The sequence below is a fragment of the Zea mays genome, chromosome 6 (genome assembly GCF_902167145.1).
Source record: "Zea mays cultivar B73 chromosome 6, Zm-B73-REFERENCE-NAM-5.0, whole genome shotgun sequence".
Taxonomy (NCBI): Eukaryota; Viridiplantae; Streptophyta; class Magnoliopsida; order Poales; family Poaceae; genus Zea; species Zea mays.
The window spans coordinates 64,378,015-64,450,103 of NC_050101.1; the positions used below are offsets into that span (position 1 = coordinate 64,378,015).

At 44.3% G+C, this 72,089-nt stretch overlaps 1 protein-coding gene across 4 annotated transcripts; it reads right to left on the reverse strand.

Moving 5' to 3' along the window:
* Window positions 1-41,043: 41,043 nt before the first annotated feature.
* LOC103629361 (protein MEI2-like 2) lies at window positions 41,044-47,349 on the reverse strand. 4 transcript variants are annotated; one of them, XM_008650500.3, is made up of 13 exons: window positions 46,850-47,349; window positions 46,119-46,188; window positions 45,869-46,021; window positions 45,006-45,472; window positions 44,686-44,844; window positions 44,489-44,605; window positions 44,249-44,400; window positions 43,743-43,837; window positions 42,745-43,645; window positions 42,571-42,655; window positions 42,400-42,468; window positions 41,715-41,894; window positions 41,044-41,612 (listed from the first exon to the last, which is right to left on the reverse strand). In XM_008650500.3, exons 3-13 carry the CDS (start codon window positions 45,984-45,986, stop codon window positions 41,484-41,486), a joined length of 2,472 nt encoding a protein of 823 aa, XP_008648722.1. In that variant the 5' UTR covers window positions 45,987-46,021; window positions 46,119-46,188; window positions 46,850-47,349; the 3' UTR covers window positions 41,044-41,483. The 4 variants fall into 4 exon arrangements, with proteins under 4 accessions (XP_008648722.1, XP_008648724.1, XP_008648723.1 ...); XM_008650502.4 differs by having other exon boundaries at window positions 45,006-45,434; window positions 46,850-47,274; XM_008650501.4 differs by having other exon boundaries at window positions 45,869-46,031; window positions 46,850-47,097.
* Between the last annotated feature and the right edge of the window lie 24,740 nt (window positions 47,350-72,089).

Consider the following 72,089-nt stretch of genomic DNA (forward strand, 5'->3'; position numbering starts at 1 on the left):
GGCTCACCGGATCTGGTACATGAAAAAGCCATTCCTTTTCGCTTTCCTTCAACCACTCAGTATACTTTTTTACTGGAAGAGTCAAGCGAAAGCAATTAGTTTAGAAGGAAGAGGAAGACCTGGGGTGGGGGGCTTACGTCCTCATTTCACTCTTTTTGCTCCTGCGAGACACGACTCAACTACTTTTTACAATTGACAGGGTAGCTCGGAGAATATGTTTTACACTTTATTTACTTCACTAGTGTAGAGATGTTGCACTATCAAGTTCTCGTGAGTTTGACTGTTGTTCTTGGTTCTCCAATGCTCAAACTTCACATAACACCTTTACCTAAGCCCAGTTAGCCAGTGCCAAAATCTCATATCGATCTGATTAGTTTGGGCTACATGACACTATCAGGCATATGCATGGCACTATTGGACTTAACCCCGGCCCTATCGGACACTAAATGACTGTTGGAATGTAAAAACTCATATGTATCCTAACATCCAAATACAGCAGACAATGTTACTAGTACCCCTTGGTCCCCTATGAATCCCCCACTCCCTCGCTCCACTTTGGCTAAAATTTTAGTTGCGTCTCCTCCAAAGCTGAGGGAAAACCCCAAGAATAGCAAGAACCCTATGGTTTCCTCAGTTCTCGCATTTGAGCATTGGAGTTTCTCAAGGCTGGCACTCTCTCATTGAATCTTGGAGCTTGCTTCTAGCCGGTGTGTGGTGTTCTCCTTTATTTGCAAGATTGTTGCAGCCTTGGTATGCTATAAATTTTCCCAAATCATAGTGAAAAACCTCTCATACTAAGAGAAAAAGCTCTTGGCTTGAGATCAAGGAAGGGTTTGTGTAACCCTTGGCCTTATTGGCTCTCCTCAACAACGTGGAGGTAAGCAAGCCTTTATGGTGAGATGAACCACGGGATAAATGCCTTGTTCATGTATGCTTATCTGATTTGCTTATTTGAGTAGTTAGGATTTGAGTCATGCTTATTTGAATGCCTCTCTACTCTATTCAGTCTACTTATTGCTCATCGCTAGTTTGATCTTCATGTTCTGGGTAGAAGTGAGAAATCATATCAATAAGATTCTGTAAAAGTTTGGCTGTGTTTAGAACATTTTTGGTTGTCCGGTAGTACCGAACCTCTACACGACAGTGTCGGATTGTGGCAGTGTCGGGCTTAAGAGCGGCACTGCCGCTTAAGGTTTTAACAGTCTCTTGAGTAGCATATTCCCCCTCTATGTGTACCAGATCCTTACAAGTGGTATCAGAGCCTTGTTCCTCTGTAGCACATAACCGAGTAAGGTACGACTACGTCTATGCAAGGAAATGAATGGACAAATGGTGGGATTAATCTCTTTGGTGAAGAATCAGCAAATGAGAGCATATCAGCAAGAAGCCATGCAACACTCAATGCTGAGATATATGAAGGAGAAAGAGCAAGAATAAAAAAGAGCATCGTTAGAGAAGAGAAGCAAGAAAACAAGCACAAGAGTGGGAAGAACAAGAAAAACTTCTTAGGAGAGCAGCAAGGAGACTCAAAAGACAAGAGAAATTGAGATTGGAAGAAAAAGAGAACCAAAATAGAGATGAAAAATAAGAAAGGAAAGAAAGTCTTGAAGTCAGATGAGTCTAGTAGCAGTGATGATGGAGATGATGACAAATCGTATCAAACTAACAAGAGATCTTCTAAGTTTATAAAGGCTCTGCCTTTGGGATCAAACCAGCCGATAGAAAATTGAACAACATAAGTTCAAGTTTTTCGCCTTCAAAAAGCGCCCTAAGGTCCCACTCTTCAAAGCCCCGTTTAGTCGTCGACGCCAGAACAATTCGACGAGGTCCCTCTTCCGACTGTGCCCTTTCCCTTTCTTGAGGACGCAAGGGCGACATGCGAAGAATCTCGCAAAGCGAGACCCACGGGCAAGGCCCACCTAGTCCCATACAACGACATCTTTGGGAACCCTCGCCTCCTCTGGCTAGCGCTTCGACACTCCCCAGCCTTCGCTTCAGTACACCTACTATTTTCCTTTTGTTCTTTGTCACAGGTATCAAGACCCTAGATGAAGATTCCTACTCCATTCTAGATTCTACTGCTGACACATCTAACGCAACAAAAAATCCAGATCCTCCTCAGAGGACTCTTTGTCCATCTTTGTGAATGGGCTCAACCACCCTTCTCTAACCAACAACCATGAGCCAAATTCAAAGTCCTTGTTGCTACATTCAATCGGACTCCGATGAGACAACGACGTAACGCATTCTACAGCCCCAACAATTTATTTCCCTTTGTCCAAGAAGCCAAAGTTTGCTTGCACAGGCCTAGTCACCGGAACCTGCAGAGTAGTCGTCTTTAAATATCAACAAACATTAAAATTATTATCTCTTAGTGGGTGTTGGGGGTCTGCTTCGTAGCCGAAGGTCCTGTAAGAAGAAACACCTTCGGAAGATCAGCACAAAAATAACGCCGAAGCTACCTTCCAGAGAACTTCGGCATAACGACATGCCTTAAGACGAAGGGTTGCACCGACTTAAAGATGAAAAGACAGATTGACCCATGATAGTTTGTGTCATGAATGTAATCGATTGTAAAGGGTATAAATGTAATTTCGCACAGGCTGTGCCCTGTGCCTATAAATAGATGAACAGTACCTCCGTACTGTTCACGCTGATTTGTACCTGCTCATGCATTACGCTTGTATTATCTCCTTCTGTCAAGCCAAAGGTACTAATGTAATTTTGTATTATTTCTATTCATTCATGATAAGATAATAAAAGATGAGTTAATAATGTTACATAATCATTCATGTCGTTTTTCATACTTCACATGCTTCTCATTTCATTAATGTATACTGCGATGATGAAGGTATGTCCTTCATGACCTTCATTTGGAGATCATTATATCCTAAGGGAAATAATGCTTCGAAGGACAAAGGGCTTTAACCTTTAACATTTTGTGTTGCCTTATTCTTACTTCATAGCATTTGAGAACAAGTCCCCAACATTGGTGCCCACCTCCGGTGAACTCACTTCCACTTTTGAGCTGATGGCTTCGTTCAGCAACCAAGCCGAAGCAGCTTCGACTACGAAGCTGGTGCTTCCGATAACAGGCGGCTCAGGCTCAGAGCCGGCTAACAAGAAGCAGAAGAAGGAAGCACAGAGAAGGGTACAACATGTTGGGGTGCAGGGACCCTTCATCAAGTCAAAATGGTCCCACATCCCAATCACCTTCTCTTAGGAGGACCTTTAGCTCAAAGACTACCCTCATAATGATGCTATGGTCATATCTTGTGTCATTAAGGGATTTCTGGTCCATAATGTTCTGGTTGATACAGGCAGTGCAGCGGATATCATATTTGCTAAGGCCTTTAGACAGATGCAAGAACTAGATGATAAAATTCATGATGCTACACATCCTCTATGTGGCTTCAGAGGAAGGCAGATTGTAGCACTTGGCAAAATCACAATGCCAGTAACCTTCGGCTTTGTTCATAACACAAGGACTGAATAGGTTGTGTTTGATATTGTTGACATGGAGTACCCCTACAATGCAATCATTGGTCGTGGGACACTTAATGCTTTTGAGGCAATACTTCATCCAGCATATTTATGCATGAAGATACCTTCGGAACAAGGGCCCATTGCTGTTCATGGGAGTCAAGAAGCTGCCAGGAAGGCCGAAGGAAACTGGACAGACTTAAAAGCAATCCATAACATAGATGGAGCCGAAGCCTGTGAACAGTATCGATACAAAAGAGAGAAGGCTGCTTCGGCGGATCAGCCGAAGCCTATGCTTCTATGTGAAGATATAGCAGAACAAAAGGTACTGCTGGGGTCTCAGTTATCTGAAGAGCAGGAAAAGAATTTGCTAAGATTTCTATTCATCAACAAAGATGTCTTTGCTTGGTTAGCCAATGATCTTTGCAGTGTCAATAGAGATGTCATTGAGCATTCACTCAATGTGGATCCATCTTTCAGGCCAAGAAAACAAAGGCTTCAAAAAATGTATGATGACAAAGCTGAAGGTGCTCGGAGCGAAGTGAAGAGGCTTCTTAGTGCTGGAGTTATCAAAGAGGTCAAATACCACCAGAGTGGCTAGCTAATACCGTTATGGTGAAGAAGGCCAATGGTAAATGGAGAATGTGTATTGATTTTACATAGCTTAACAAGGCTTGTCCAAAGGATGAGTTCCCACTGCCAAGAATAGATTCTCTAGTAGATGCAGCAGCTTCGTCAGAGCTCATGAGTCTACTAGATTATTACTTAGGCTACCACCAAATCTCGATGAAGAAGGAAGATGAGCCGAAGACTAGCTTCATAACCCCCAGTGGCACATATTGCTATCTTTGGATGCCTGAGGGGCTTAAAATGCTGGAGGAAGCTTCAGCAGAATGACAGCCAGAGTCCTTCATTCTCAAATAGGCAGGAATGTGCTGACTTATGTTGATGACATCATAGTTAAAAGCACGAAGCAAGAAAATCACATTGCTGATTTGCAAGAGACATTTGCCAACTTTAGGCAAGCTGGTTTGAAGTTAAATCCAGAAAAATGTGTTTTTGGGGTAAAGAAGGGCAAGTTCCTTGGCTGTCTAGTATCAATGAAGGGAATTGAAGCTAACCCAAGCAAGATTGAAGCTATCCTTTGTATGGAACCGCTAAGCACAAAGAAAGGAGCTCAACGGCTGGCAGGTAGATTAGCATCATTAAACAGATTCATATCCAGATCAGCAGAAAGAAATCTACCATTCTTTGAAATACTGAAGTCAGCCGAAGTCTTTCAATGGGGTTCGGCTCAGCAAAAAGCCTTCGAAGAGTTGAAGCAATATTTGATTGATTTAATAACATTAACTCCACCTTCGCCAGGGGCTCCATTGCTTTTATATGTTGCAGCTTCGCATTCTGCAGTGAGTGTGGCACTTGTACAGGAGAAGCTAGATGACCAAGTCAAAAAGCAAGCTCCAGTGTACTTTGTCTCAGAAGTTCTAAGTCTGTCAAAGAAAAATTATATAGAATTGGAGAAGGTGTTATATGTTGTGTTAATGGCCTCCAGAAAGCTTCGACATTACTTTCAAGCATACCGCATAATTGTTCCTTCGTCGCAGCCTTTGAAGGACATTATGAGAAACAGAGAAGCTACTGGAAGGATTGGGAAATGGGTTGCAGAACTTAATGAATTCACCATTGACTATGTGCATAGATCCTCAATTCAGTCCTAGGCATTAGCAGACTTCATCGCTGATTGGACGCCAGGGGCTCACGAAGAAGAAATAAACAAAGACACCGAAGCTTGGACAATGTTCTGCGATGGTTCTTGGGGAACCTTCGGTGCAGGAGCGGCTGTGGTCCTAGTGGCACCTTCAAAAGTTAAAACATGTTATGCAGCCAAGCTGGATTTTAGTTGCACAAATAATATTGCTGAGTACGAAGCATTTCTGTTGGGGCTTCGGAAGCTAAGGGCAATGGGAATAAGAAGGGCCATCCTAAAGACTGATTCTCAAGTTATTTCTAGCCATGTGGACAAAAGTAGCAAGGCAAGAGATCCGAAGCTTGAAAGATATCTGGATACAGTTCGAAGGTTGGAGTCTTCTTTCGAAGGTTTTTCTGTCAAGAACATTCCAAGAGGTGAAAATGAGCATGCAGATTTGCTAGCCAAATCGGCGGCTCAAGGGCTCCCTCTACCTTCGGAAGTATTTTTTGAAACAATAAAAGCACCTTCGGTTGAACTCATGGAGAGAGCAATACTTACTATTTCTCCAGTACATAGTGATGATTGGAGGACTGAAATTATATCTTTCCTCTAAGGCAATTGTCTTTCAGATGACGAAGCTTATAACAAGAGAATGGAGGCAAGGACAAGACTATATGTGATAATAGAAGGGGGATTGTATAAACATGGAGTCTGTTCTCCACTTCTCAAGTGTTTATCAAGAGCTGAAGGTATTGAATTAATGAAAGTGATACATGCAGGTCTGTGTGGATCTCACATTGGGTCTAGGCCCTTGCTGGGAAAAGTGTTTCGACAAGGATTTTACTGGCCGAAGGCAACTTCGAATGTAGCAGAGCTAGTCCAAAAATGTGAAAATTGTCAAAAATGCACAAGAGACCAGAAACAACCTTCATCGCTTACTCAACTAATACAGCCCACCTGGCCGTTGCAAAGATGGGGCCTTGATTTGCTAGGCACACTTCCACTAGCACAAGGCAATTTAAGATATGTTGTGGTGGCTGTAGAAAATTTTTCTAAGTGGATTGAAGCGAAGCCTTTGGCCACAATAACGTCGGTCACAGTTCAGAAATTCTTCTGGAAAAACATTGTTTGTCGCTTCGGCGTGCCAAAGGTTATAACTGTGGACAATGGAACACAGTTTGATGCCGAAGCTTTCAAGGAATTCTGTGATCAAATTGGCACGAAGATTCATTTTGCATCAGTCAGACATCCAGAGTCAAATGGACTTGTCGAAAGAGCAAATGGCATTATAATGACGGGAATAATGAAGGTAATCTTCAACCAGCCCAGAGGAAAGTGGCCAGATGAGTTGATTAAAGTGGTGTGGAGCCACAATACAACCATATCAAGATCAACAGGTTTTACGCCATTTAAGTAATTATTTGGTGACGAAGCTATAACCCCAGAAGAAGCTAAAGTGGGGTCAATAAGAACAGCAACTTCGGTAGAAGACGAAGCTGATTATCACGTAGCAAAAGATACTATAGAAGGGACCAGACTTCAGGCTGTGGAAAATATCAATAAATATCAAGCCAAAACAATAAAATGGTGCGATAGAAAAGTCCGGTTGAAAAATATCAAACCAGGGCATTTGGTGCTTCGGAGAGTAGCTAATCCGAACACAGTAGGCAAACTACAGCTGAAGTGGGAAGGACCTTTTCTGGTAGTATCTTCGTCAAGGCTCGGTTCTTACAGGTTGAAGGATATGGACGGCAACGACATTCCTAGATCTTGGAATGCGGATGAGCTTCGACGATATTATGTGTAATTTGATGTAATTTTTTTTTCATTTTTTCCTATGGCACCCTTTTCCTTTCTAAAGGGGGAGAAAGGTTTTTAATGGGGCCATAGCTTGTAATTTTTCTTTTTTTTATTCAGCTCTACGAGAGCAAAATCCCCCAAAAGAATGTAAAATGTAACATATGAGCGGGCACCATCGAGTGCAGAAAAAGAAAAAAACCAGGGAGAAGCTCAAAGGTCGTCCCTAAGGGGATGCAGAGCACGACGAAGCCACAAAAAGTCGTTCCTAAGGGAGCGCAGCGTAAGTTTTCTGCTCAAAAGTCGTTCCTAAGGGAATGCAGAGCCAAATACCGCCGAAATATAAGGCGAAGAAGTTCAAAAGACGTTCCTAAGGGGATGCAGAACTTATACCGCCGAAATAGAAGGCGAAGAAGTTCAAAAGACGTTCCTAAGGGGATGCAGAACTTACACTGAAAAATAAGCGGTGCAGCCGAAAAATAAATGGCAAAGAGATTTCAGTCATTTCTAAGAGAATGTAGAGTTTGGATGTGGCTTCGTAAGCGTGTGTTTGGACATTCATTTGCACAATACATTACATCATTCATTGCATTCATACACATTCATTTAGACATTCCTAGGATCATCATCATCATATCATAGAAGTACAGATAGTTGCTTTGGCTTTAATGACAAGGCTTCGGTGACAGAAAAAAGAAGAAGCAGATTTATGCTTTGTTGTGTACGAAAAGAAGGGAAGGTGTTTTTCGCCTTCGGCTCAAAAAATACAAGTTTCGTCCACATCAAAGCAATTCACACATGGACGAAAAGGTAAAAATATATTATAAGGTATGGACAAATTTATAGAGTAGTATCTGATTCTTAAATTACAATATTTTTTACAAGGATAATTCAAGAATTTCTCTAGAGTTTTTTCATAGCAGTGTCTTCAGCTTCATCACCATCTGCCAAGCTTCGGATCATTGCTCTTTGGCTTCGTCATCCTGTACATAACAAAGCGTTATAAGGTAAACTCAAGTTTCAAGGAGAAGGTAAGCATTAGATATGAGTTTATTACCGGCTTGAGGTGGCTTCGAGCTTCATCACCAGCTAAGCTTCGCCCACCCTTCGTCCAGATTTGTGTTATGAATCTATTTCCTATGCTTCGAGCTAGGCTAGGGATATCAATTAAATCTGATGATGATAAGCTAAAGTTTGGCCTATTAACGATCTTCCCATGTGTGCAACCAGTTTTCATGAAGGCAACAGCTGTGCCCCGAGAAGCTAGCAGGGCGCAGAAGTCGTCGTGTCCAGCTATAACTTCGTCAAGAGCATCAACTTCGCCCTCAATGTGTTCGAAGGTCTTTGGCAGGTCTTCAACCGAAGGTTCAAATTTCTCAGAGCTAGCTCCAACTGAGTTGAAGACCTGCTTCAGCCGCTGCACGCTTCGGTTGCCGAAGTCTAGACATTTATCTTGAAGCTCTTTCAATGATTTCTGCAAATTTGAACTTTTTTCGACTTCAGCTTCAAGCTTCGCATCAAATTTCTGTTTTTCTAGTTCGAAGCTTTCTGACTTTGTGAGGAGTTCACTATTCAATCTGGCAATTTTAGCTTGGGCTTCGTCCAGTAAGCCCTCCATTGATTGAAGTTCAAAATCCTTCTTCTCAAGGGCAGCTTCGTGATCTCTTATTTTGCTCTCTAAGCCTTTATAATCTCATGTTTTTTATTTTCGAGGTCCTGTTGCATCCTCAAGGCTTTACTTAATAGCATACTCTGTGCAAAGCAACCTTCGTAAGAAAACACCTTCGGTGTTAAAACAATGAAAAGCCGAAGAAAAAAAAATTACCTTGAAATTAGAATAGAATAAACTACCGACGATATGCTGTCGTCGGTAGCGGCTGATATCAGCCTCAAGCTTTGGGAAACCAATACTCTTCGACAGAGTACTGATAACCTTCGCTCCAGTTCGGTCTCGGAGGCATCCTAGGCTCTCGTCGTCAATACCGCCGAAGAGCAATGCTCCTAGTTGATAGCCACATGATATAGCATAATCTCTCAGCTCCTCTTTTTCAGCCTTAGATAGCTTTTGACCTATTATGTTTTGAAAATTGAAGTCCTTTTCCTTCGAAGTATCCTCGGCAATATCCTTCCCTTTTCTAGGCACTGTGGCCAAGGTCTCTTCGGCAGCCGCAGCAGCTTCTTCCGCGGCCATATTCAAAAGCATTTTATCAATATTGGAAAATGTGTTATCCAGATTTGTGGCTTCGGCTGTACCAGCTTCGACAGTTGCAGCTTCGGCGGGGGCAGCTTCGGTAGCTATAGCGTCTTCGGCAGCATGTGTTATCTTTGGCGCTGAGGCCGGCGGTGGTGTTTCTTCAATAGCTGCAATCACAGTAATAATCCTCCGCCTTTTTGGCCCAGCAGACTTCTTGGCTGCCGAAGGATCCTCCTTCTTCTGTAAAAGCTTCATCAGATGTGGCCCTAGTGGACTTAGCTTGATAGGCAAGGATTCAGTCATTACCTTTAGAATTTCTTCCACGTCGGCAGCAGAAGGTGTTGAAAGAGTCTCTTCCTCTATCTCAGTCGCTTTTGGCTTTGGAGCCGCAACTTTCCTCTTCTTCGGAGCAGCTATCTTTGGTTCAGGGCTCGATTTTCTCCTCTTCAGAATTTCATCATCTTCTTTCACCATTCTAGCAGCTTGTATGCTCAGAACGCTAACGATCATTTTTCTTTTTTGCCCTTCGGCACCCTTGTTCAATCGCTCATAATCAGGATATTCGAAGTTCAGGGCATCCATCACCCGATTCAACCTTCGCTTCGGTCGGGTGCCGAAGGCTGCGGTCATTAGTTGATCTTCTTTTTTAGTGTAATTTCCCAGAATTTCGTTGCACATGGTTTCTATCATTTCTAACCATTCTTGACATGGCCCCTTGAAATGTTTCTCGAATTTAAACTTATAAGGTAGTCGCACAAGTTCATTCTTCTCCTTTGTCCCCTTTAGCTTTGGCATGTTCCATTCACTCAGCATTGGGAACACCTTATAGGCCAGATATTCTTGGACTAGATCTCTGGTCCCGATCTGCTCGGCTACCACCCGGAATTCTGCCATAGCTTGTCGGCATGGTGACCCCGGCTCCATACGGCACAACGGCCTAGTCAACCCGTAGCTCAAACTCAGAGGGCTCAGTACTAACGTCTTGAGCTTCTCCCTCTTCTTCTCATCGACCTTCACATAAAACCACTCATTTTTCCAACCCGTTGGCCACTTGGTGCAATAGCTAACCACTGGGGTCTTCATATCTTTGCGGTAGGCAAAGTTGTAACAACCAAAATTCTCATGAAGACCAGCTTCTCTGGCCTTTGTCTGATAATGAAGCTCGTGCACTCGGTAGAAGGCTTCGGCATTCGGGTCTATTCCTTGGCTTCAGAGAGCCCAGATGAAGACGCTGAGCCTAACGATAGCATTAGGAGTCAGCTGATGAAGATAGATCTCGTAGTTTTCCAAAACTTCTCCAATCATTTCAAAGGAAACCTCAATCCTGCTCTGAAAAAACTCCTGAAAACTACCACCTCATCATTTTCTGGTGTCGGAGTGGTTTCTTCCCTGCCAAAGCGAATCAGCTTCTTCTCAGCTTCCCCGAAGTATCCTAGCTTTATCATCATAGGTGTTGGGGGCCTTCGGCTTCCGAAGGTCCTCAAAAACATGATTTAACAATGTTTCTGGAGTATAATACATGAACAGGTACCTTCGGACTCAGATTAGAACCATGGTGTGAAGAAGCACAAGGAATACAAAGATTGGCGAAAAGCCGAAGCTATGTGCAGGGAAGCTTCGGCACAATGGCAGGAGATGAAACCGACTTAAAAAGGAAAAGGCTATTCAGACCTCGATGGATTACCATAGAATCATTAGCAAATATAAAGGGCATGGGTGTAATTTTACATGGGCTGCATCCCGTGCCTATAAATAGATGAACAGTGCTCTCGTACTGTTCACGCTGACTTGGCATTTGCTTTTGCGTCACGCTTGTACTTTTACCTTCTTTCAAGCCGAAGGTACACTTGTAATTTGTTATCATTTCTATTTTTCCATAATAATAAAATAGAAATGAGTTAATAATAATATTTAAGTGTTTATGTTATTTCTTATACTTTATATGAATCCTTCTTCATTATTTGTGTGCTGATGAAGGTATGTCCTTCATAACCTTCGTTCGAAACTCATTATATCCCAAGGGGAAATAATGCTTCGAAGGACGAAAGACTTTAATGTTTAACAATTTTTGTGTTGCCTTGTTCTTAATTCATAGCATTTAAGGACAAGTCCCCAACATTGGCGCCCACCTCCAGTGAACCCTTTTCGACCACCTTCGGCAAGCATCGACCTTCGTCATGCCGCCAAAGAAAGCTTCAGCGACAGGGGCTGCCGTTCTGCAGCCGCTGTATCCGAACCAGGAGACCCTTTCTCTTCGAGAGGCCCGAAGACAGAAGAGGAAGGCCACCAGTCCAACACCCCATGAGGATGAGTTGGACCAAGAGATTAGGAATATGGAGATGCTTCATCAGCAAGTACAAAATAAGAAGGAAAAGATGGCTCGGCTAGCTGATCTACAAAGGCAGATTGACGAAGCCACTGAAGAAGTACGTCATCTTACTCAAGATGAGCAGAACCGAAGACCCCAGCACAAAGAGCTGCACCAAGAGGGCTTCTACAACGATGATGAATGGTATGAAGATTTCCATCATGGAAATTTTGCTTTTGATGATGCTTCTCCTCTATCAGCAGAACTGTAGGCTACACCCTGGCCCCCGTCTTACAAACCACCCCAGCTCCCCATGTATGATGGACACTTAGATCTGAAGCAGTTTCTGATGAGCTACGAAGCAACCATATCTTCATATGGTGGCAATACTGCAGTCATGGCAAAATCTTTTGTCATGGCAGTCAAGAATGTTGCACAAACCTGGTACTCCTCTCTTCGGCTAGGAACAATCACATCATGGCAGAAGCTGAAGGACATGCTGGTCACCAGTTTCCAAGGGTTTCAAACAAAGACGGTTACCGCTCAAGCTTTGTTCCAGTGCACGCAAGATCACGAAGAATACCTTCAGGCGTATGTCCGAAGGTTCTTGCGTCTGAGGGCACAAGCACCAACAGTGCCCAATGAAATTGTCATTGAGGCCATGATCAAGGGGCTTTGGCCAGGACCTACAGCCCAATACTTCGCCAGGAAACCCCCTCAGACCCTGGAGAAATTGCTTCAGAAGATGGATTAATACATCCGCGCTGATAATGACTTTCGGCAGAGAAGGGAGGAAGCTTACAGGTTCTCCGAAATGACCAGGGGCTTCGGAGGGAGAGTCCACCCAAGGCACGTCAGATCAATCCACTCCACTCAGAATGATGACAGAGGAGGTCAACAACAGAGGCCACAGTATTCCTCCCAGGCTTTGGGGCAGCAACAAAGCTATCCTCGGCCTCCAGCTCCAAGGGGCAGAGGCGCCAGGGGCTTCGGTGGAAGGTTCGGGGATCAGCCCAGGAAAATTTATTGCCTATTCTGTGGTGAGGACAAGGGCCATACTACAAGGATGTGCCATGTCACCATTCAGAAACAGAAGGAGATAGCAGAAGCTGCAGCCCAACAGAACCAGCCGAAGCAGGTCATGCACACTACTTCGTATCACTCACCATACATTCCAGAGTATGTGGGTAACCATCCTGCAGCTTCTGTTGCTTCGGCAAGCCAACCACAGGCATCTTGGCAACAGTCTCCACCTCCACCACCAATACAACCCGCATACTCCCGAGGCCAACAGCCAGAAGGGAGCCAGCATACTCACCAGCAGTGAGACTTCAGGGAGGAGTCTGAAGCCGCACAGTCAATAGTACTATGCCAGAATCGAAGCATATCTACTAAGAGATATCCTACCCCTGAAACAGTTTTTGCATTCGTCATTATTTTCTTTTTTAATAAGGAGCAATCATTGAAAGCCTAGTTCTTTTGTTGTTTTCAATTTCTTGTAATACCTTCATTATTGTCATGATATAATAAACCTTCTTCACAGACTCACGAAGTTCCAAAAGTCGGTGAACCACAAAAAGTCGTTCTAAGGAACGCAGAGCAAGTTTTGCCGAAGCAACAAAAAGTCGTTCTAAGGAACGCAGCGTAAGTTTTGCCGAAGCAACAAAAAGTCGTTCTAAGGAACGCAGTGTAAGTTTGCCGAAGCAACAAAAAGTCGTTCCTAAGGGAGCACAGCGTAAGTTTTCTGCTCAAAAGTCGTTCCAAAGGGAATGCAGAGCTTATAGCGAAAAATAAACGCTGATTCCACCGAAATATAAGGCGAAGCGCGAAAAGTCAATGTGAATACCGCCGAAATAGAAGGCGAAGAAGTTCAAAAGATGTTCCTAAGGGAATGTAGAACTTAAAGCGAAAAGTCAACGCTGATGCACCAAAAAATAAGCGGTGAAGCCGAAAAATAAACGGCAAAGAGATTGTGTGTTCTATTGTGGGAATATGTGTGTATCTTCGGCACAAATGTCATTTTGCATAGCATAACATCATCACATCATTCGCATAACATGGCATCATACATCATATTGCATCAATGGCACAAGAAGGGGATACAATGTTGATCTTCGGAAATTGTTTCAAATAAGTGTCAAGGCACAAAATAAATTTTGAAGAAGTATAGCTTCATCAACTCTAACATCAAAGGAGATCTATTGCTTACGAAGCATAATGTTTTTGCGGAATATGGATATTCTTCACGAAGCATGAAAAGAAGGGAAGGTGTTTTTTTGCCGAAGGCTCAAAAACGGTATGTACATAAAGTTTCATGCATCGTAAAGAATTGAATTACAAACAGCTCATATATTACATTCAAAACTACAAAATATTACACACTTTGTTCAGCAAATATTACATTAATATTCCAAATGTTTTTACAATAATAAGCTATTCTTCTTTTAGAACTGCTTCCGCAGCTTCGTTTAGTAGTCGAGTAACAGCTTCGTCCATAATAGCTTCGGCCATCTTAGTAATTTCATCTTCCTTTTTTGCTTCGGGGTCGGCCAATGACTCGAAGGGCTCCGGGGGAGGAGATAGTTCGGCTGCGATATAAAACATAAATAAGTCCGAAGTTACAAAAAAAACATAAAGTCAAAAACAATTAGGCAATACCTATCCGTCTTTCAAGTTCTGCAGTCTTTTCAGCTGCCTTTGTTGCTTCTCTAGCATCGTGAGTATCTTTCTCACTTTGCTTTATAATTTCGTGGGCCATCCCTCGGCCGCCATTTTCCTAGATGTCGGTGAAAAACTTTCCACCAATTAAACTTGCTTCGACCGAGGGGTCTTTTGTATCTTCAATAGATAAGGCAACTTCGGTTTGCGCCAGGGATTTTACGTGTTCGCAACCTATCTTCTCCAAGATAGCTGCAACTCCCCTCGCGCCAGAAAAGGCGCAGACGTCTCCACGGCCATTTAAAATTTCCTCGAAAGCATCGGCTTCGCCGCTGATCCATTCAATTGGGCCCTCAGGATCGCCTCTTACGAAGTTGTCCTCGTTGGAGTATGCGCCAACGTCGGCGAAGCTTGTCTTTATTTTTCTCACACATTCTATGGATTTTTCATAACATCTTTCTTTTGAAGACCGAAGTTTTACAGCTGTTTTCTCCCAATAATTTTTCCAGTAATCACTGGCGTCTCGGTCAGCTTCGGCAATTGCAAATTTTAATTTTGCTTCTGCCAGCTGTTTCCAAAGATCTTCAATTTCACATTTCTGGGCTTCAGCTTGGGCTTTTGAAGTAGCTTCGTCTTCTTTTATCTTGTTCACCAACGAGTTCAATATTTTATCTTTTTCAAGACCTTTGTTCCTTAGTTCAATTACCTCGGAACGAAGGTTATTCAAAGCTATAGTGCATCCTTCGTCTTCGGCACTTTTTTGTGCCCTGAGGGCGTTGCTAAGAATGAGGCCCTGCGAAAAGAGTGTGGTATTAAGTATAAGCAAATAAAAAAATCTTTTGTTTTTAAAGTACAAAAAGTTCATTCTCGTACCTTTAAACTATTATATACTAAGCTGTCGGCCAATTCATCTTTTGATAGCACCGAAAGCCCGTCTTCTAGTGTTGGGAACCCGAAGCTTTTGCTCATCTCTCGGCAGACAGAAATCTCCTTGCTGTCTGGGAGACAATACAAGAAGTCCTCTTCTTCGTTGCCGTTGAATATCAACGCCCCTTTTGGATATTTCAGTCTCTGGGCATAATATTGAGCTTCTCGCTTTTCTTCAGCAGATAACTTTTTTCTCGAAGCATGTCTGTAACGCCCTGAATTTGGGGGTAGAATTTTTTCTTCTTTTCTCTCACCAAATTCGGGTGTTACTCTCTTTTCTCTTTCCCCGTTTGCTCCCTCTTCCCAATTTCAAACCAGTATAGTGACAAGTGTTCGTGTCATGTATAAACCAAAACCTAAGTGTCATGGGTGTTGCATCATGCCGAAGCACATTTCTTTGTCTGATGTTGAGTGTTCGTCTCGTTCCGTTCCGTATTTTGGTTCGTGATTTAATTCCGTTTAGTGGTCGCGCACGTCGTGGGTTTTTGATCCGCGAAGTGGTTCGGCCCAGCCCAGCTTAGTCCAGCCCAGCTCAGCCGGCCTGGCCCGCCCCGGCCTGCGCGCCCCTGGCGCCCAACCCCCCCCCCCCCCCCATGCGCCCCCACCTTTCCTCTCTCTCATTTGGATCTCCCGCGCAACAACTTCCCTCTCCCTCTCCCACCTCTCTCTCCCCGTGGTGCCCTAGGGTTTGGAGACGGCGATCACCGGATTTTGGACCTCGAGGTGAGCTCCCCTCCCCTCCCCTTCTCCTCTCTCTCTCTCTCTCTCTCTCTCTCTCTCTCTCTCTCTCTCTCTCTCCCTCCCCTTTTCCCCGGCCTGCGGCGGCGCCCCTGCCCGCCCCTGCCCGGTCCCGCGCGGCGGCGCCCGCCCTCCCCTGGCCCGCGGCGGCGCTCGCCCGCCCCTGCTCGCCCGCGGTGGCGCCCGCCCTCCCCTGCTCGCCCGCGGCGGCGCCCGCCCTCCCCTGGCCCGCGGCGGCGCTCGCCCGCCCCTGCCCGCCCGGTGTCGCGCGCTTCGCCGCGCGACGGATTTGTCTAAATTCAGATTCTATCTTGTGTTGCGTCGTGCGCTTCGTCGCGCGACGTTCCATTTTTGTTTCAGGTTGTTTAAGGTGCAACGCCGCGTGCGTATTCACGCGACGTTCCACTTTGGACTCAGTTTAGTCGACGTATGCTGTCATGCGCTTCGTCGCGCGACGCTTAACGTCTCCTCGTATCTAAGGCGAAGTGCCTCATTGCGTGCTCGGTCGCGCGACGAGTCGCTAGCTTTTAATTTGTTTTAGAGTGCTTTGTCGCGCGTCTCGCCGCGCGACCATTCTTTTTATTTATCTCCACCTGCTTATAATAATTAGACATGAAACATGACTTTACTTTACGCTGAACATAGTGTCTACATTAAATTTCCTTCTATTAAGCGAGTGGTTAATTTGTAATCATGTAACGTGATCGTTTCTCGACTGTCTTTTCCTCTTTCTTTCTTAACCGTACTCGCGAGCCCGCGTGGAACGTCTGTTTACTTATTGCATTCTATTGTATGGTGTGCTGTTCTTTTGTATTAAATATGTGGATGTATGTATGTTTGCGCTCGCATAGAGAACGATCCGGTTGAAGAGCCCGAGGAACTCGCAGGAGAAGCCCCTGAGCAGCAGTCGGTTGGTGGAGGCAAGTGTCCTTTGACCTATCTCTGTCCTATTCATTCTTTAATTCACCTCCCGCATTACACATTTATGCCTAAGGTTTGACTAGTTTTTGTTATCCATGTCCTTGTTTACCTATTTGGGTTGGATTATTATTGTTTAGCTTTATGCTATTGCTCAACTCTAATCAATGAACATGATGAGATTATCTATGATACGCTGTTTTCCCTTCTCTTATTATGATGTTGTACTTGTGGCTTTAAGGGGGCTCGAGCGGTTTCTCGAGTGCCTCTCCGTAAGGACCTGTTCTATGGATGACCGCTCGGGAAAACAGTGCAACCATGAGGGTAGAATGGGGTGCCCTTAGCTGAATAATTAGAGGATCCGGGGTGTAGTTCGCTTCGCCGTCGTGCCGTCAATGGGGCTCGGTGTATGCGGCTCGCTCTGCCAAGGTTGATTTGTCCCTTGGGGAGGAGTGCGGTACATTTAGGAAACCTAACGGGTGGCTACAGCCCCGGGGAATCTTTGTAAAGGCTACGTAGTGAAACCCTGCCTATTCACCTTGGTAGTGTTTAAGGGTTTGATCGGCCCGAGGCAAGAGGGAATCACGGCTTGTGGATAAAGTGCACAACCTCTGCAGAGTGTTATGAAACTGATATATCAGCCGTGCTCACGGTTATGAGCGGCCAAGGGAGCTCCAGTGATTAGTGGTACTTGATCAGAGACATTATGGTACAGGTGGTTATGAGATCGATGGTTCTGGTTATGACTATGGTGCTGGTAAGTGGTATTCTTTCCGTTTGGAAAGGGTACATCGGGTTAATAACTTGGGTAATGCTAAAACTTGGCTTTCTCTACTAGTAAGTAATAATCTGACCAACTAAAAGCAACTGCTCGACTTATCCCCACATAAAGCTAGTCCACTACAGCCAAACAGGATACTTGCTGAGTATGTTGATGTGTACTCACCCTTGCTCTACACACCAAACCCCCCCCCCCAGGTTGTCAGCATTGCAACCACTGCTCAGGCGAAGATGAAGTTGTGGAAGGAGACTTCCAGGAGTTCCAAGACTACGACGAGTTCTAGGAGTGGGTTAGCGGCAACCCCTAGTCGGCTGCCTGTGAAGGCCGCGTTTATCTACGTTTCTTTTCCGCACTTTGATTTATTGTAAGAACTATATGGACGTCTCAGACGTATGATGTAATCAACTATTATCCCTTTTAACACTATTTTGAGCACTGTGTGATGATGTCCATGTTATGTAACTGCTGTGTACGTGAATAACTGATCCTGACACGTACATGGTTTGCATTCGGTTTGCCTTCTAAAACCGGGTGTGACATAAGTGGTATCAAAGCCGTGCTGACTGTAGGACCGCTAACCTAGAGTAGAATGGTCGTTCTAAGGACTATAGACCTCTATCCTTGCCTTGACTTTGATATCCCTTCAAAAGTTGGTCATGCCGACCAAACCTATGTTCTACTATATACTATACCTTGCTGAAAATCATGTTTTATCCTAATCCTTCATTTATTTATGGTTCATTACTTGCTGGTCATATTGATTCTGTTCTCACCCTTTTGCTTGTGATGTCTTTTGTAGATGGCTCGTCTTAGACACACTGCACGAAAGTCCGTCATCCCTTTCTTACCCTCCCGCCTTGCTGAGCGTCCGCTTCGCCGTCCTATGGCCGGACAGTCCAGCCACTTGGAGAGACTGCACCACCACAGGGCGTCCCAGCCCCTGGAGTAGCTGCTGGAGGAGATCCAGACGACGGAGATGGCGACGACAGCTCGAGCCACGGCACCGACTTCTCTGCTAACCATGAGCTGGAAGGATGGTTTGCTCGATCCATCACTCGCGACGCTGCTCGCGGGTGCCACTTCCACGATGCGCTCGATACCTTGCTACGTCGGGCACTTAACCGGCATACTTGGTCCATCGAGTATCGCTGTGTGGTCTACCAGCACTGTCGCGGGGTCTACCCGGACCGCTGGGAGGCAACCTGCTTGGTGCGCCGTCCGGAGAACAGTCTCCAGGGTGCAGAGGCCTACTCAGAGCACTATTCTATCTCTGAGCGGGACTCAGCTGAGGCAGCCATGCAAGATGCTGCACGGCGTGCGCTTTCGCACTACTGCTCGGTTTTCGGTGGGGTAGCTGACGGTCTTGACCTGAAGTATTACCCCCACCGTTCATCTGGCAGCACAGGAGGCGTGATTGTCTCACCTGTCGGTGAGGGCAATCCTAGGTTGAGTAGCACAGTCAACCTAGCCGCCGTGCTAAACACGGAGCTGGACCATGCATTGGACGAGCTGAGTAGGGCTCGTGCTGAGATCGCCCGGCTGCGGGCTGAGCGCGCGGAACGTCGTCACCTGGAGGATGGTTCCCCCGCTCCCGTCGGGACTCAGCACCTGTACCGCTCACCTCGGCGTGGATCCCAGTCTTATGGCAACCCCGACTGCAAGACCAAGATAACTCTAGAACCATAGATCGTCAGAGTTGGATCTTGTAATTAATACAAAATATATACATAGAAGCTTCAGCCTTAGCGTTAGTCTCAGTTTTAGTTAGTCTTAGTTAGACAGGGTAGTTTGCTATATCCTGTGCATTTATGTTTGTCATGATGAACTATGTTTGGTTTGGATCTTTGTAATGATTGTCACCAGAGTGTGGGTATCCCCTGCATTTTGGTTTACCTATTATGTTAATAAAGTTAGTTATATAGTTGGGAAACCTTTTATTCCACTTTCCTCTTTATCTGAGAAGCTGTGTGGTCTGTGTTGGAGATCAGTGAAGATGCTCATCTGTTCAGTGCTGTTGGAGAATTCTATACTCTTTTCTTATGCTGCAAGACTTGCCAGATCAGTTCTGATGTGTGGTTGCATTCTGCAGATGTCAGAGAACAGGCGCAGAGGAGGAAGGCGTGCTCAGCAGGAGCGAGCCGCTCAACAGGATGAGGTGCCCCAGCAGCAGCACCTGCCGCCCCCGCCCCCGATGTCCATCGAGCAGATGTTTCTGATGCAGACTCAAGCAGTTCAAGCTATCGGTCAGACTTTGGCCGCCATTCAGCAGCAGCAGCAGCAACAGCAGCAGGCACCACCTCAGCCTCAGATGCCTCAGATGCCCAGAGACAAGCGTGCTGAATTCATGAGAGGTCACCCACCAACGTTCGCTCATTCTTCTGACCCCATGGATGCTGAAGACTGGCTGCGCACTGTGGAGCGGGAGTTGCATACCGCTCAGTGCGATGACAGGGAGAAAGTCTTGTATGGTCCCCGTCTGTTGAGAGGAGCAGCCCAGTCATGGTGGGAGTCTTACCTCGCCACCCATGCCCACCCTGACGCCATCACCTGGGAAGAGTTCAGAGGAAGCTTTCGTCAGTACCATGTTCCTGCAGGTCTGATGACAGTGAAGAAAGAGGAGTTCCTGGCTCTCAAGCAAGGGCCGTTGTCTGTCAGTGAGTATCGAGACAGGTTTCTGCAATTGTCTCGCTATGCTCCTGAGGATGTTAACACCGACGCCAAGCGACAGTACCGTTTCCTGAGAGGCTTGGTTGACCCTCTGCAGTACCAACTGATGAATCACACCTTTCCGACATTCCAGCACCTGATTGACAGAGCAATCATGACAGAGAGAAAGCGTAAGGAGATGGAGGATCGTAAGCGCAAGATCAGTGGACCCCAGCCTGGAAGCAGCAGTCGTCCTCGTTTCTCAGGCAATCAACCTCAGCAGTTCAGGCAGAACCAGCATCCACCTCAGCAGCATCAGCAGTTCCAAAGGCAGTATCCTCAGCATCAGTACCAGAACCGTCAGAGCAATCAGTCAGGAGGTCAGTTTCAGAAGCAGAATCAGCAAGCACCTCGTCTTCCTGCCCCAGCAAACCAGCAGAACAGTCAGGCAGCACCAGCTCAGGTTGGAAACAGGGCATGTTTCCACTGTGGAGAGCAAGGCCACTGGGTGATGCAATGTCCGAAGAAGGCAGCCCAGCAGCAGTCAGGCCCCAATGCCCCAGCAAAGCAGAATGTGCCTCAGCCTGGAGCAGGCAATCGCTCTCAGCCGCGTTATAATCATGGAAGGCTGAATCACTTGGAGGCGGAAGCAGTTCAGGAGACCCCCGACATGATAGTAGGTATGTTCCCAGTCGACTTCCATATTGCAGAAGTGTTATTTGATACTGGAGCAACGCATTCTTTCATTACTGCATCATGGGTAGAAGCACATGATCTTCCAATTACTACCATGTCAACCCCCATTCAAATTGACTCAGCCGGTGGTAGAATTCGAGCCGATAGCATTTGTTTGAATATAAGTGTGAAAATAAGGGGGATAGCGTTTCCCGCCAACCTTATAGTAATGGGTACTCAGGGAATAGATGTCATCCTAGGGATGAACTGGCTAGATAAGTATCAGGCAGTTATTAGCTGTGATAAGCGGACAATCAAGTTGGTGTCCCCAATAGGAGAGGAAGTGGTGACCGAGTTAGTCCCGCCTGAGCCAAAGAAAGGAAGTTGTTATCAGATGGTTGTCGATAGCAGTGAAGCAGACCCAATTGAGAGTATCAGGGTTGTGTCCGAGTTCCCAGATGTGTTTCCAAAGGACTTACCGGGTATGCCGCCAGAGCGGAAAGTTGAGTTTGCCATAGAGCTTCTTCCTGGAACCGCCCCTATCTTTAAGAGAGCTTACAGAATATCTGGACCAGAGTTGGTTGAACTTAAGAAGCAAATTGATGAGCTGTCAGAGAAAGGTTACATTCGGCCAAGCACCTCGCCTTGGGCCGCTCCTGTCTTGTTCGTGGAAAAGAAAGATGGCACCAAAAGGATGTGTATCGATTATCGAGCTTTGAATGAAGTCACGATCAAGAACAAGTATCCCTTGCCCAGAATAGAAGATCTGTTCGACCAGATGAGAGGAGCCAGTGTGTTCTCCAAGATTGATCTGAGGTCAGGTTATCATCAGCTCAGGATCCGACCTTCGGACATTCCGAAGACGGCATTCATTTCCAAGTATGGTTTGTATGAGTTCGCAGTGATGTCTTTTGGTTTGACCAATGCGCCAGCGTTCTTTATGAACTTGATGAACAGTGTATTCATGGATTATCTCGATAAGTTTGTGGTGATATTCATTGATGACATTCTAGTTTATTCTCAAAGCGAAGAAGAGCATGCAGATCATTTGAAGATGGTATTGCAGAGATTGCGAGAACACCAGTTGTATGCAAAGTAGAGCAAGTGTGAGTTCTGGATCAGTGAAGTCCTGTTCTTGGGTCATATAATCAACAAAGAAGGATTGGCTGTGGATCCGAAGAAAGTGGCAGACATTCTGAACTGGAAAGCGCCAACAGATGCTCGAGGAATCAAGAGTTTCATTGGAATGGCCGGATATTATCGGCGATTCATTGAAGGGTTTTCGAAGATTGCAAAACCGATGACAGCGTTGCTAGGCAACAAAGTTGAGTTCAAGTGGACCCAGAAATGCCAAGAGGCCTTTGAAGCGCTGAAAGAGAAGTTGACTACAGCGCCTGTCCTAGTCTTGCCTGATGTGCACAAGCCCTTCTCGGTGTATTGTGATGCTTGCTACACAGGTTTGGGATGTGTGTTGATGCAAGAGGGAAGAGTTGTGGCTTACTCGTCCCGACAGCTGAAGGTTCATGAGAAGAACTACCCAATCCATGATCTAGAGTTGGCAGCAGTGGTTCACGCACTGAAGACATGGAGGCACTATCTGTATGGACAGAAATGCGATGTTTACACAGACCACAAGAGTCTGAAGTACATATTCACTCAGTCAGAGTTGAACATGAGGCAACGAAGATGGTTAGAGTTGATCAAAGACTATGAGTTGGAGATTCATTACCATCCAGGCAAAGCAAACGTAGTGGTAGATGCTTTAAGTAGGAAGAGTCAAGTCAATCTGATGGTCGCTCGTCCGATGCCTTATGAGTTGGCCAAGGAGTTTGACAGATTGAGTCTCGGATTTCTGAACAATTCGCGAGGAGTCACAGTTGAGTTGGAACCTACCTTAGAGCACGAAATCAAAGAAGCGCAGAAGAATGATGAAAAGATCAGTGAGATTCGGCGACTGATTCTAGATGGCAGAAGCAAAGATTTTCGAGAAGATGCAGAAGGCGTGATATGGTTCAAAGACCGCTTTTGTGTTCCCAATGTCCAGTCTATTCGGGAGTTGATCCTCAAGGAAGCTCATGAGACAGCTTATTCGATTCACCCTGGCAGTGAGAAGATGTATCAGGACCTAAAGAAGAAATTCTGGTGGTACGGAATGAAAAGAGAAATCGTAGAGCATGTGGCTATGTGCGATAGTTGTCGAAGAATTAAGGCAGAGCACCAGAGACCTGCTGGATTGTTGCAACCGTTGCAGATCCCTCAGTGGAAATGGGACGAAATCGGTATGGATTTCATAGTCGGATTGCCTCGCACTCGAGCCGGCTACGATTCCATTTGGGTAGTAGTGGACCGCTTGACCAAGTCAGCCCACTTCATACCTGTCAAGACCAATTACAGCAGTGCAGTATTGGCAGAATTGTATATGTCTCGGATCGTTTGTCTTCATGGTGTGCCAAAGAAGATAGTATCAGACAGAGGAACGCAGTTCACCTCTCATTTCTGGCAGCAGTTGCATGAAGCTTTCGGCACGCATCTGAATTTCAGTTCAGCTTATCACCCGCAGACAGATGGCCATACCGAAAGGACCAACCAAGTTCTTGAGGACATGTTGAGAGCCTGTGCGTTGCAAGATCAGTCCGGATGGGACAAGAGATTGCCTTATGCAGAGTTTTCCTATAACAACAGTTACCAGGCCAGTTTGAAGATGTCACCATTTCAGGCGCTCTATGGAAGGAGTTGCAGAACTCCGTTGCAATGGGATCAGCCTGGAGAGAAGCAAGTGTTTGGGCCAGACATTTTGCTTGAAGCCGAAGAGAACATCAAGATGGTTCGAGAGAATCTGAAGATAGCGCAATCGAGGCAGCGAAGCTATGCAGACACAAGAAGAAGAGAGCTGAGTTTCGAAGTTAGAGACTTTGTCTATCTGAAAGTGTCACCGATCAGAGGAGTCAGAAGATTTGGAGTGAAAGGCAAGCTAGCACCCCGCTACATTGGTCCGTATCAGATTCTTGCAAGACGTGGAGAAGTGGCCTATCAGCTCAGTTTGCCAGAGAATTTGTCTGCTGTGCATGATGTCTTTCATGTGTCTCAGTTGAAGAAGTGCTTGCGTGTGCCAGAAGAGCAGTTGCCAGTGGAAGGTCTTGAAGTCCAGGAGGACTTGACCTACGTTGAGAAGCCAGTGCAAATCCTTGAAGTTGCAGACCGAGTCACCCGAAGGAAGACCATTAGAATGTGCAAAGTCAGATGGGATCACCACTCTGAAGAAGAAGCAACCTGGGAGCGTGAAGATGATCTGATGGCTAAATACCCTGAGCTCTTTGCTAGCCAACCCTGAATCTCGAGGGCGAGATTCTTTTAAGGGGGATAGGTTTGTAACGCCCTGAATTTGGGGGTAGAATTTTTTCTTCTTTTCTCTCACCAAATTCGGGCGTTACTCTCTTTTCTCTTTCCCCGTTTGCTCCCTCTTCCCAATTTCAAACCAGTATAGTGACAAGTGTTCGTGTCATGTATAAACCAAAACCTAAGTGTCATGGGTGTTGCATCATGCCGAAGCACATTTCTTTGTCTGATGTTGAGTGTTCGTCTCGTTCCGTTCCGGATTTTGGTTCGCGATTTAATTCCGTTTAGTGGTCGCGCACGTCGTGGGTTTTTGATCCGCGAAGTGGTTCGGCCCAGCCCAGCTTAGTCTAGCCCAGCTCAGCCGGCCTGGCCCGCCCCGGCCTGCGCGCCCCTGGCGCCCAACCCCCCCCCCCCCCCCCCCATGCGCCCCCACCTTTCCTCTCTCTCTCATTTGGATCTCCCGCGCAACAACTTCCCTCTCCCTCTCCCACCTCTCTCTCCCCGTGGTGCCCTAGGGTTTGGAGACGGCGATCACCGGATTTTGGACCTCGAGGTGAGCTCCCCTCCCCTCCCCTTCTCCTCTCTCTCTCTCTCTCTCTCTCTCTCTCTCTCTCTCCCTCCCCTTTTCCTCGGCCCGCGGCGGCGCCCCTGCCCACCCCTGCCCGGCCCTGCGCGGCGGCGCCCGCCTAGGGATGGCAGTGGGTAAGGTACCCAGTGGGCACACGAAGCCATACCCATACCCACTAGGAAAAAATTGACCCATACCCATACCCACTACCCATCATGGGTACAAAATTACGCCATACCCATACCCACCATGGGTAGCGGGTACCCATCGGGTACCCATACCCATTAACATTACGATAGACATGATTATTTGAATCGCAATAATAAGTACCAGCATAACAAATGTATTGAACCCAACATAATTTTATCACAAGTTCAACAATATTCAACATTAAATAGAAACATCATGCCTTCAAATCACACAAAACATAGCATTGATTCTTAGGGTTAGCAAATAGCGAGAGCAAATTCATTTTATATGAGACATATAAATTCGGACCCATGTGTCATATATTAGTGGGTTCCCCATCGGGTAGCGGGTATGGGACAACAGAGAACATACCCACACCCACTGTACCCGATGGGCATAACAAATGACCCAATAAAATACCCATGGGTATCAAAATCCGCCATACCCGTACCCTAATAGGGTTTTTACCCATCGGGTTTCGGGTTTTGGGTACCCATTGCCATCCCTACGCCCGCCCTCCCCTGGCCCGCGGCGGCGCTCGCCCGCCCCTGCTCGCCCGCGGCGGCGCCCGCCCTCCCCTGCTCACCCGCGGCGGCGCCCGCCCTCCCCTGGCCCGCGGCGGCGCTCGCCCGCCCCTGCCCGCCCGGCGGCGCCCGCCCGCCCCCGCCCCTCCCCTGCTCGCGCGCAGCGCGGCCCCGGCGCGCCCCCGGCGTGGCCCGACGCGGCCCCGGTGGCCCCTGCTCGCCGGCGCGACCCCGGCGCGGCCTCCGGCCCCGGCGCGACCCCGGCCGGTTCAACCGCCCCCCTGGCCGGTTCAACCGCCCTGGCCCCAGCTCGGCCGCCCGTTCCCCCGTCCCGGCCTCGCCCGACCGTATCTTCGCTCGCCCGCGCTCGCGGTGATTATTCGTTAATTAGCGTGTTGCGTCGCGCGCTTCGCCGCGCGACGGATTTGTCTAAATTCAGATTCTATCTTGTGTTGCGTCGTGCGCTTCGTCGCGCGACGATCCATTTTTGTTTCAGGTTGTTTAAGGTGCAACGCCGCGTGCGTATTCACACGACGTTCCACTTTGGACTCAGTTTAGTCGACGTATGCTGTCATGCGCTTCGTCGCGCGACGCTTAACGTCTCCTCGTATCTAAGGCGAAGTGCCTCATTGCGTGCTCGGTCGCGCGACGAGTCGCTAGCTTTTAATTTGTTTTAGAGTGCTTTGTCGCGCGTCTCGCCGCGCGACCATTCTTTTTATTTATCTCCACCTGCTTATAATAATTAGACATGAAACATGACTTTACTTTACGCTGAACATAGTGTCTACATTAAATTTCCTTCTATTAAGCGAGTGATTAATTTGTAATCATGTAACGTGATCGTTTCTCGACTGTCTTTTCCTCTTTCTTTCTTAACCGTACTCGCGAGCCCGCGTGGAACGTCTGTTTACTTATTGCATTCTATTGTATGGTGTACTGTTCTTTTGTATTAAATATGTGGATGTATGTATGTTTGCGCTCGCATAGAGAACGATCCGGTTGAAGAGCCCGAGGAACTCGCAGGAGAAGCCCCTGAGCAGCAGTCGGTTGGTGGAGGCAAGTGTCCTTTGACCTATCTCTGTCCTATTCATTCTTTAATTCACCTCCCGCATTACACATTTATGCCTAAGGTTTGACTAGTTTTTGTTATCCATGTCCTTGTTTACCTATTTGGGTTGGATTATTATTGTTTAGCTTTATGCTATTGCTCAACTCTAATCAATGAACATGATGAGATTATCTATGATACGCTGTTTTCCCTTCTCTTATTATGATGTTGTACTTGTGGCTTTAAGGGGGCTCGAGCGGTTTCTCGAGTGCCTCTCCGTAAGGACCTGTTCTATGGATGACCGCCCGGGAAAACAGTGCAACCATGAGGGTAGAATGGGGTGCCCTTAGCTGAATAATTAGAGGATCCGGGGTGTAGTTCGCTTCGCCGTCGTGCCGTCAATGGGGCTCGGTGTATGCGGCTCGCTCTGCCAAGGTTGATTTGTCCCTTGGGGAGGAGTGCGGTACATTTAGGAAACCTAACGGGTGGCTACAGCCCCGGGGAATCTTTGTAAAGGCTACGTAGTGAAACCCTGCCTATTCACCTTGGTAGTGTTTAAGGGTTTGATCGGCCCGAGGCAAGAGGGAATCACGGCTTGTGGGTAAAGTGCACAACCTCTGCAGAGTGTTATGAAACTGATATATCAGTCGTGCTCACGGTTATGAGCGGCCAAGGGAGCTCCAGTGATTAGTGGTACTTGATCAGAGACATTATGGTACAGGTGGTTATGAGATCGATGGTTCTGGTTATGACTATGGTGCTGGTAAGTGGTATTCTTTCCGTTTGGAAAGGGTACATCGGGTTAATAACTTGGGTAATGCTAAAACTTGGCTTTCTCTACTAGTAAGTAATAATCTGACCAACTAAAAGCAACTGCTCGACTTATCCCCACATAAAGCTAGTCCACTACAGCCAAACAGGATACTTGCTGAGTATGTTGATGTGTACTCACCCTTGCTCTACACACCAAACCCCCCCCCCAGGTTGTCAGCATTGCAACCACTGCTCAGGCGAAGATGAAGCTGTGGAAGGAGACTTCCAGGAGTTCCAAGACTACGACGAGTTCTAGGAGTGGGTTAGCGGCAACCCCCAGTCGGCTGCCTGTGAAGGCCGCGTTTATCTACGTTTCTTTTCCGCACTTTGATTTATTGTAAGAACTATATGGACGTCTCAGACGTATGATGTAATCAACTATTATCCCTTTTAACACTATTTTGAGCACTGTGTGATGATGTCCATGTTATGTAACTGCTGTGTACGTGAATAACTGATCCTGGCACGTACATGGTTTGCATTCGGTTTGCCTTCTAAAACCGGGTGTGACAATGTCGTACAATATAATCGAGAGCTTCGGAAGATGCTTCGGGAATAGGAATAGCAGTTTTTTCAGATAGAATTTGTTCTACAGATTCTTTTTCCGCTTCTTCTCCGATTTCCAAGGATTTCTCCTTGGCGGGCTCTTAAGGCCCAGCTTTGGTCTCGGCATGACTTTGTGCAGCTTCGGCTTCAGTTTGTTTTGTTTCAATTCGTGTTTTTGAAGCTTTGGCTGTTTTTCCTGGAGTAGAGCTTGAAGTCTTTATTTTCTCCAGTACATCTAGTACGTTGACCATCCTTTTCCTCTTAGGGGTCGTTGTAAGATCCTTTTGTGCCTTCGGCACTGTCACCTCTGCCGAAGGGCTTATAACTTCTAATATTTTTGTTTTTTCGACCTCTGCCTCTTCAATATTAATGGCCTTTGGCTCACCTGATTTGGCTGGTGATGCCTTCAACATTGCAACTGGCTTTTCAGTTTTCTACGTAATCGCAGGGTTTTTGGCTTCAGTAGCCGAAGAGGTTTCACCACCAAATTCAGGCACTATGGCCGGTTCAATGAAGCGCGGTCGGTGAGTAAGGACTTTCACCTTTTTCCTCTTCGGCGCGGGCTCGCTTGGAGCAGCTGAAGCATCATCCTTCCTGGAAGTTGCACTTTTTCTTTTTTGCCCCCGTGACGGGTAGCGGTAGTCAGGGTACATGAACCCAATAGCATCAAAAACTTTGTTCAGTCTCTTCTTTTTCCGACTTCCGAAGGCTGCAGATAGCGCATTATCTTCCGCTTTGGAGTACGACCCAAGCAGTTCATCACTTGTAGCTTCGACACACTTTAGCCAATCTTCGTCTGGCTCAATAAATTGGTCTCCAAACCTGAAGGTATATTTTAGTCAAACCAAACCACCTTCGTGGGGGTTGTTGATGGCCTCTTTCGGCATCTCCCAGTCGACTACCAATGGCCATATCCTGTAGGCCACGTGCTCTTAGACTAAGTCCCGCGTCCCAATGAAAGAACAGACTATGCCGAAGGCTTTCGGCATTCTTCGGCCGCTTCATCAATTTCTACCTTCGGTTTCCGAAGGCCGAAGCGTTGCCAGATAGGGCGCATGATGATCTCTTTAATATCCTCTCCTTCCTTCAAATCATTTTTCACATAAAACCATTCCCTCATCCAGTCTCCGGGCCATCTCTTTCGAAAGGTTGGCACGAGGCAGCTTGACCCAGAGCGAGCAACGAAGCTATAGCAACCAAAGTTGTTGTGATACTGCTCTTTACCCCAGGGTTTCGTCTCATATAAAAGTTCGTGCATGCTGCAGAAACTTTTTGCATTTGGCTCCAAGCCCTGACTCCTCACAGCCCATACGAAGATTCCCATTCTTATGATGGCTTCGGGAGTGATCTGGTGAAGAAAAATCTGGAATATCTTCAAAACCTCAACCACAAAGCTGCTTAGGGGGAACCGAAGCCCAGCCTTGAAGAAGCTTCGGAAGATCACGACTTCATTTTCTTCGGGAGTAGGAGAAGTCTTGTCTCCGTTGTCAGCCCTCATAATAGACATATCTCGAAAGTATCTTCCCCTCATATTGTCGAGATGACTCTGTTTAATAGTTGATTTTCCGAAGACTGCGTGACTTGGTCACCACGGCCGATCTTCGGAGTCTTCGCCCCCACTTTCCACATCATAACTATCACTATCACCGGTGTCTTTAGATAAACCTTCTAAAATCTCCCTGGTAATCTTCTCTGTATTTGTCTTTGCTATTGATTCAATAAAGCCAAGATTCTTCTCCTCAGAAAGGCTCAGCTTCGTTTCAGCAACAGCTTCTTTATCTTGAGACATCTTCGGAAATGCTGAAAAAGTGTTCTCAAGGCCGAAGCTTAGAAAACTTAAAAAACCAAGCAAGCGTTGGTGTGCAAGAGCTAAAAATTGAGAAAGTAAGAGCAGATGGCAAAAAAGTGTGCCAAATGAGCTCGTGGTGTGCTCTTATTTATACGCCTAGTGCGTTGCAAGTTGGAGGGCCCCGCTTGTCATTGACTGTTGCTATTCTAGCAAAGGGAAGGTGTTTTTCGGACCTTCGGCTTAGGGCCTTCATCCATATCGCAATATGAATTTATCGTTCTAAGCAAATTAATATTGTGAGGGGCTACTGTTGGGGGCCTTCGGCTTCCGAAGGTCCTCAAAAACATGATTTAACAATGTTTCTGGAGTATAATACATGAACAGGTACCTTCGGACTCGGATTAGAACCATGGTGTGAAGAAGCACAAGGAATACAAAGATTGGCGAAAAGCCGAAGCTATGTGCAGGGAAGCTTCGGCACGATGGCAGAAGATGAAACCGACTTAAAAAGGAAAAGGCTATTCAGACCTCGATGGATTACCATATAATCATTAGCAAATATAAAGGGCATGGGTGTAATTTTACATGGGCTGCGTCCCGTGCCTATAAATAGATGAACAGTGCTCTCGTACTGTTCACGCTGACTTGGCATTTGCTTTTGCGTCACGCTTGTACTTTTACCTTCTTTCAAGCCGAAGGTACACTTGTAATTTGTTATCATTTCTATTTTCCATAATAATAAAATAGAAATGAGTTAATAATAATATTTAAGTGTTTATGTTATTTCTTATACTTTATATGAATCCTTCTTCATTATTTGTTGTGTTGATGAAGGTATGTCCTTCATAACCTTCGTCCAAAACTCATTATATCCCAAGGGGAAATAATGCTTCGAAGGACGAAGGACTTTAACGTTTAACAATTTTTGTGTTACCTTGTTCTTAATTCATAGCATTTAAGGACAAGTTCCCAACAATAGGCTGATTTGTACCTGCTCGTGCATTACGCTTGTATTATCTCCTTCTGTCAAGCCGAAGGTACAAATGTAATTCTGTATTATTTATATTCATTCATGATAAGATAATAAAAGATGAGTTAATAATGTTACATAATCATTCATGTCGTTTTTCATACTTCACATGTTTCTCCTTTCATTAATGTATACTGCGATGATGAAGGTATGTCCTTCATGACCTTCGTCTGGAGATCATTATATCCTAAGGGAAATAATGCTTCGAAGGACGAAGGGCTTTAACCTTTAACATTTTGTGTTGCCTTATTCTTAATTCATAGCATTTGAGAACAGGTCCCCAACAGTGGGCCTACTCCTGTTTACACCTGCTCAGCGATAGAGGGCTGCGAAGTCCTCGCCGCGTCGAGGTCGGCGTGGTTGACCTCTGCACGGGACGACTGTTCCTCCATGTCCGCCTCCGCACCAACATCTTGAGTAGCCACAAAGCACTGCAGGCTAGCAAGGTCCTCAATCTCCACATCCCTCAGTGCCTAAGGAAAGAAAATAACAAAGAATCAGAAATAAAACAAACAATATTCATCCTCAACAAAATAAAAATCATTCACCTACACTAGTACCCGACCAACCCTCTCCTGGACGACTTCACGGCCGTGTGGCCCCCACATCCAGTCATGCAGCGCCCCAGCCGAATGCTTCAGCGCGGCGTCTTAAACCTAGAACACTTCATGGTCGAAGTCTTCATTACTCTGGTCGAAGGCCTCAAAGTGCATACAGCCCTCGCAGGACAAAGCATTCGCTACGCCTTCGCAGGTAATGAGGGATGCATAGGACATGAGGCTCGCCGCGATAGATGGGAGGGTCTCCAACTCCTCTTGCAACCAGCTGAGGAAGCGGGTCCCTACCTCTCCCATGACTTATCAAAGGGGGTTGTCTCTACACCTAGGTCATGATGTGCATCAACAAAAAGCGTGTGTGCCTGCTCCAAGCCGACCCACATGGCCGCCTCCACCCTTTTCATGATAAGTACGCATGTTCGTCGCCATAGTTCGCTCAGCTAACGGCTGAGCCCCTCGTTCTCTTTCTCAAGAGAGACGACCTTCTCTAGAAGGTTCCGACTCTTGTTTTCAGCAGCAGATTTGTCCCTGATGGCCTCTGTGTTTTGCGTCCAGAGACGCTCAATCTTGTCCTCCGGTCGTTTCCTCTCGAAACACAGCAGCGAGGTCACAACATCCACCAGCTCCCCGAACACCAACTAATCAACAAAGACAGCAGCCTGCCAGCACACTAACTTCGGTAAAAAAAACTCACATATCACAGTTGTTGCACAATTGTTGCCACCATACCACCAGCTGCAGACGCATTGGCGACCTCCCCACCCCCTTCAACAGCAGCAGAATCACACCCACGGGTCCAGAGAAGCCTCCACCATAGACTTCACCCGGGTCATCTCCACCACCAACTTCGCTGGCATCACCACCACCTGCCCAGACCTCACCCATGCAGCCAAAAACCAGTCAGTACAAAATATACACACCATCATAAAGACTTACACAATAATAAACACACTCACTACCAGCAGTCAGTCCGGTGTGAGCATCGAACATGCTCACATCCTCAATCAAGTAATCGTCTACGAACAGTTCCCGGCTTGCTTCGCTGGATCCACCAATCTTAGCACTGTTTGCCCCAGTCACCTTGCCAGCCTTCACGGGCGAGAGCACCCTCCTAGTCGCCGCCGCTGGCGCCGCTGGCGGAGGCATCACAACGACCACAGCAAAGCCCTTCACGTTAGGGCATGGCACCTTCACCTCGCGTCGCGGGTCCACCAACGGTAGCAACGCCTTCCATTTTTTCTGCACGGACTTCTGACGGTCCTTTTCCATCACTGTTGTTACAACATCACCAATGTTTCTCCCGCAAGGAAAAATTTTAAAATCTCGAATCAAACAGGAAATAAAATAATCTTTGCTGGAAGCCACAGGAATGAGATCTTTTTTATGCTACTCACCACCGGTCACCTCCAGCATTCATTAAGATGTTTTTTGGAGGTCGGGTGAAGTCATCACCTCCCTAGGCTCAGTGCACGTCTCCGCTAATTCCTCAACAAAACCCTTCAAGGCACCTGGAGCCCCGGATGCCTTCGTCACACCCCTCGCCTTAACTTCAACCTTTTTCATTTTCCTCGCTGTTGTAACCGCAGCCTTCCCCTTTGAGCAGCCTTCGGCTACCCGCGTCGCCACTCTTTTCTTCCTTCGTTCATCCCCAGCTTTAGCAGAGTCCTCCTCAGGGTACAGACCATACAGAAGACCATTCAACTCAAATACATGGTTCAACCTAACGTTTGAACCATGTATATCCCAGCTCCTTGGCATATCTGTCTTCATTGAATATTTCCTCACAAAATCTTCACAACATTCACTTCCACCTCCCGGACGAAGGCCGCAGCATCCCAACCCCATAGTTCAATGTTGAAGGCAGGACTCAACACATGCCAACCCTTCAAGAAAGGCATCGGGCGCAGCTTCACTTTGCCCAGTTCCCAACCATGTGCAAGTGGCCACACTCCACTGCAATAAATTCCTCCACCAAATCACGGTCGTTGCTTGTCTTGGAAGCACGGTGAAGGGCGTCTTCATTGACATCTCCCTTCTTCAGTTTAAACTTCGGAAAGGCGATGTAGCAACGCAAGCACAATATGGACGGATGCAGCCCCGGTACACCTTCGGCATCTTTTAAGGTCACATAAAACCAGAAATCCCACTGATTCCCCCATTTATTCGTCACGCAGGAAACAAGCTCCATAACTTCACTTGAAATCTTGCTAGTCCTCGGAGTGAACATGCACGAGCCAAATTGCATAATATTTTCACTAGCAACCTTCTTCTGCTAGTAGAGGTAGTAACTATTGGTGAAGACTTCAATCGAGGGTTCTCGTACATATGAAGTCACCGACCACATAAACTTTGCCAGCGCCACCATGGTCTTTAGCGTGAGCTAGTTGAAAGTCGCCTAGAAGGGGGTGAATAGGCAAATCTGAAATTTACAAACTTTAAGCACAACTACAAGCCGGGGTTAGCGTTAGAAATAAAGACGAGTCCAAAAGAAAGGGTGAAAACAAAAAACAAACAAATGAAAGCGGATGACACGGTGATTTGTTTCACCGAGGTTCGGTTCTTGCAAACCTACTCCCCATTGAGGTGGTCACAAAGACTGGGTCTCTTTCAACCCTTTCCCTCTCTCAAACGGTCACCCAGACCGAGTGAGCTTTTCTCCTTAATCAACGGGTCACTTAGACCACTTACAAGGACCACCACAACTTTGTGTCTCTTGCTTGATTACAAGTTGCTTGAGAACAAGAATGGAGGAAGAAGAAAAGTGATCCAAGCGACAAGAACTCAAATGAACACAAATGTCTCTCTCTCTCTCTCACAAGCCACTAAGTCTTTGGAATGAGTTTGGGACTTGGAGAGGATTTGATCTTTTGTTTTGTGTCTTGGAGTGAATTCTAGAGCTCTTGTATTGAATGCAATGGTTGAAAACTTGGATGCCTTGAAGTGTGGTGGTTGGGGGGTATTTATAGCCCCAACCACCAAAATGGTCGTTGGGGAGGCTGTCTGTCAATGGGCGCACTGGACAGTCCGGTGCGCCACCGGACACTGTCCGGTTCGACAGCCACGTCACTCAACCGTTAGGGTTCGACCGTTGGAGCTCTGACAGCTGGGACCACCGGACAGTCCGGTGGTGCATCGGACAGTCACTGTTCACTGTCCGGTGCGCCTTCTGGCGCTGCTCTGACTCTATGCGCGCTGTCCATGCACTGTTCATGTTCACTGTTCACTTTTGCAGACGACCGTTGGCACAGTAGTCGTTGCTCCGCATGGCACACCGGACAGTCCGGTGCTACACCGGACAGTCTGGTGAATTATAGCGGACTGGCTCTCCAAAAACCCGAAGCTGAGCAGTTCAGAGTTGATCTCCCTGGTGCACCGGACAGTCCGGTGCGCTAGACCAGGGCAGCCTTCGGTTGGTTTTGCTTCTTTCTTTTTGAACCCTGACTTTAACTTTTTATTGGTTTGTGTTGAACCTTTGGCACCTATAGAACATGTAATCTAGAGCAAACTAGTTAGTCCGAATATTTGTGTTGGGCAATTCAACCACCAAAATCATTTAGGAAAAGGTTTGACCCTATTTCTCTTTCAATCTCCCTCTTTTTGGTGATTGATGCCAACACAAACCAAAGCAAATATATAAGTGCAGAATTGAACTAGTTTGCATAAGGTAAGTGCAAAGGTTGCTTGGAATTAAACCAATTTAAACTTTCATAAGATATGCATGGATTGCTTTCTTTCTTTTAACATTTTGGACCACGCTTGCACCACTTGTTTTGTTTTTGCAAAGTTTTTGGAAATTCTTTTTCAAAGTCTTTTGCAAATAGTCAAAAGTATATGAATAAGATTCCGAACCACGCTTGCATCACTTGTTTTGTTTTTGCAAAGTTTTTGGAAATTCTTTTTCAAAGTCTTTTGCAAATAGTCAAAGGTATATGAATAAGATTCCGAGAAGCATTTTTAAGATTTGAAATTTTCTCCCCCTGTTTCAAATGCTTTTACTTTGACTAAACAAAACTCCCCCTTAATGAAATTCTCCTCTCCTATTGAGATAGAATTTGCTTAGAGGAATACTAATTTCAAAGATACCAATTGAAGAACATTTAAAAACTTTAAAATTGTTTCGAAAAATTTTGAAATTGGCATGGTGGTGCGGTCCTTTTGCTTTGGGCTAATACTCTCTCCCCCTTTGGCATTAATCGCCAAAAACGGAGTCTTTAGAGCCCTTTTTACTTTCTCCCCAAAGGTACAAATGAATATGAGTGAAGATTATACCAAAGTGGAGAGTGATGTGGAGTGACGACGAAGGGTAAATAATATCGGTAGAGTGGAGTGGAAGCCTTGTCTTCACCGAAGACTCCATTTCCCTTTCAATCTATGACTTAGCATGAAATACACTTGAAAAACACATTAGTCATAGCAAATGAAAAGGATATGATCGAAGGTACATAAATGAGCTATGTGTGCAAAGTATCAATCAAAATTCCTAGAATCAAGAATGTTTAGCTCATTTCTAAGTTTGGTAAAGGTTTTCTCATCCAGTGGTTTGGTAAAGATATCGGCTAATTGTTCTTTGGTGCTAAAATAAGCAATCTCGATATCCCCCCTTTGTTGGTGATCCCTCAAAAAGTGATACCGAATGGCTATGTGCTTAGTGCGGTTGTGCTCAATAGGATTATCCGCCATGCGGATTGCACTCTCATTATCACATGGGAGAGGGACTTTGGTTAATTTGTAGACATCGTCCCTAAGGGTTTGCCTCATCCAAAGCAATTGCGCGCAACAATGGCCTGCGGCAATGTACTCGGCTTCGGCGGTAGAAAGAGCTACTAAATTTTGTTTCTTTGAAGCCCAAGACACCAGGGATCTTCCCAAGAACTGACAAGTCCCTGATGTGCTCTTTCTATCAATTTTACACCCTGCCCAATCAGCATCTGAATAACCTATTAAATCAAAAGTGGATCCCTTGGGGTACCAAAGACCAAACTTAGGTGTATGAACTAAATATCTCAAGATTCGTTTCACGGCCCTAAGGTGAACTTCCTTAGGATCGGCTTAGAATCTTGCACACATGCATACGGAAAGCATAATATCCGGTCGATATGCACATAAATAGAGTAAAGATCCTATCATCGATCGGTATATCTTTTGATCTACGGATTTACCTCCCGTGTCGAGGTCGAGATGCCCATTGGTTCCCATGGGTGTCTTGATGGGCTTGGCATCCTTCATTCCAAACTTGGTGAGTATATCTTGAATGTACTTGGTTTGGCTGATGAAGGTGCCCTCTTGGAGTTGCTTGACTTGAAATCCTAGAAAATACTTCAATTCCCCATCATAGACATCTCGAATTTTTGAATCATAATCCTACTAAACTCTTCACAAGTAGATTTGTTAGTAGACCCAAATATGATATCATCAACATAAATTTGGCATACAAACAAATCATTTGCAATAGTTTTAGTAAAGAGTGTAGGATCGGCTTTGCCGACTTTGAAGCCATTAGTGATAAGAAAATCTCTTAGGCATTCATACCATGCTCTTGGGGCTTGCTTGAGCCCATAAAGCGCCTTAGAGAGTTTATACACATGGTTAGGGTACTCACTATCTTCAAAGCCGGGAGGTTGCTCAACATAGACCTCCTCCTTGATTGGTCCATTGAGGAAGGCACTTTTCACGTCCATTTGGTAGAGCTTAAAGCCATGGTAAGTAGCGTAGGCAAGTAATATACGAATTGACTCAAGCCTAGCTACGGGTGCATAGGTTTCATCAAAGTCCAAACCTTCGACTTGTGAATAACCTTTGTCCACAAGTCAGGCTTTGTTCCTTGTCACCACACCATGCTCATCTTGTTTGTTGTGGAAGACCCACTTGGTCCCTACAACATTTTGATTCGGACGTGGAACAAGATGCCAAACCTCATTCCTCGTGAAGTTGTTGAGTTCCTCTTGCATTGCCAACACCCAATCTGAATCCCTTAATGCATCTTCCACCCTGTATGGCTCAATAGAAGACACAAAGGAGTAATGTTCACAAAAATGAGCAACATGAGATCGAGTGGTTACCCCCTTATGAATATCGCCGAGGATGGAGTTCACGGGGTGATCTCGTTGTATCGCTTGGTGGACTCTTGGGTGAGGCGGTCTTGGACCCTGATCATCTTCCTTGTCTTGATCATTGGCATCTCCCCCTTGATCATTGTCCTCCTCTTGAGGTGGCTCTTCTTGATCTTCATTTTCATCATCCTGAGCTTGATCCTCATCTTGAGTTGGTGGAGATGCTTGCATGGAAGATGATGGTTGATCTTGTGCTTGTGTGGGCTCTTCGGATTCCTTAGGACACACATCCCCAATGGACATGTTCCTCAGCGCGACGCATGGAGCCTCTTCATCATCTAGCTCATCAAGATCAACTTGCTCTACTTGAGAGCCATTAGTCTCATCAAACACAATGTCACAAGAAACTTCAACTAGTCCAGTGGACTTGTTAAAGACTCAATATGCCCTTGTGTTTGAATCATATCCCATTGTCGCTTCTAATCTTTTTGATCCTTAAGCCGAACTCATTTTGAGCCCGTCTCAAGAATCCTTTTAAGGTCTCTTGGGTTTGAGATTTATCTTGCAAAGAGAACACCCAAATGAAGCAAGAATAATCATCCACAATTACAAGACAATACTTACTCCCGCCGATGCTTATGTAAGCTATCGGGCCAAATAGATCCATGTGGAGTAGCTCAAGCGGCCTGTCGGTCGTCATGATGTTCTTGTGTGGATGATGAACACCAACTTGCTTCCCTTTTTGACATGCGCTACAAACCCTATCTTTCTCAAAATGAACATTGGTTAGTCCCAAAATGTGTTCTCCCTTTAGAAGCTTGTGAAGATTCTTCATCCCAACATGGGCTAGTCGGCGATGCCAGATCCAACCCATATTAGTCTTAGCAATTAAGCAAGTATCGAGTTCAGCTCTATTAAAATCAACTAAGTATAGCTGACCCTCTAATACTCCATTAAATGCTACTGAATCATCACTTCTTCTAAAGACAGTAACACCTATATCCGTAAAAAGACAGTTGTAACCCATTTTGCGTAATTGAGAAACTGAAAGCAAGTTATAATCTAAAGAATCTACAAGAAAAACATTGAAAATAGAATGGTCAGGTGATATAGCAATTTTACCAAGTCCTTTGACCAAACCTTGATTTCCATCCCCGAATGTGATAGCTCTTTGGGGATCATCATTTTTCTCGTAGGAGGAGAACATCCTTTTCTCCCAAGTCATGTGGTTTGTGCACCCGCTATCAATTATCCAACTTGAGCCCCTGGATGCATAAACCTACAAAACAAGTTTAGGCCTTGTTCTTAGGTACCCAAACGGTCTTGGGTCCTTTGACATTAGAAACAAGCACCTTGGGTACCTAAACACAAGTCTTTGAACCCTTATGTTTGCCCCCAACATATTTGGCAACTACTTTGCCTGATTTGTTAGTTAAAACATATGATGCATCAAAAGTCTTAAATGAAACATTGGGTTCATTTGATGCAATAGGAGATTTCTTTTTAGGCAATTTAACATGAGTGGATTGCCTAGAACTAAATGCCTCACTCTTATACATAAAAGCATGATGAGAGCCAGAGTGAGACTTCCTAGAATGAATTCTCCTAATCTTATGTTTGGGATAACCAGTAGGATATAAAATATAGCCCTCGTTATCCTGAACCATGGGAGCTTTGCCCTTAACAAAGTTAGACAATTTCTTAGGGGCATTAAGCTTGACATTGTCTCCCTGTTGGAAGCCAAAGCCATGCCGGGGCGTCTCCCACTATAGACCATACTTCTAGCAAATTTAAATTTTTTATTTTCTAAGCCATGCTCATTAATTTTAGCACTAAGTTGAGCTATGTGATCATTTTGTTGTTTAATTAAAGCTAGGTGATCATGGATAGCATCAACATTAATGTCTCTACATCTAGTACAAATGGAAATATGGCTAACAGTAGATGTAGAGGGTTTGCAAGCATTTAATTCATCAATCTTAGCATGTAACATGGCATTCTCATTTCTAAGATTGGAAATAGAATCATTGCAAACATTTAAATCCTTAGCCTTAGCAATTAAATTATCATTCTCAATCTTAAGGCTAGAAAGTGATTCATTTAACTTGTCAATTTTAGAAACCAAACTAGCATTATCATTTTTGAGGTTGACAAGAGAATCATCACAAATATTTAACTTTTCAACCTTAGCAATTAATTTAGCATTTTCATTTCTAAGGTTGGAGATAGTATCATGGCAAATGCTAAGCTCACTAGTCAAATTTTCACATTTTTCTATCTCCTGAGCATAAGCATTTTTAACCTTAACATGCTTCTTGTTTTCATTAATAAGGAAGTCCTCTTGGCTATCCAAAAGTTCATCCTTCTCATGAATAGCACTAATTAATTCATTCAAATTTTCCTTTTGTTGCATCGTTGTAATGACCCTGTAAGGGGGAATATTTCGGAGTTGTAGCAGGTAACTGGGGGCATAACAGTACTTAGGGGGCACACCCACCTACTCGGTTACATATAAATACCCTTGCACTGTATATTGATGGGACACACTTAACAAAACGCTACAGTTCCCTAGTTACTGTTTTGTTGAGCACTTGTGTTATCCCATCTCAAGTGTTTGGGCCCACCTGACCACGTGTCAGTCAGTCTCAACAATCATTGTCGACCAAGTCTTACTTTCCCCCTTTCTTCTTTGTGTGTGCTTAGGAATTAGGATGGGTAGTTAGGTTAGGTTTTTAGGGAATTAGGGGTAACCTGTGTGGGTTGAATCTTCTGTTCTTATGTTTGCTTCATGATGGATGAATTCAAGTCATTAGAGGATTTTTCTCAGAGTTTATCCCTAAATCGAAGGGTTTGAACATGTAGGTTTAAGGTTTGGGCACCATCCATGGCTCTGGTACCACTATTAGGTTCAATAGGAACCAATACGCTAATCCTAGCCACTAAACGCGTTAGAACGAGGCTTATACTTTTGGGGTTAGACGACGACACTATTAGAACGATGAAGATCAACTCAGGGACAACAAGATAGAGTCGCGACGAGTCGATGGCCTTGCCTTCACTAACCATGTAGAGAGATAGATCAAATCTCATGGAGAGATGGTTACGACAAACACTGGTTCATGTACCGACCTTTTTTCTTTTTTATATTTACAATATAAAAGGAGACCACAACCATACAATTGTTACGTTCTCGGTCAGAATGTGAAAGCTAAATCCAGATAGATCTCTTGCTGGAACCAGTTAATATCAACCTAACATCTCATAGCTTGGAGCCACACACTAGGTCACTAGCTCACCACACCTGCTTGAAACCAAAAAAATAAGAGACAGCTAGATGGCCAAAATATGGAATGCATATCCATTAGACCATTACCTCAACAATTCTAAGAAAGTAGCCCAGTAATGCACATTTCTGTCCTTCAGAGACAAGAATTTCATAGAAATTGAACTAGTCTCTAGGTTCTTTTAGGAGTGGCCAGCGACCAATATAAACATAAAAACTATACTTCATCTCTTCTAAAATAAGTATCGTTATAAATTAACGCTGGTGTTTTTTTAAAAAAAATCTAACTAAGAAAATGTTAGTAATATTTATATCTCCAAACAAGTATATTATAAAATAACATTTTATGATTCATCTAATGATACTAATTATATATCATAAACATTAATAATTTCTTATATATAATTAAAATTAAAAATGTGTGACTTCTCGCGCAACACTTATTTTAGGATAGAGAGAAAAATTCGACCTGAGTATGACAGCCCCGATATTGCATTAAGAAAAAGATCTCACGCAGAAAAAAAGGATCTCTGAACTACTGCTCCACCCATACACATTAACATACTAGAATGCAAAATATGCACAAAAGTTCTAAACTGTACAGTTTGGCTAAATTTCTTCAGTTCAGTTCACCTTTTTACAGCAAGCAACCAAAAGCAAGCACAACTATGAGCAGCAGCGGTTGCTCATCCCCACATCTGTAAAGAGTGAGGGGGATTCGACAAGCAAGCGCCCAGCTCCGGTTCGAAGCTCCCTCGCTTTCGCTTCCGCTTCCAGGGGCCACATCTGTTGCAACTAAAACCGAAAGACCACAAAATTCAACGCCTAACCATCAACCTTCATCAGTTTTTATACAATTTGGAGGTGGATACTCTCTAGACAGTTAGATTTATATATGTGGCCATTCTGATCATGTTTGCTATCATGGCCGACAGTCACAAACTCCCAGCGATATCAGTAGAGTTCTCTCCTGTCTTCTCGTTCAGACTCTTGTTTTCTTCATTGTCAAGGCAATCATCTTCCAGGGGCATGTGGATGCATATACCATTAATTGGGAATGCTTCCTGGATTTCATTCATGACGATAATGACATTACTAACACACTAAAATTATCTTTTTAACTTTTTTTTCGTAAAAAAACCAGGAGGTAGCCACAGATTGTTTACCTGATTCACAGAGTCCTGACCATTGGGATTAAAAAGAATGGGGCGGCACCTCTTATCCTCATTCATCAAACTTGAATTTTGAAAATGTGATATCAGTGCAGACCGTCCTTGAATTCTAGCATAAGCCAAAGATGCTACCTTCTCACTGTTGAACTTCTCCCATTTCTTACCATTAAAAGCCTGCAGGTTATAGGTGTACATCTGTAAATAAATCTTTCAAGTTCTTCACAGAAACAAAAAAAACTCGGCCGGGGAGGGAAAGACCGCCCTCCCGGTATTATATTCAGAAGAGACCGAAACAATGGTCCCGGCCGAGAAAATCCCCGAACCCTGACCCCCCATCACTAACGGGCCGACGTCAACTGTCCACTCTGCAACGGCCCAACCGGAGGGTGGCGCACAGGACATCGTAACCCGAGAGCGGATGGGGCACAGCGAGGGGATTTTTTTAACCAAGCCTGAAAATTCGCTCCCGAGGGGAATCGAACCCAGGACTTGGAGGTGCTACTCGGAAGTCCTTAACCACTAGGCTAGAGTGTACATCTGTAAATAAATCTTTCAAGTTCTTCACAGAAACTATACTACTGCTAATCGGTATTGCTGATTAACTCAGCTGCACATGGAACAAGTTCTTAACTCTGCAAGTGACTGCAAACAGAAAACAAAGGCCTAGAAAGAAAAACACCTGGTAGAAGGATATAATGTGCACCGGTGATACCATGTTAATGAACGCATATCCAACATTGCATTTGTTCTGCATAAGCACAATAATACATAAGTAAATTAAACAGGTGTGGCCTATAAAGTACAGGCCTCAAAAACAAAAGAGCCACACAAATTGGAGTTAATCTAGTACCTTGAAATCAATTGGCAGGTAGAAGAAGTCATAAATTCCTTTGTGAAGCTCATCAATTGCAGCCAGGAGCATCTTAGATGTATATCTGTTAGATTCAGGGACAAGACTGAATGAACACAACTGACAACTGGCTAGCAAAAGGTCCAAATGAAAACATAATGCGGAAATGCATACTTGTTCGGGATGTTCTTAATCATCAATGTTGTCCGAGTATCATCACCTCTGCGAATCTTCTCCAAGTCAAGCAGATACTGCCTCTTGCTATCAGCTTGCAACACACTGCTGTCAACTCTGCGGTTACGGGCATGGTCAATGGAGCTGTCAAGTCCGAATGTACCAGGCCCATGGTATGGAGGATTAGTGTAAAATGCCTGTCCCAATCTCGGTGACAATATCGGTCTGAAGCTAGAAGATACGTTATCTGTCAGACTTCCAATCAGAGAAGAACCAGGATTCACAGAAGCATGACTAGCCATGCCCAGCATGAGGCCTCCCCCGTTTCTACCAATACCAACATTACCCATGTTCCCAAACTTGAGTTGCTTCATATAAGATGTCTCTGGCGATTCTGATAAAAAGCCAAAATGGTTCTCGAATGGAGCACCTGAAGGGGCAGAGCCAACATGATGATGGTGCTGATCTAAAGAACCAAATAATGAAGCCTGACGGCTACTGTACAAGAATCCTTGGCCCTGAGTGCGACTACTGGATGACAATGCAGGTCCGTTTGCTGGTGGACGCCAAATAGGGGATTTTGAATGTTCTGAATATGGCTTTGGACTTCCCCAGAGAAACTGGGGCCCTGATAAAGTCCCAGGACTAGAACTCATCTGTTCACTGTTGTGATCTTGATATGAGTGGGAGTGCTGAAATGCAGCTCCCAGTGACTGGTTACCATTTGAGAAGACTTGATCATATTTAGACCGATTGCTATCCTTGCCAATTGGAGCAATCTTTGGAGCATTTGAGATCAGTGAAGGCATTCCGATAGGACTCATTCCATTTCCAGTTGGAGACCTAGTGAAAGCTTGCAGCATATTGTTATCTGTTGGACTACTATAGTGAGCCCATGCCCCTGTCACAAGAATTATAAAAAAAAACTTATATACAGGGGATTGACTCCAAAATACATGGGGACAGCATTATACAAAAACTTGTTCCAACAGACATACCTGGAGGAGAGTTAGCAATAGGTGAACCAACATGAGGATGTCTGTAGCTTCTGGGCTCCTCTTGGTCCAAATCGTGACCGAGCTGCTGCATCAAGCTAAATCAGAAGAAAACAAGAAAAATACATCTGGTCAGTAAACTACATTAGAAAAATTCAAATATTTAAGTGATGAATACTTCACATGTAGGAAAAGTAAGTGAAACAGCATGCTCCCAAAACTGAATTTCAAACATGTAGATTCACACACATTGAATCATTCATGCACTCATGAAACACACATTAAAATGACTCACGAAGAGGAGTAAAGCGGACATTTTAAACTGCAAATGAATTATTCAAAATGAAGCCAGCAGCACTGCACTATACATCTAACTTGCAAGCTTATCAGAAGCAGTAACTTTATAAGCCTCCATGAGAATGTGGTATTCAGAACCACAGCAAAATGGCAGCTCCAACAAAACATATTGGTGAGAAACTGTAACATCCAAACAGTCTCAAAAATCATACTTTCTGCGTGTTCCACCAGGACGACTTGGTTCCAACTTGATTCGTTTTCCAGCTATCTCACTTTTATTCAGTGACCGAAGAGCAGCCTCTGCTGCTCTTACATCATAGAACTCTATAAACTTATGATGTTTCTTGTTTGGTGTCTCTCTTATCTGAAGATAGAAACCAAAGCAACGTCAGTACGAATAAGAAAGGTGGATCAAAAGCAGAATGAAGGGAAACAATACTCTGCATGCTAACCTCCTTTACTTCCCCATATGCCCCAAAAATCTGGCGAACCTCTTCATTAGAAACCGATGGATCCAAGTTAAAAATAACAAGAGTTCCCTGGTTTAAATCTTTGTCAGATGGATTCTCCTGCAAAATCAACAGAACAATCATTCCAAGAAGAGCTTTTGTTGGTACAACTGGAAAATAAAAGCAAAAGAACAAACAACCTTTGGGATGGAAAAATGAATGTCCAGCTTTCTCCTCCTCAGAGGTTTGTTCTGCAATGCGCGCATTGCATTCCGTGCAGCTCTGATGTCGAAATAAGATATCATTACAAAGCCCCTATGCTTTGTTGCAGTGTAAAGGGTACGGATATCCCCATATTGCTGAAATAACAACAGAGCGCAATAAGGTTCAACTTTTCAGTAGCAGAGATATTGAATGTGAGAATGCCACAACCACGTCTTATATATTGTGTAGCATAATACATGAAGGTGTCAAAATCATCAATGCTAATGCATATATTTACAATCACTGAAGTTAATACCTCAAACAAAGATCGCAGTTCAGAGTCCTCGACGTTGCTATTGATGTTCCTTACGAACAAGGTCCTGGAAGGGTGCTCTCCAAATGGGTGCTCCCCAGCCACAGTTCCTACAGTGTTTGGGACACCAAAAGGGTTGATGCCATTGCCTCTAGCCCCGTCCACAATACTTGAATTTGCAAAACTAACTGTGATGGTCTCCACAGGGTCAATATCCAGCTCCATGCCCCCTCCATTGCCAAAGACATCAAACTCCTCCAATTCCTCTGTGGTATTTGTTTGCCCGATGGGCTCAGTTTCATCAGTGATCCCCGCGAAAAACTCATCTTCATCAGGCAACAAGTCATCTATCTGTCGAAGATCAAAATCGAACTTGTAGTCTTTCTCATCAGGATCATCAGCAAGCACTTTCATTTTGGCCGAAGCGTCATCCTTTGATGGGGTACCATGAGAAGAATGAGAAAAGATCACTGACAGAAATGGCAGGAGATGTCATCAGGAATATCAAAACAAGATTGTCAAACATGTACTAGTATTCAATGAAAATTATAGATTTTTGAGGTTTCTGATGCATCGGATTTGAGATAAATTGACGGAAAAAAACAGGGGCATGATTACAGAACAAGTTATAGGAACTAATCACCCTATATCATGTGCTTCCTCTCGCGCATTTAACTTGCATAACTACCATTCCCTGGCATCCATTGGTCAATTTCCCATAGCCAGAAAATCGTGTTTACCCATGAGCAGACATACTATATGAACATTGAAGTTCTCATTATGCAGAGCATGTAAGCGTTTGGCTAGAAACTTAGTATGGTTCAAGTGCATTATTACATTATGAAGATGGGAAGGAGAACACATACACTTTTCATGAGGAAGAACAGGCAGTGAGGTTGAGAAGAGACTTGTATCGCCAAAACCAGCTCGAACATTGAGCAGCGGTGGCATAGGGACCCTCCAAGGGTTGTTATTTGCGGCCATCTGTCGTGACTTTGAGGTGGCAGGTACCACAAGACCTGATACAATCTTATAAAGAGTAATGCATTTGACAAATACACAGGCAGAAAACATCAAGCAGGAAGGGGGAATGTGTGGTAATCGCAGAATATGAACCTGGTGGGTTGTAAGTAAGGATCTGACGATCAATCAAACACAGCAAGCATTCTCATTTGGCTGCTGATACCTGCAGGAGGAAACAAAAAGGGTTGAGCATGTGTCATCGTCTGTCATTTACTCATGTGGGTTGGGTCTCTCTGTGTAGAAGACTGCAGTCGATGGCAAAAACCGACTTTTTTTTCTTTTTTGGGTGGTGGGGGTCTAGGGGATAGGGGGGCAGGGAGTTGATTGTGCAGCTGGTGGACACGGCAATATGAGAACAATAACGTGTATTAATTTGCTTGGCACGGGATAGTCAAACATGCCAGGTCTTAAAAGGAAGGAATTCATTGGATAGACGCAACAAAGTTTGACCCAAAAATAGCGATGAGGAAGATGGAATGGAAGCAATCCAATCCAATCGCATGATCGGATCTCTAAATCAAACAAAAACAGGCAGAGGCAGGCGTGCGGAAGCGGGAGTGAAGGGATAAATCAGGTAGTGGCAAGGAAGTGAAGGATTACGAGCGGAGGGAAGGAAATTAATGATTAGGAGTAGAACCGAGGATGACGAACAGTGGTACAGGTAGGTGGAGTAGTCACTGAAGCTGGAAATGAAGGAAGGATTTGCGTTGTCCCCTGGGTCAGAGGCGCGTTGAGGATTGGCAATCGGCAGAGCAATCTCATCATCAGTTAAACGAGAAAAAAAAAAGACGAGATGGAACGGAAGAGTGAGGGGGATAGATCACCAGCGCAGGCGGGGGTAGAACCCTAACACTGAAACCCTCCTCTTGTGCGCGGCGGGCGCAGCGGCGGACGAGGAAGAGACGGGGCGGCGGCGGCGGGAGAAATCAATCGCTCTTCCGGCCGATTGTGTCTCTCCTTTCTCTAGACCTAGTCCCCTACTAGTTTCAGTTTGGTGAGTTTTTTCCGGTTTATTTTTATAGGGAGACACACCAACTCACAAGGAGAAGGAGCAGACAGACCACTATAACTATTATAATAAATAATACATCAGAGTATTATAATTATTACTATATAATTGATTATCTCTCAGTGAAAGCGGAAGGTTAAAAAGAAAAGAAATATATCAGAGTCTAGTGGTGGATAGCGATAGGAGGTATGATGATTGGTGCGAGCGCCGAGCCTTTCGTCTCTACTCATCCTCATGTGCACCTTCCACCTTCTATTCTGCTCTATGAGCATGACATGTGGGTCCCGAATCACCCGGAACCTCACGCGTCAGTGGGTGTCCCGCTCCGTCAGACGGGCTGGGGAACAAGTGGAGGACCCACGCGCGCAGCCAAAAGCCAAGTGGGTCGCACCTGTCAGTAACGTCGACGTCATCTAATCTAATCAGCTGGAATTGGAGTGGCTTGTGGGTGATACCAATAACGCATATGCATTTCAAATTAATAGATTGATAGGGACAACATCCCAATAAATAATATCAAGTAACCAAGCAGCCATTAAATACAAACGTGCAAATAGATCTCTTGCTCTATTAGATCTAGATCTAATGTATGTCATATTTAACACTTAAACCCTCCCACTACTATCTCATGCAGCTTTATAAAGAATCTCTAACAAATCACGATTGCATCTATGATTAAATTTAGATCAAACGGACCCAGATGCTTGCCTAAATACTGTTGGGGGCCTTCGTCTTCCGAAGGTCCTCAAAAATATGATTAACAATATTTCCCAAGTGTAATATATGTACATGAACCTTCGAACTCGGAATAAAAGTTGTACACAATGTGAAAAGCATGGTCGAGACGAAGGTTGAAACAGCTCCGAAGCTACGCGTAAGGAAGCTTTGGCTCAGCGGCAGAAAAAGGAACCGACTTAAAGGGGAAAAGGCTATCTAGTCCTCGTTGGATTGTCCTTAAGTCAATAATAAACATAAAAGGCATGTATGTAATTTTACATAGGTTGCGTCCTGTGCCTATAAATAGATGAACAGTGCCCCCGTACTGTTCAGGTTGACTTGTATTCGCTCATGCGTCACGCTTGGACTTTTACCTTCTGTCAAGCCAAAGGTACAAATGTAATTTAATATTGTTCTTGTTCATCCATGATGATATAATAAAGATATATTAATAATGTCATATGATTATTCGTGTTATCTCTTATATTTCATATGTTTCTTCTTTCATTAACATATACTGCGATGATGAGGGTTCGTCCTTTAGGACCTTCGTCTGAAGGTCATTATATCCTAAGTGAGATAATACTTCAAAGGATGATGGGCATTAACCTTTAATATTTTGTGTTGCCTTGTTCTTAACTCATAGCATTTGAGAACAAGTCCCCAACATTGGCGCCCACCTCTGGTGTACTCACTTCCACAATCTTCGGCAAAGCATCAACCTTCGTCATGCCGTCGAAGAAAATAACAGCACCAAGGGATGCACTGCAGCCACTGGACACAAACCAGGAGACTCTCTCTCTCCGAGAGGCCAGAAGCCAAAAGAGAAAGTGTAGGATCTAGGACACCGGCTAGAGGGGGGGTGAATAGACGGTTTTGACTAAAATCAAAAATACTACAAGAAATTTAATCAATACAACAAGAGGAATAAATTCTCTAGTGACAATAAGTAAACAATGTATGAAAAACAACTACGGAGATTGAATACTTGAAGAACAATAAGCAAATCACTAATCAATTGCAAGGCAATAAGTAATGCGAGAAGGTATAGACACCGAAATTTATCCCGTGGTATCGGTGATTTGCCGATCACCCCTAATCCACGTTAAGGTGGACTTCAAGCTCTCACTTGCTCCTCTATCAAGACACGACTTGATCTTTGAGCCAAGTGGACAAGAAATCACTCAATACCTCGATTCCACTAATGTCACCTTTGTCGCTCCGGCGAGGTAGGCGCGAACCCCTCACAATCAACATCGCGGCTTCTCCACAATCTTCTTGGAGAGCTCGACGGAGACAATCACCCGAGCCGTCTAGGAGGCGGCAACCTCCAAGAGTAACAAGCCAATGACGCTTGCTCGGTGTACCACCTAGTGCCTCAAGAATCACCAAATGATGCAAATACACTAGGAACCCTCAATCTCTCACTAGAATGCAATCTCAAGCAAAGAGTGTGAGAGAGTGAGTTGGAGGATCACAAATGAGCTCAATGTGTGCAAGGAATGGCCAAGAGAGCTCTCTCACACGAGCTACCCTTCTATTTATAGTCCCCCATCAAAATCCAACCGTTATGTGCAAAAGGCAGCAGTTCTGCGCACACGCGGACCGTCCGCGCCCTAGGGCCGGACGGTCCGCCGTACATATAACGGCTATAATGACCGTTTGAAACATGTCAGAGCTGACACAAAAGGTGGGTCCGGACAGTCCGCCCTTCAAGGTCGGACCGTCCGCGACCTGGCAGCTTGACACACCCGAGCCTCGAATCAAGAGAAGTTTACACACGCGGACCGTCCGGCTATAAATCCCGGACGGTCCGAGACCTAAGACAGTACTGTCCGGACTGGTCCCCCGGACAGTCCGTAGTACAAATCTACAAAAACACACAGTCCCTGTCCAAAAACGAGTTTGACACTTGCGGATCGTCCGCCCATCACAGCCGGACCGTCCGCCTATAATTCAGGGACTGGCCCGAAGCCACCCTTCTCTGGTCATGACTGCGGACGGTCCGGCCCTAAGGCCCGGACGGTCCGCAGTGCAATAGAACAAGGTATCCACATAAATGGTCAGACTTCGGACCCCCTCTGGAGGATCGCGGACGGTCCGCCCCCAAGGCCCGGACAGTCTGCGCGTCCATGACTTCGCAATTTTCAAACATGCTTTTGAAAGAACTTTTAACTCACAAAATGTAAAGCGCTGTAAGTCCTCATGCAAATGCAACTACTTGATGCTCTATGAGGCACTAAGTTTTACACAGATCTGAGTCATTGACCCCTCTTAATAGTACGGCTATCTAGCCTACTAATCCGGTCAGGTATCTTCTCTAAACTCCTCAAGACCGGCAAAAATGAAACCTATATTATACCTTTCCCTTCATCTGATCCACAACCAATGCGTATGATTCTTCAACATTTCCTGTTCTATGTGGTCCAACCCTGCATTCTTATTTCTCCAAGAATCGTTAGTCCACAAGCAGTTGTCATTAATTACCAAAATATTACCAAAGGGGCCTAGATGATTCACAATCTCCCCCTTTTTGGTAATTGATGACAACACCACATAGTATATTAAAGAGAAGTTTAGTTTTTCCAAATCTCTCTCATACCTAAGGTATAAGATAGATCTTGGAGATGAGTTTCATAGGACTTATCTTGATTTGAAGTTCTGTCCGAGAGATAGATAAATCCCAATAAAAACTCAGTATGTAAGAAAGGCTCCCCCTAAGTGTGTGCAAGATTATTTGAAGCTGAAGATATAACACACGTAATATATTGGAGTTTGATGGAGACTTTCCTACAATCATGGTTATCGAGGCATACAAGAGATGATCCTTAGAGTGAGCGCAGCAATTATAATCACACCTCGATTAACCACACACAGAGTAATTTGAACTAAAACATAGTTCATCCCACAGAATATTACAGATAATAGTCCACAGACATACGACATAGAGTTAATAGATCAAACCAGTTCCAAATGCGTAAGACATAAACTAATGCAAGCGGCATGAAAAGGTAAAATGCATATGCATGGTCTTAATGTCCACATAGAACCACCAACTCCCCCTGAAAGAGACGCCAGACAACTTCACTTCTCTCCCCCTTTGGCATCAATTTCCATAAAGGAGAGGCCTCACTGATCACTAGGCGGAGGATGCATGTTGTAGTAGTGAGTGCTGAAAGTGTCAAACAGGGAGGAGAACTAGCCAAAATCCTGCTGGAGCTGCTGCTGCCTCTGACTTATATCATGCATGTTGTCATTTGTAGAAAGATTGTCAAATTGACTGGAGAGAGCACCCATGTTATCTTGAAAACTCTGTTGCATATTATTCAGCCTGGTCATGATGGGATCAGTGACATTAGTGTGAATTTGATCACGAAACTCAGAAAACTCAGAGTTGAGCGCATCCCAGTTACTGTCAAAGCGAGACTGCATGTCATCGAGGCGGTGATCCACATGTGTCATCAAGCCCTCAAAGCGAGTATCAATATGAGTCTCAAGCCCATGCTGCATATTGTGAAAATAAGGATCAAAGTATCCTGGACCAGGCTCCCAATATTGCTGAGGCTGAGGAGGAGGCATCTGCTCTCCCTCAACATTAGGAGCTGCTCCATCCTCATAGCCAGGGTCTTCCTCATCATCTGAGAAGGGAGTGAGTGGCCTAGTGAGAAACCCTATCTCATTCTTAAAAGGTCTGAATGGTGTGTGAACAATCTCGCATGGGCCCTCAAATCTTGTCTTGGATTTGATGAGAGCCATAATGTAAGGAGCATATGCTAAATTTTGATTCTTGTCCATTTTCAAATCATTAAGTTGTCTCATCATGAAAAGAACAATATTCATGACTTCACCATTCATGATGTGCTGGATTATGTTCCAGAACTTATCTCGTATTTTACTCTTATCACCACTCTTGGGAAGAATGGTGACTCTGGCAATCTTGTTGATTACAGCAGGATGATGTCTGAGTCCTGCTGTCTCTCCAAACCTCCTGGGTATTCCGAGCCTGGCTGGCTCATAAAATTGCACAAAATCCTCAAAATTATCTTCAGTATAAAGATCCAGCCCACCAGAAATGGTGCCATAATCCAGACTGTTGGCAGTGGCAAAGTCAGCAAAAGAAGCAGAATAGCGCTTGAAGCCAGTCATCCAGGTGATAGATTCTTCTGCAATATCAATCTCTGAGGTAGCCAGGAATTGCTTAACAACCATTTCATTGAAATCTGTGCGTTGTCCCATAAACTGATACAGTCCACATGTTTCAAACTTAGGGATCAGACCCTCCATGATTGATTGACTTAGCAAGAAGGACCAATCAATCACCTGATGCTTATGAAAATTTGTATCCACCAAGGTGCCACAAAAGACATCAAACTGCAGCTGAGTGTGGAAAAACTGGATATTTGTATCAGATGGCAGAGTGTACTGGTTCACAGTCCGTCTAGAGCAGTACTCAGCCATAGAAAACCTCCGCTTTGGATATGTCCATCCTTGGGTATCAATGGGATAATCGGGATGAACATGAGGAAAATCTTCAGCATCCATGGATTCAGTGCCCCCAGCTGAGGATTGGGCCTCTGAATCAGTGGTTGGTGTATAGTCATCATCATTTCCACGAGGGCGCTTTGATTTAAAGCGACCTGCAAGTTTCTTGCGGAGACCGCCAAAACCACTGCAACAATGTGACAGACATCCATAGATAAATAATTGATACCAATCACCACTATAAAAAGGAATGAAACTGTAATGCTCTGCCAGGGTCCGGACGGTCCGCGCTAGGGGGCCGGACTGTCCGCGCCCACCAGGCGGACGGTCCGCGACCGACCAGGGGCGACTCCAAAGAACCCTAGCCGCCACAAATGTTGAATTTGATGTTTTTGCAGAGAATACTCATCCAAACGAGTTCAAAATTTTGAATAGCATTCACATTGAGGAGAACTAACAATCCCACCAATCAGATTTTGAAAACTACTGCTCAATTTCAGATCAGAGAGGAAACCCAAATAATCTCAAAATTGAAGAGATTTGATGAAATCCACAAGATTTGAAGATACCGTGATGAAGACATGTTGATGGAATGTTGCCACAAGCTGTCGGACTGTCCGTGCGCAACTTCACTTCACCGTTCGCGCACACTCGACACAGGAGAGTATTTGGCGAGTGGAGAGCAAGAGAGAAAAGGGCGAATGAGCACAAATGACAAGTCTGCGGCCTCTGCCCGATTTTACTGCCCTGTTGCGGACGGTCCGCGCTGGGGCGGCGGACGGTCCACGACCTGATGAGTTCAGACGGTCTGCGAGGCTGAGCGGACAGTCCAGTTCCTGATGCTGCGGACGGTCCGCGGTCCATGGGCGGACGGTCCGCGGCCTGATACTCAGTTTTTCAATAGCTGTCCAGTTTCTGATTTTGAATTTCGAATCCGAATTGGTGCTTATGTATGGACATTTCGACCAATCCAAGAGTTAGTATGCATGCATATACATATTATGTAATTGAGTAATGCAAAAAAATTTAATTAAACTATCTAGAGCAATTTGGAATGAAAAATGCACCAATAATACTAAATAAATAGCATAAAGAGCATATTTAGACCCGAGATGCAATACGACACATGTGTGATCAACTTCAAGCCACATTTGAGAGATCGATCACATTCATTTCACTTCTTAGAGAACAAAATCTTGTTTCATCCAAAGGCTTTATAAAAATGCATGCTAATTGATCATCCGTGCCAATGGAATAAATAGAGATATCTCCATTGCCAACATGATCCCTTAAGAAGTGATGCCGTATATCAATATGCTTAGTTCTTGAGTGTTGGACCGGATTGGTAGCCAATTTTACCGCACTCTCATTATCACACATGAGAGGCACATTCTTGAAAATAATTCCGTAATCCAATAAGGTTTGTTTCATCCATAATAGTTGAGCACAACAATTTCCGGCCGATATATATTCCGCCTCGGCGGTAGATAGAGCAACCGAATTTTGTTTCTTAGAAGACCATGAAACAAGAGATCTACCAAAAAATTGACAACAACCGGAGGTGCTTTTTCTATCAACTTTGCACCCCGCATAGTCCGAATCCGAATATCCAATTAATTCAAAGTGAGCACCTTTGGGATACCATAGACCAATATTGGGAGTATACTTCAAATATCTTAGAATTCTTTTAGCGGCCTTCAAGTGAATTTCTCTAGGTGAAGCTTGAAATCGAGCACACATGCATACACTAAACATAACATCGGGCCTAGATGCGGTAATATAAAGCAAACTACCAATTATTGAACGATAAAGTTTTTGATCAACCATAGTACCTCCTTCATCTAAGTCTAGATGACCATTTGTTGCCATTGGAGTCTTGATAGGCTTAGCATTTTCTAAACCAAACTTCTTGAGCATGTCCTTCAAATATTTTGATTGAATTATAAAAATTCCATCTTTCAATTGTTTAATTTGAAGGCCAAGAAAGAAGCTCAATTCTCCTATCATAGACATTTCAAATTCTTTTGACATCATTTTTCCGAATTCCTCACAAAATAATTCATTAGTAGATCCAAAAATGATATCATCAACATAGATTTGACAAACAAATAAGTCTTTGCCAATTCTTTTAGTGAATAGAGTAGTATCAACCTTCCCAATTTTGAAGTCTTTCGAAAGCAAGAAATCCCTAAGCCTTTCATACCACGCGCGTGGAGCTTGCTTAAGCCCATAGAGAGCTTTAGAAAGCTTGAACACATGGTCAGGTCTTTTGGGGTCCTCAAAACCGGGAGGTTGTTCAACATACACTAGTTCACTAATCTTACCATTTAGGAAGGCACTCTTTACATCCATTTGGTAGAGCTTGATATTATGTGCACAAGCATAAGCAAGTAGAATCCGGATTGCTTCTAATCTTGCTACGGGAGCAAATGTCTCCCCAAAATCCAATCCTTCAATTTGAGTATATCCTTGTGCAACTAATCTTGCCTTGTTTCTTACTACCACACCATCTTCATTGTGCTTGTTGCGAAACACCCATTTTGTACCAATAACATTGTGGTTCTTTGGTCTCTCAACAAGCTCCCAAACTTCATTTCGAGCGAAGTTATTTAATTCTTCATGCATTGCATTCACCCAATCAACATCAAGTAGAGCTTCATCTACACGGTTAGGTTCCATACAAGATACAAAAGAGAAATGTTCACAAAACGAAGCTATGCGAGAGCGAGTTTGAACACCCTTACTAATATCACCCACAATTTGATCAACCGGGTGATCCTTCACAATGGAATGATGAATTCTTGATACCGTTTGATAATTGCTTGTTGAAGCATTAGGAGGAACCGAAGATCTTGGAGTACCTTGATCATGAGTATCCATGGTTTCATTGAGTTGTTGGCTTTGGTGATCTTCCTCATTTAGAGTTGAGGATGAAGGAATGACAACCACACTATTTTCATCATCATCTTCCTTTGGTTTTATTTCACCAATGGCCATTGTTTTCATTACATTTATCAATTGAGTTCCCCCAACATCATCGAGATTATCACTCTCATCTTGAGACCCATTTGTTTCATCGAATTCAACATCATACGCTTCCTCAATAATACCATGAGTTTTGTTGAAGACTCTATAAGCTTTACTATTTGATGAATATCCAAGAAGAAAACCCTCATCACATTTCTTCTCAAATTTAGAAAGTCGGCTTCCCTTTCTCAAAATATAACATTTGCAACCGAATACCCTAAAATATGAGATATTTGGCTTTCTACCAATGAGCAATTCATATGGAGTTTTCTTCAAGAGCTTGTGACAATATAGTCTATTTGATGAATGACAAGCGGTATTTATTGCCTCGGCCCAATAAGAATCCGATATACTATATTCTGCTAACATAGACCTAGCCATATCGATAAGAGTTCTATTCTTTCTTTCAACAATACCGTTTTGTTCCGGGGTATATTTGGAAGAGAATTCATGTTTAATACCCTTGTTATCACAATATTCATCAATTCTCGCATTTTTGAATTCCGACCCATTATCACTTCTAACCTTTTTGATGTCGAAATCAAATTGATTTTGAGCCAATATAGCAAATGACTTGAATGTTTCAAACACATTAGATTTGTCTCGAAGAAAGTAGACCCAAGTAAATCTTGAATAGTCATCCACAATCACAAGACAATAAGAATTACCACCAATACTTACAAAGGATGTGGGCCCAAATAAATCCATGTGAAGTAATTCCAAAGGTCGATGAGTGGACATTTGACTTTTATTTGGATGAGTGTTTGCCACTTGCTTCCCGGCTTGACAAGAGCTACACAATTTGTTCTTCTCAAACTTCACATCTTTTAAGCCACGAACTAAGTCATGCTTGGTTAACCGATTGAGTTGCTTCATTCCAACATGACAAAGTCTTCTATGCCATAACCAACCTAGTGAAGCTTTTGAGAATAGGCAAGTTGTGAGCTTTGCCTCATTAGAAGAGAAATCAACAAGATAAAGATTTTCATGTCTAAAACCTTTAAACTTAAGATTGCTACCATCAACACTAGAGATAATAACATCTTCAACCGAGAAATTGCAACAAAAACCTAAATCACATAATTGAGCTACGAAAAGTAAATTAAAATTCAAGGACTCAACCAAGAGTACATTTGATATAGAATGATCATTTGAAATAGCAATTTTACCCAAACCTTTAACCTTTCCTTTGCGATTATCTCCAAATGTGATACTATCATAATTTGAGCAACCTTCTTCACTCATTTGGGTAAACATTTTCATATCTCCGGTCATGTGTTGAGTACATCCACTATCCAACACCCAATGATTCCCTCCCGCCTTGTAGTTTACCTACAAAAGGAAATCAATCTCTTTTAGGTACCCAAACTTGCTTGGGTCCTTGGATGTTAGTGACCAAGATCTTTGGCACCCAAATAGCTTTCTTTTTGTTTCCAACAATTGAAGTACCAACAAATTTAGCATGAACACCTTTTGCATTATGAGAAAGAACATAACAATGCTCAAAACAAGTGGAGGATACATTTTTGAACTTGGGACAATTTTTCTTAATGTGTCCCTTTTTGTGACACTTGTGACACACTTTGTCACATTCTTTCACAAACAATGTCTTTTGCTTTACAAAAGCATTCTTTCCTTTCTTGGGAACATATCCAAGACCTTCACGGTTAAGAGAGCATCGTTGACTTCCCAATATGAAATCCAATTTAGCCTTACCACCATATGCCTTTTCTAGGTCATGAGTTAGAGTGTTTATTCTTTCTACTAACACTTCATTCTCAACAATAATTTTTGATTCATCAAGAGCAATGTTATCATTGAGAGAAATTTTGCATTTATCACAAATAGAGTTAGTAGGTAGTGGTTCACTTGTAAGACTATCAAGTAAGTCACAAGTGACTCCAACATCCTTAGTGACCACCTCAACTTCATGCACAATAGATGATTTTTGAGCATCCGCAAGCTTCTCACAATTTTCTTTGAGGTCATTGTGAGAGGTCTTGAGCTCCTCAAAAGACACTTGGAGGTTTTTATACAATTCCTTCAAGGTCTTAAATTTTTCTTTTTCTTTGTGCATGTAGTCATCGGCCTCACCTAACATTCTAACAAGATCATCATATGAATAGCCATCATCATCAACATCATCGATATCATCATCATCTTTTATATCATTTAAATCGGTGATGATTTTTACCTTAGCATCTCCCTTTGCCATGAGACAATGGGGGGATGAGAAGAGTGAGGGAGCTTCTTTGATGGCAATTCTGGCATTAAGCTTGGATGAGGTGTCATCATTATCATCATCCGAGCTATCATCCGAGTCCCATTCAACTAAGTAGGCTTTGCCATCTTTCTTCTTGTTATAGTATTTCTTTTTCTTCTTGTCACTTTCATCTTTGCCCTTCTTCTTCTTGCTTGGGCAATTCATGGCAATGTGACCGGGTTCCCCACACTCAAAACATTTTCTATCATTGAAAGCATTTCTTCTAGATGTTTGACCTCTTCTAGGTTGACCTCTCTTCATCTTCATAAATTTATTGAATTTCCTTACAAATAAAGCCATGTCACCATCACTCTCACTTTCATTTTCTTCATCATTGCTATCTTCTTTTTCAATTGCCTTTGAGGTCTTGGCTTTGAGAGCAATAGATTCATTTTTCACCTTCTTTGCCAAACTTAAAGCATCGGCTTGTGACTTCTTAAATATATCTTGAGTGAGAATTTCTCCCAATACTTCGGTTGGAGAAGTTGTAGATAGATCACTCCTTACTAGCATTGTCACAATAGTCTCATATTTCTCCGGAAGTGATCTAAGGAACTTGTGTGTGAAATCCACATCCGGTACATTAAAACCAAGTCCTTTGAGTTCATTTACTATCTCATTCAACCGATTGAACATATCGGATACACTCTCATCTTCTTTCATAATAAATTGCTCAAACTTCCCTTTGCACACATATAGTTTGGCACTCTTCACAATTGTAGTTCCTTCATGAATTTCCATTAGTTTTATCCAAATCTCATGAGCGGTTGTGAGATTCTTGATACGATTGAACTCATTTATATCAAGAGCATCATAAAAGACATTCATGGCTTGATCATTTGTGAGGATATTCTCATTATCACTAACGGATGGTTCATCTTCCTTCAACACAACAAATCCATCCCTGACAATTGGCCAAAATTTTCCACCCATTGCTCTAAGATGCATTGACATTCTTATTTTCCAATAATCATAATTGTTTCCATCAAAGTGCGGTGGCTTCCCAATGTGCACATTGTTGTTACTAGCCATTTTGTCCCACTCCGGGATGATTAGATCCACAAACAATGGAGTCCTCGACTCTGATACCACTTGTAGGATCTAGGACACCGGCTAGAGGGGGGGGGGGTGAATAGACGGTTTTGACTAAAATCAAAAATACTACAAGAAATTTAATCAATACAACAAGAGGAATAAATTCTCTAGTGACAATAAGTAAACAATGTATGAAAAACAACTACGGAGATTGAATACTTGAAGAACAATAAGCAAATCACTAATCAATTGCAAGGCAATAAGTAATGCGAGAAGGTATAGACACCGAAATTTATCCCGTGGTATCGGTGATTTGCCGATCACCCCTAATCCACGTTGAGGTGGACTTCAAGCTCTCACTTGCTCCTCTATCAAGACACGACTTGATCTTTGAGCCAAGTGGACAAGAAATCACTCAATACCTCGATTCCACTAATGTCACCTTTGCCGCTCCGGAGAGGTAGGCGCGAACCCCTCACAATCAACACCGCGGCTTCTCCACAATCTTCTTGGAGAGCTCGGCGGAGACAATCACCCGAGCCGTCTAGGAGGCGGCAACCTCCAAGAGTAACAAGCCAATGACGCTTGCTCGGTGTACCACCTAGTGCCTCAAGAATCACCAAATGATGCAAATACACTAGGAACCCTCAATCTCTCACTAGAATGCAATCTCAAGCAAAGAGTGTGAGAGAGTGAGTTGGAGGATCACAAATGAGCTCAATGTGTGCAAGGAATGGCCAAGAGAGCTCTCTCACACGAGCTACCCTTCTATTTATAGTCCCCCATCAAAATCCAACCGTTATGTGCAAAAGGCAGCAGTTCTGCGCACACGCGGACCGTCCGCGCCCTAGGGCCGGACGGTCCGCCGTACATATAACGGCTATAATGACCGTTTGAAACATGTCAAAGCTGACACAAAAGGTGGGTCCGGACAGTCCGCCCTTCAAGGCCGGACCGTCCGTGACCTGGCAGCTTGACACACCCGAGCCTCGGATCAAGAGAAGTTTACACACGCGGACCGTCCGGCTATAAATCCCGGACGGTCCGAGACCTGAGACAGTACTGTCCGGACTGGTCCCCCGGACAGTCCGTAGTACAAATCTACAAAAACACACAGTCCCTGTCCAAAAACGAGTTTGACACTTGCGGACCGTCCGCCCATCACAGCCGGACCGTCCGCCTATAATTCAGGGACTGGCCCGAAGCCACCCTTCTCTGGTCATGACTGCGGACGGTCCGGCCCTAAGGCCCGGACGGTCCGCAGTGCAATAGAACAAGGTATCCACACAAATGGTCAGACTTCGGACCCCCTCTGGAGGATCGCGGACGGTCCGCCCCCAAGGCCCGGACAGTCCGCGCGTCCATGACTTCGCAATTTTCAAACATGCTTTTGAAAGAACTTTTAACTCACGAAATGTAAAGCGCTGTAAGTCCTCATGCAAATGCAACTACTTGATGCTCTATGAGGCACTAAGTTTTACACAGATCTGAGTCATTGACCCCTCTTAATAGTACGGCTATCTAGCCTACTAATCCGGTCAGGTATCTTCTCTAAACTCCTCAAGACTGGCAAAAATGAAACCTATATTATACCTTTCCCTTCATCTGATCCACAACCAATGCGTATGATTCTTCAACATTTCCTGTTCTATGTGGTCCAACCCTGCATTCTTATTTCTCCAAGAATCGTTAGTCCACAAGCAGTTGTCATTAATTACCAAAATATTACCAAAGGGGCCTAGATGATTCACAGAAAGGCCACCAGTCCAACACTTCAGGAGGAGGAGTTGGACCAGGAGATCAGGGACCTAGAAATTATTCACCAGCACGTGCAAAGGAAAAAGGAGAAGATGGCCCGGCTGGCCGACCTTTAGAAGAAGATCGACGAAGCTGCTGAGGAAGTGTGTCATCTTACTCAAGATGATCATGACCGAAGGCCCCAACACAGGGAGCTTCACCAAGAGGGCTCATTCAACGAAGATGAATGGTACGATGATTTTAATCATAGTAGCTTTACTTTTGATGATGCTTCTCCCCTGGCAGCAGAATTGCAGGCTATCCCATGGCCACAATCCTATAAGCCACCGCAGCTACCCATGTATGATGGGCACTTGGACCCAAAGCAATTCTTGATGAGCTATGAGGCAACAATATCCTCATATGGAGGCAACACAGCTGTTATGGCAAAGTCCTTCGTCATGGCAGTCCGAAATGTGGCCCAGACATGGTACTCTTCTCTCCGACTAGGGACAATCACGTCATGGCAGAAGCTCAAGGATATGCTGGTTACTAGTTTTCAAGGCTTTCAAACGAAGCCAGTCACAGCTTAGGCCTTGTTCCAGTGCACACAAGACCATGAGGAATACCTTTAGGCGTATGTCTGAAGGTTCTTGCGACTGAGAGCACAAGCGCGCATAGTGCCCAATGAAATCGTCATTGAGGCCATGATCAAGGGTCTTCGGCCAGGGCCTATGGCCCAATACTTCGCCAGGAAACCTCCCCAGACTCTAGAGAAGCTGCTTCAGAAAATGGATGAGTACATCCGGGCTGATAATGACTTCCGACAAAGAAGGGAGGAAGCTTATAGATTTTCTTAGATGACTAGGGGTTTCGGAGGAAGAATCCACCCTAGGCATGTCAGATCAATCCACAGCTCTAGTCAGAATGATGACAAAGGAAGCCAGCTTTAGAGGCCACAACACACCTCACAGTCTTTGGGACAGCAGCAAAGCTCCTTCAGGCCACCAGCTCCAAGGGGCAGAGGCGACAGGGGCTTCGGAGGAAGATATGGGGATCAGACTAGAAAAAACTATTGCTTATTCTGTGGTGAGGACAAGGGCCACACTACAAGAACGTGCCAGATTACTATTCTGAAGCAAAAAGAGATTGCCAAAGCAGAAGCTCGGCAGAATTAGTCGAAGCAGGTTTTACATACTGCTTCGTGCCACTCTCCTTACATACCAGAATATGTGGGCAACCAACCTGCAGCTTTTGTTGCTTCGGAAAGCCATTCACAGGCTTCTTGGCCTCAGCTCCCACCGCCACCACTACTGCAACCTACTTATTCCCGAAGTCAGCAGCCAGAAGGGCGCCAGCACTCCCAACAACAACGTGAATTCAGGGAGGAGTCCGAAGCTCGTACAGTCAATAGTACTGTACCAGAATCAAAGCACATATACTGAGCAATATCCTGCTTCTGAAATACTTTTATGTTCTATGCTATTTTGCTTTTTGAATAAGGAACAAGCAATGAAAATTTAGTTTTAATTTCTTGTAATGTTTTTGCTTCTATCAGGATGAAATATATCTTCTTCACAGATTTACGAAGCTCAAAAGTCGTTCCTAAGGGAATGTAGAGCCAAAATTGCTGAAGCTACAAAAAGTTGTTCGTAAGGGAGCGCAGCGTAAGTTTTGTGCTTAAAAGTCGTTCCTAAGGGAATGCAGAGCCAAAATTGTCGAAGCTCCAAAAAGTCGTTCCTAAGGGAGCGCAGCGTAAGTTTTCTGCTCAAAAGTCGTTCCAAAGGGAATGCAGAGCCAAATACCGCCGAAATATAAGGCGAAGAAGTTCAAAAGTCGTTCATAAGGGGATGTAGAACTTATACCGCCAAAATAGAAGGCGAAGAAGTTCAAAAGACGTTCCTAAGGGGATGCAGAACTTATATCACCGAAATAGAAGGTGAAGAAGCTCAAAAGTCATTCCTAAAGGGATGCAGAGCTTGTGTGTTCCAGTGTGGGCGTGTGGGTGTGTGTCTTTGGCATCCCCATCATTTTGCATCATATCATCACATCATTTTGCATAACATTACATCATACATCATATTGCATCAACGACACAAGAATCGAATACAAAGCCAATCTTCAGCACATACTTCGTCAAAATGAAAATGTGCTAAGGCACGAAGTAAGCTTCGGGAAATACAGTTTTATCAGCCTTGTCACAAGAAGGGATCTCTTTCTTTACGAAGCATGAAAAGAAGGGAAGGTGTTTTTTCGCCGAAGGCTAAAAAACGGTATGTGTGTAAGTTTCATGCATCGCAAAGAAATAAATTGCAATTGTTTACATATTCGATTCAAAGTTACATACATCAAATATTACATAGTCTTGTTACAATAGAAGCTTAATGTTCATTCCATTGTCCCATACATCGAGCATTTCAAAATATTATTACAATAAAATCTATTCTTCTCTGAGAACCCTTTCCGCAACTTCGTTTAAAAGTTTATCGACAACTTCGTCAATAATGGAGTCTGCCATGTTTATAATGTCCAGAGCTTCCTTCATTTCTGGATCAGCTAGGGGATCGTACGGTTCTGGCGACGAAGATAGTTCAGCTGAAGTAGGTAAAATTGATTAGTTTGAAGCCACAAAATAAGTACCGAAGCTAAAAACCAAAAAATAATACCTATACGCCTTTCGCGTTCTGCAGCCTCTTCAGCTCGTTTTGCTTCTGCTCGGGCGTCATGGGTGTCTTTTCACTCTTTTTTATAATCTCATGGGCCAGCTCTCGGCCACCATTCATCCAGACATCATTATAAAATTTCTCGCCCATTAAAGTTGCTTCAGCTGAAGGATCCTTTGTATCATCTACGGAGAAGGCAGCTTCGGCCTGGGCCATGGCTTTAACGTGATCACATCCGGCCTTCTCCAAGATGGCTAAAATTCCCCGCGCACCAGAAAACGCGCAAACATCCCCACGATCACTCAAAATTTCTTCGAAGGCTTCGTCTTCTCCACTTATCCATTCAACGACGCCCTCGGGGTCGCCTCGTATGAAGTTTTCTTCAGTAGAGTAGGCACCCACTTTGGCGAAGGTAGTTTTCAATTTCTTCACACAATCCAAGGATTTCTCGAAGCACATTTCCTTGGATTCGCGAAGTTCTTCAACATTTTTCTCTAGCTTATTTTTCCAGTACTCGCTGATTTCTCGATTATCCTGTGCGAGCGCACAGTTCTCTTTAGCTTCGGCCAGCTGTCTCCGAAGGTCTTCAATTTTGGTTTTCTGGGCTTCGGCCTGAGCTTTATAATTAGCTTCGTCTTCCTTTACTTTGTTTACCAATGAAATCAAAATTTTATCTTTCTCTAGACCTTCGTTTCTTAGTTCAATCACCTTGGACCGAAGGTTGTTAAGAGCCATTGTACAGCCTTCTTCTTCGGCGCTCTTCTGAGCCCTCAAGGCATTACTAAGAATCAAGCCCTGTAAAAAAGAAGAAAGAATTGAGTATAACAATGAAAAACTTCGTTTCTAACTTCAAAGTCAACTTTTATACCTTTATACTGTTGTATGCTAGGCTGTCAGCAAGATCATCCTTCGACAAAATTGAAAGGCCATCTTCCAGCTTCGGGAATCCCATACTCTTAGGTATCTCCCGGCAAACGAATATTTCTTTGTTGTCCGGGAGACAGTATAAGAAGTCGTCATCGTTAGTGCCGTTAAACACTAAATCTCCCTTCGGATATTTCATTTTTCGCGCATAGTGTCTGGCTTCCAGAACTTCTTCTTCGGACAACTTTTTCCCTGAAGTATGACGATAAATATAATCAGCATCCTCGATAGCGGCTTTGGGGCAGGAGATTTTGCCCTTTCTCCCGCGTTTGGTCCTTCTGCCATGCCAGCGTCTGAAGCCTGTGGATCAACTTTATCTTCAGGCACGATGGACTTCGTCTCAATAGGTGCTGAAGGCCCAACTTCGACTTCGACCTGAACTTTCGTAGCTTAGGCAAATTTCTTAGGGGCAGGGCTCAGGGCCTTCGTAGTCTCTATAACAGTGTCTAATACGCTGGTCATCCTCCTCCTCTTGGGAGTTGCGGCAGGAGTTTTTTGCATTTTTAGCAAATCTGCCTCTGTGGGTGGGCTCAGGATTTCTGGCGTTTTTATCACCTTTTCCACCGGTGGCTCTTCAGCCTTATCATCTCTAGCTTCGACTGGCCCGACTGTAAGCACCTTCGGCACTACAACTGGCTCTTCAGTACTCTGCACAATTGGAGCAGCCCTCTTAGCTAGGCAGCTGAAGAGGTTCCCGCGCCAACTTTAGGCACCACGACCGGTTCAATATAACACGGCCGGTGGGTCAGAACCTTCATCTTTTTGCCCTTCGGCTCAGCTGCAATGGCCGAAGCGACAGCCTTTCTCTTTTCTCTTGCCCCCGTAGCGGGTAATGGTAATCAGGGTATACGAAGCCAATAGCATCAAATACCCTGTTCAATCTTTTCTTGCCCCGACCCCCGAAAGCTGCCGACAAAGCATTATCTTTAGCCTTGGAGTATGCCCCAAGTAGCTCATCACTGGTAGCTTCAATGCACTTTAGCCAGTCATCGTCTGGCTCATCAAACTTCTCCCTAAATCTGAAGGTATACTTCAATCGGATCAGACCTCCCTCACTGGAGTCGGCGGTGGTCTCCTTCGGCATATCCTAGCTCTCCACAAGTGGCCATACCCTGAAGGCTATGTGCTCTTGAATTAAATCCCTCGTGCCAATAAAGGAGCACACAGTGCTAAAGGCCTTCTGACACTCTTCAACGTCGCTATCAATATTCACCTTCGGCCTTCGGAGGCCGAAGCGGGACTAGTTGGGGCGCTGGGTAACTTCCTTGATATCTTCTTTTTTCTTTAAATTATTTTTAACATAAAACCACTCCTTCATCCAGGTTCCGGGCCATCTTTTCTGGAATGTTGGCACTGGGTGGCTTGCATTGGGGCGAGCAATAAATCCATAACAAACGAAGTTGTTGTGGTACTGTTCTTTGCCAGTAGTCTTCGTCTCATACAAAAGCTCGTGCATGCTGCAGAAGCACTTCGCGCTTGGCTCCAGCCCTTGACTCCTTATAGCCCAGACAAAAATCCCCATCCTAATTATAGCTTCGGGGGTGATTTGATGAAGGAAAATCTGGTATATCTTCAGCACTTCAACCACAAACTTGCTTAAAGGGAACCGAAGGCTAGCCTTCAAAAAGCTTCGGTAGATTACAACTTCATTCTCTTCAGGAGCAGGGACGATGTTGTCTCCTCTAACCCTCACGATAGACATGTCACGAAAGTACCTTCCTCTCATATTGTCAATATGATTTTGTTTAATAGTTGATTTGCCGAAGACGGCATGGCTCGGTCGCTAGGGCCGATCTTTAGAAACTTCATCTCCACTCTCCGCATCATAACTATCACTATCATCAGTATCTTCAGACAAACCCTCTAGTATATCTTTAGTAATCTTCTCTGTGTTTGTTTTTGACATAGACTCAAAAAATCCGGTGATAAAAGGATCCGCAACTTTCTTTTCTTCAAACAGTTTCGTCTCCTCAGTCAGCTTCACCTCCTCAGTCATTTTTTCCCTAGACATGGTGCAAACACGTCTTTAAACCGAAGCTCAAAAAGCTTGAAAATCAGGCGAGAGCTAGTGAGCAAGAACTAAAAGTTTGAGAAAATAATGCAAATGGCAGAAACGACGTATCAAATGCTGCCGGTGTGGGTTCATATATATACGCCCAATATGCTTCCACTTGAAGGGCCCCGTCTGTCATTGATTGATTGATATTCTAGCAAAGGGAAGGTGTTTTTCAGACCTTCGGCTTAAGGCCTTCGTTCACGTCACAGTCTGAATTCGTTGTTATAACAAATTAATACTGCGAGGGGCTACTGTTGGGGGCCTTCGTCTTCCAAAGGTCCTCAAAAACATGATTAATAATGTTTCCCAAGTGTAATATATGTACAGGAACCTTCAGACTCGGAATAAAAGCTGTACACAATGTGAAAAGCATGGTCGGGACGAAGGTTAAAATAGCTCTGAAGCTACACGCAAGAAAGCTTCAGCTCAGTGGCAGAAAAAGGAACCGACTTAAAGGGGAAAAGGCTATCTAGTCCTCGTTGGATTGTCCTTAAGTCAATAGTAAACATAAAGGGCATGTATGTAATTTTACACAAGCTGCGCATTGTGCCTATAAATAGATGAACAGTGCCCCATACTGTTCAGGTTGACTTGTATTCGCTCGTGCGTCACACTTGGACTTTTACCTTCTGTCAAGCCGAAGGTACAAATGTAATTCAATATTGTTCTTGTTCATCCATGATGATATAATAAAGATATATTAATGATGTCATATGATTATTCGTGTTATCTCTTATATTTCATATGCTTCTTCTTTCATTAACATATAATGTGATGATGAGGGTTCGTCCTTCAGGACCTTCATCTAAAGATCATTATATCCTAAGGGAGATAATGCTTCAAAGGACGAAGGACATTAACCTTTAACATTTTATGTTGTCTTGTTCTTAACTCATAGCATTTGAGAACAAGTCCCCAACAAATACCATCAGCTATCTTAAGTTTGGCCCAGAGGCTCCTGCTTCGAGTACAAACAAAAGGAAACATTACACACTTCTATATATAGTCACATGCTATATATCACATATGTATATTTTATTTTATTAAAATATAAAAATACATTGTTAGTTACGCAGGGTGTGAATGTAGAGCCAATAATCACTTATGCACAATTTTACTCTATTTTTGCGTAAAACGGGAAGTGTGACGTATGACGATATTGGACTATGTAACCATAGAAACTGGTATTTTATATAGTAGAGACAGAGACTTGCAAATTTTTTTTCTTTGAGTTTTTAGCACATATTCATGCTAAATTTCAGCGTTTTACATGGGGTTTTTGAAGGACCGGTGAGGCGATTAGAAGGGGGTGAATGTGAGCCAATCAAATTTTGCTGCCAAACACTGAAAATGAACACTTTACTTCAGTTGAGATGAAGTAAGCGCTCAAACCAAAAAACCATCAGCGAACTAGTGATCTCATGATTACAAAATGCTTCACGAGACCAGCAAAATAAACAGATCGCAAATCAGATACCGAAAAGTCTGAATCGGTGCAAAATCGTGTCGCTAACAAGTGTTGATTTCAACAGCACTAATACTAGGTTCCTCCAGCAAAGCTTCATATTGATGCTGGCATCAACAGTGGGTGGCTCCGCCGGCATTTCACTTCAGGTGGCTTTGCTTCCGGTGTGTGATCCGAACCGCTCCACCCAAGGTGCGAGATCGCCATCCCCATATTATGTGCTTGTGCCTCTCCCTTCCTTTTGGCTGTTATCCCTTGTCCCTTAGTAAGGGCCGCCCAATGACCAGGATACGTAGGGACCAGTAGTCAACCTTTCAGCAATGTAACCCTATCTATACCAAAACAAACCAAACAAACTCTGATTGAGATGAAATTTTACACACATATAGACAAATTTGTTTCCAAGGTTTCCACAAATTTTGAGCTAAATCGGAATTGTAAATCAACCACAGATCTAAAAATACAAACAAAATTAGGGTTTTGTTGGGGTTTTCTAGAACGAACTCAAAACGAGATCAGCTAATCTCACAACCACAAACTACACAAATAGGGTATAAAAAGTTATCCTAAGAGTATATCTCGTCCACCAACAAATCGCAACAGTAGCCGAAACACAAGAACTTGATGGTTCTTCACAAGATCACAAAGAAAATAGAAAGGAAGAACTCAAGAGCAAAAGACTCCAAAAATTCAGTAAGGGCACAAGTTGAAATGGAAGTCAACCGAAAGTTGTGGGCCGATCTGGCGACCCTTCCTCAAATGAAACAATACAGCTCACAGGCACAGTCAACAGACAAAATCGCGGTGGATCTCCTAGCACAAGGGGTAACCGCCTAGAGAAAAAAAACTAGGAGTTCTAAACAAGAGAGACTAAACAAATAGCAGCCAAGAGGTGGCTATAACAATAGCCCTTCCCTCTATTAATAGAGGGTTATTTCCATTTCCTAAACTGTCACTATTTACATAGAGTCTATCTACTCCACTGGGGCAAAATGGACCAACTCCTAGGTTTTTTATCCGACGACAATGCACTCCACACAAAGTTGTTTCGCCTTGACACACCCTTCGTTGTGATGCCATGTGCCGCCACCGATTCCCATTGGAACCGCCACCGAGTTTTGAGGCCCAAACTCAGCAAAACCCGCCATCCGAAGCGTTGGGTGGTTTTGAGGCCTAAATACCAAACTGCCCTGAGTATCGCACCGCGTGCGCGTTCCTCACATCCTAGACATGTGTCCCACTAGTCCTCGACCACACCGACAACACGGCTCGCTTGCCACGTCCTCGCGCGATTGTGTATCCTAGGTGTCGGCCACCATGGCTAGTCACCCTTGCTGCTCCGGTTTGTCAGCCAAGACCCAGCATTTATCCTTCAGCGCTCTTAGTCCATGAGCACGAGCCCGCATGACTTTCACCCCAGCCGTCGACCACCGTCCCTATGCTCCATACCTGCACACCACAACCCGACCGACATAGTTGCACATACATAATCTCACACTCTAGTCAGTCCACTGACTACCTCAGAGTGCTACCCGTTAACAATCACTCATCATCAACCCTAACCACAAGAGACAAGTCAACCTTATGTTCGCAATTTTTATTTTTTTACAAAACACTATATATATTAACAGAGGTCAATATTATACTCGTTATATATTAAAAGCATCTAGGCCTCTGGTTGGTTTTAGTGATTAATGACAACGCCAGATTACATGTGACTAACATGTGTTTTGTAGAGCAAATGGTAAGTTAGGTCACATTGTAGGGAGTTGCGCTACAACGGTGAAAACAATCCCTCAAATGAGAACTTGAAGCGACGGCTGAAAAAGACGAATCAAAAGATGAATGACTTCATATCCTAAGTGTCGAAGGAGTTGTTGACACTTGATATAGAGTTAGGATTTCTATTTTTGTTTTATCCGTACTATAAAGAGGGGTTATGGATGAGTAGTTTGACCAAGAGAAATCTAGTATAGTGTCGATGCATGTTCACACGCACAACTAGTACTAGGTGTCACTCTATAACTCACTCACAAGTTAGAATAAAAAACGGTTTAGAAAAACCTAAGAAAAGAAAATGGGATTGCTAACCTAGGGGCACCAGACTGTTCGGTGCTTCCCCTGGCAGCGGGCCCGAGAGCACGCCCTCAGGTATTGGAAAACCTAAGAGCACACAGTTCCCAGACTTGATTTTTAGCCCGACAACGGATTGTCCGGTGCACACTGGACAGGAACTGTTCACTGTCCGGTGCGATGTCAGAGCAACGGCTAGTTGTTAGAACTAGTCGTTGTAAACGCACCATTAGTGCACCAGTCGCACCAGACTATTCGGTGTGCCCATGCGCAGCAGCCTACAATAATAGCTAGTTTGGTTGGTGGGTGTATTTATACCCCCTCCACCAGCCATTATGAGTGTCTTGCTGCCCCAACCACCTTGTATTCATTGCTAGAGCATTGCAAGTCCACAAAGCATAGTGAGGTGATTAGCAAAGTTTTAATCCCATGTAAGGACCTCATTAGCGCGCATGAGAGCCAACTAGAGCACACACCACATGCATTAGGCTTCTCTTGGTCAAGTGAAGGTCTATGGCTTATTACGCTTGGTGATCGGCATCACCTAGATGGCTTGACAGCGATTGGAGTTCGGTGATCACCCGGGAGGATTTGTTGGTGACCCGACTCGATGAGTGTACGTGGTCGTGAGAGATCCACCACGCCGAAGAGATAAATGATCATCTCATGGTGAGTTCTTGGTTCTTGCGAGGACCAAGGGGGAGCGATACCCTTGCGCGGGTGCTCCAACGAGGACTAGTGGAGAGTGCCGACTCTTCGATACCTCGGGAAAAACTAGAGGAGTCTTCTTGTCCCTACTTTACTTTCCGCATTTACTTTGACCATTTTACTTTGTGTATTTGCTTAGTTTGAATTTGCAATAATGACTTAGGGTTGTTCTCCGTTTCATAACTTTTACTTGTTGCTAGTAGTTTGGGTGAAGTTGGGCTCATGCTTAGGGTTTAATCTTTTGTTAGAATTTTAGAAAAGCCCAATGCACCCCCCTCTTGGGCATCGTGATCCTTTCAATTGGTATCAGAACTGCGTTGCTCCTAGTTTAGCTTAACCGCTAGAGTAACGATGTCTGGCGGGGATGGACCTCCTTCTGTTTTTGATGGTGATGATTTTCCTTATGGGAAAATTCGTATGGAAGCTTACCTAGAGGCTGACTCAACTGGTTGAACACTGTGCGGCGAAGTTGAGAGCACCTAGAGCGGGTGAATAGGTGATCTTGTAAAAACAACTCTATAAAACAAACTTGGTCTAAAATCGATTAGTGAGATCGAAAACCAAGTTCGAATGAAGAGAGTGAGAGAAGACGACTTCTTCACTTAATTGCTCTCACAAGATGAGTACTAAACTTAGAGCAATATTGTAAGTGAAGTGAAGTGCTAGAAAGAATAGAATCGCAGTAAATTAAAGTAAACAAGTGACACAGTGATTTTTATCCCGTGGTTTGGTCAAGCGTATAATGCTTGCCTACTCCACTTGTGGCGTCCTAATGGACAAGGGTTGCACTCAACCCCTCTCAAGTGATCCAATGATCAACTTGAGTACCATTGTTCTCTTTCTTTATCTCAATTTTTCCCGTTGTGAGGAATCTCCACAATTTGGAGTCTCTCATGCCTTACACAATTGATCTCAAATAAGCCTCAAGAGTAAAAGCAACACACGCACACAAGTAAAGAGAAGAGCACAAGAGACAACGCAGTGGAGTTACAACAATCTATCAAAGCAAAAGCGTGGTTGCGGTGTCTTGGTGTTGTAGGATGTTCAAAGGATGCTTGGTGCTGAGCTCCATGTGCCTAGGGGTCCCTTTTATAGCCCCAAGGGACCTACGAGCCGTTGGAGCTCCATTTGGAAGGCCCTGGTTGCCTTCTGTCCGTGAGTGCACCGGACTGTCCGGTGCACACCAAACAGTGAACAATGCAACAGATATGAAATCACTAATTTGTTGGTTTCCTGTTCTAGGAGGCACCGGACTGTCCGGTGGGTGGCATCAGACCGTTTGGTGCACCATTTGATCATTGGCCCCCACCCGATGTGGCCACTAGTCATTGGCTAGTTGGCACACCGGACTGTCCGGCGCTCTGCATGGACGGATCGGTGAATTAAAGCAGACGCTGGCTGAAATTCCCAAGAGTAGGTTGTTCAAGAAACAGTGCACCGGACTGTCCGGTGCCACGCAAAGCATTCCACTTTCTTCTTTTTCAATCTAAGTCCTTTTTGCTCCGTTTTGGCTTGACTTCATAAGATTCTTAGCACTTAGGCAAGTATGATTAGTACACAAAACAATTGAATAAGTGTCTAGAGCTTACCTTTTTCACTTGGCACCATATAGATTTGTATTTTGCCCCTTTCAAGCTCAATTTGCTTTATGTTCCTATGTTCTTTGCTCGTATAAGATGATGTTAGTCTAAACATATTGTGTTGAGCATTTAATCACCAAAACAATATACAAATGACCAAAGGGCACATTTCCCTTTCAATCTCCCCCTTTATGGTGATTCATGCCAACACATTAAAAGCAACTCAAAATGCACTTAACATATCGACATGTGAGCTAAAACATACAAATTGATGTCAAACTTAAAACCAATTGAGTTATCACAGGATTTGCATATGTGGCAGAAC

What these genes read in the sequence shown, in the direction of transcription:
- LOC103629361 (XM_008650500.3), bottom strand. Translation starts at nt 45,986, where the DNA reads ATGGCCGCAAATAACAACCCTTGGAGGGTCCCTATGCCACCGCTGCTC. An exon ending in TGTTCTTCCTCATGAAAAGT is followed by an intron (nt 45,473 to 45,868) that starts GTATGTGTTCTC and finishes CATTTCTGTCAG; the next exon opens with TGATCTTTTCTCATTCTTCT. An exon ending in GTCAGGACTCTGTGAATCAG is followed by an intron (nt 41,613 to 41,714) that starts GTAAACAATCTG and finishes AATGAAATCCAG; the next exon opens with GAAGCATTCCCAATTAATGG.